The sequence below is a fragment of the Lepidochelys kempii genome, chromosome 2 (assembly GCF_965140285.1).
Source record: "Lepidochelys kempii isolate rLepKem1 chromosome 2, rLepKem1.hap1, whole genome shotgun sequence".
Classification (NCBI taxonomy): domain Eukaryota; kingdom Metazoa; phylum Chordata; order Testudines; family Cheloniidae; genus Lepidochelys; species Lepidochelys kempii.
Genome location: NC_136381.1, coordinates 54,493,066 through 54,565,154, shown reverse-complemented (window position 1 = coordinate 54,565,154; position 72,089 = coordinate 54,493,066).

Here is a 72,089-nt window from a genome sequence, read left to right as displayed (position 1 = left end):
GCCAATGTATGTGTAGGTGTCCCATTTGCCTGCCTGCAACCAGCTCCCACACTAGTGATGCTTCTGATCTGGGATGGCAAGCTCACCTGGGTTCTCTACAGACACAGAGGTTCTGTGGTCCTCAGACGACTCAGCTTTACATGTTAATGTCAGAGAACTAAAAGCACTCTGACTGGCATGCCAAATATTTCTATTGTGGATCAGGGGAAGCAGCCCATTAGTCCCCACAGACAAAGTGATCAGTATTTTTACCTCAACAAACATGGGGAGTTCACTTTTCTCCATTCAATCAAGAAACAACTCTACTCTGAGAGTTCTGTATTCCAAATCTGTGTGACGGGGCTGAGTGGCCCCGCACTGGTATTGCAGGGGTTAACCCTTCCTTCCTGGGAGAGGAAGCCCCGCCCTGGAAGCTCTGCTGGTCATGTTCCAACTGGACAATAGGTATAAAAGCCTGCAGAGGTGCTCAATCTGGGCTGACCACTAGAGGAGGAGGCGGAACACCACCAGCTCCTGAGGAGGGACAGCCAAAGCTCCCAGATCCAGGGGCCAACCAAGCCGGGACACACTCGACATCCCAGACAGAGATCTCGGCAGGAGGGGACGGACCGGAGGGCCCCCCACTCACAGGGTGGAGAAGATGACATTGAGGGTGGGAAGTGTCCCAGGGGCATTTTAGAGATGGGCAGTATCAAGGTTCCTCCCCCACTCTGAACTCTAGGGTACAGATGTGGGGACCTGCATGAAAACCTCCTAAGCTTACTTTTACCAGCTGAGGTTAAAACTTCCCCAAGGTACAAATTAATTTTATCCTTTGTCCTTGGAATATCCACTGCCACCACCAAACTCTAACTGGGTTTACTGGGAAACACAGTTTGGACACGTCTTTCCCCCCCAAATCCTCCCAACCCTTGTACCCCACTTCCTGGGAAAGGTTTGGTAAAAATCCTCACTAATTTGCATAGGTGACCACAGACCCAAACCCTTGGATCTGAGAACAATGAAAAAGCATTCAGTTTTCTTACAAGAAGACTTTTAATAGAAATAGAAGTAGATAGAAGTAAAGGAATCACCCCTGTAAAATCAGGATGGTAGTTACCTTACAGGATAATTAGATTCAAAACATAGAGAATCCCTCTAGGCAAAACCTTAAGTTACAAAAAAGACACACAGACAGAAATAGTCATTCTATTCAGCACAATTCTTTTCTCAGCCATTTAAAGAAATCATAATCTAACACATACCTAGCTAGATTACTTACTAAAAGTTCTAAGACTCCATTCCTGTTCTATCCCCGGCAAAGCAGCATATCAACAGACACAGACCCTTTGTTTCTCTCCCTCCTCCCAGCTTTTGAAAGTATCTTGTCTCCTCATTGGTCATTTTGGTCAGGTGCCAGCGAGGTTACCTTTAGCTTCTTAACCCTTTACAGGTGAGAGGAATTTTCCTCTGGCCAGGAGGGATTTTAAAGGGGTTTACCCTTCCCTTTATACTTATGACAGGCAGCATTAAAGCTGCACTGACGCTCGGCGTGTTGCGGGCGGATGCCCGCCGAGCTAAGCGCGTGGGGAAACCTCACCAATAGGAGAGCCCTGGGTCGGGACCCGGTGGAGACGGCGGGCCTGGATCCCCCTACCCTCCCCCGACCATTGGGATACACTTCCCCGCCTGAGAGGGAGTTATATGGACTCTGGCCATTGGGCCACACTGCCCTGACGTGTGGGGTGAATTATCTAGACTCAGGCCGCTAGGCTGCACCACCCTGCTTGCGAGGGGGATTGTATAGACTCCAGCCGCTAGGCTGCACTGCTCCAACACGGGGAGCGATTTATGTGGACTGTGGCCATCAGGCCACACTGCCTGATATTCAGGGCGACACATGGACTCAAGCCGTTAGGTCCCGCTACCCCGACTAAGGGGTGAGCACAGGGAAACCGACCATTGGGCCACTTTGGAATGCTCTTACAGGACGGGCGTGGGAAAGTAAGAGTGGCGAGGCCCCCAAAACACCATCCACCCCGCTACAAAGGGGCGCTGTGGTGCCGAACCCATCACAACTGGTGGAGAATGCGGGCAGCAATCAGGGCCTGACGTAAGGACCCAGATGCTCAAGATGGAACCAGAAAAGCTACTGAAGTGGTTGCTGGACAACCAGCAGCAACAAACACAGTTGCTCCAACAACTAGCAGCCCAACAGCAACTGCAGGCGGTGCAGCAGCAGGAACAATAGCAGCAGCTGATCAGGGAGCTGACCGCCCAACAACAAGCCAGCCAGGAGTGATTATTCCAACAGATGACCACGCTGTTAGGACATGCACCAAGTCCTTCCTCTGGCACGGCTGGGGGCAGGGCCGGGGAGGGTCTCGGAGTGCTACCAGTGCGCTTGACCAAGATGGGGCCCAGAGATGACTCTGAGGCCTTTCTCGTGACGTTTGAGAGGGTTGCCACTGCTGTCAAGTTGCCCCACGCACATTGGGCCACTATACTAGCCCCCTACCTGATGGGCCCTGCGCAGGCCGCTTATCGTAACCTTGACCCGCAGGAGGCGCTGAACTATTCCAAGGTCAAGGCAGCCATCTTAGACCAGACCAGCATTAGCCCTGAGACCTACTGCCAGTGACTCCATGGAAAATGATATGCGCCGGGGGCTAGACCACAAGTCATGCCCCAACAGATCCGCGACCTCTGCTGGAGATGGCTCGAGCCAGAATGCCAGACAAGTCTTCAGGTTGCACAGATGGTGGCTCTGGAGCAATTCCTGCAGACCCTCCCTACCAGGGGGAAAGAGTGGGTGCAGCGGCACCGCCCAAAGACCCTCGCAGGGGCAACCTCACTAATGGAGGACTACCTGGCCATGGAGGGAGAGCACAAGGCCGGTTCAAAAGGGGGAACTCAGGCAAACGGAACCCAGCTCTGGGAAGGGGGGCCCGCAAGGCGGAGGGGGGGAACCCCCTTTCATACGCCCAACCCTCAGGGACTCCACCAACCCACGCTGCAAGGGATCCCCCGGGGATGAACCCCAGGCAGAGCCAAGATGACTCACCGAGAAGACAGGGTACCTCCCAGACACCCCACCTGGAGAAGGAAAATGGGAGCAGTGTTATCCCAGTGTTATCTGCATTATGAGTGCGGACAGATGGGGCATTTCTGGAGGGAATGCCCGTACATGGATTGTAATTATGGACAGGTTTGGGCTGCCGGTCAGTGGGCCCGGAGGTGGGAACAGAGTAAGGTTCTTGTACCAGTGAGAGTGGGTGGGACGCCGACTATAGCCTTGGTAGATTCCGGATGTAGCCAGACAGTCATCCGGGTGGGGCTGGTAGAACCCACTAGCCGCACGGGGGGACCCCATATGCCTGCAGTGTATCCATGGGGATGTGAAGCCCTATCCCACCATCTGGGTGCAGCTCAAGACAGCGCAACAGGAAGGGCGGTGCCTGGTTGGGGTGGCTCGAAAGCAAGCTTACCCTGTGATTCTGGGCCACGACTGGCCATGTTTTGCTAAACTCCTGAAAGAATGGGCCGACTGGTGTGGCCAAAGTGGGGGTGGGCCAAAAGGCCAGCGTTATTAGGCCAAGCCACTCCAGACGCCCCCCAAAGGGGCCCTTGGAGAATCCCAAGCTAGACGAAGGAGGCTGGGCCCTGGCTGAGAGCCGGGTGAGGGAGAGCCAGGGATGGCTGGATATCGATGCTGATTTCCTAGAAGCCCAAAGGGGGGACACCACCTTCAGCCAGGCCTGATAGCAAGCGATGGGTGCCCTAGGGGAGGAAGACCAGCCCGGACGCCAGCAGCAAGGCCCCCACTTTGAGATCCATAATGACCTATGCTATCGGGTGGTCCAGAAACCCCAGACAAAGGAAGAACTGTGCCAATTGTTGGTCCTGAGACAGTTCCGGAGAAACTTGCTCCACTTGGCTCACTCAGTACATTGGGACAGGCATCTGGGGAGGGAGAAGATGCTACAACGTGTGGCCCAGAGGTTCTTCTGGCCGGGCATTCATCAGGAAGTGCAGGAGTACTGTGCCTCTTGTCCCGAGTGCCAGAAGGCCAGCCCGAAGGGGGGTCCCAAAAGCCCCCCTTGTGCCGATGCCGGTGATGGGAACACTTTTCGAGCGGATTGGTCTGGACTTGGTGGGACCCTTGGAAAAGAGCAGCTCAGGCCACAAGTACATCCTGGTCGTAGATGACTATGCAACCCGGTAGCCAGAGGTGGTACCATTACGGTCCACCATGGCCCCAATCATTGCCAACGAGCTCCTACAGATCTTTGCTCAGGTCGGCCTGCAGTGGGAGATACTGACAGACCAAGTGACTAACGTGAGCTCTAGATTGATGGCAGAATTATGCCGTGTCATAAATATAAAGGGAAGGGTAAACCCCTTTGAAATCCCTCCTGGCCAGGGGAAAGCTCCTCTCACCTGTAAAGGGTTAAGAAGCTAAAGGTAACCTCGCTGGCACCTGACCAAAATGACCAATGAGGAGACAAGATACTTTCAAAAGCTGGGAGGAGGGAGAGAAACAAAGGGTCTGTGTCTGTCTGTAGTCGTCTTGGCCAGGGACAGAACAGGAATGGAGTCTTAGAACTTTTAGTAAGTAATCTAGCTAGGTATGTGTTAGATTATGATTTCTTTAAATGGCTGAGAAAAGAATTGTGCTGAATAGAATAACTATTTCTGTCTGTGTATCTTTTTTGTAACTTAAGGTTTTGCCTAGAGGGGTTCTCTATGTTTTTGAATCTAATTACCCTGTAAGATATCTACCATCCTGATTTTACAGGGGGGATTTCTTTATTTCTATTTACTTCTATTTTTTATTAAAAGTCTTCTTGTAAAACACTGAATGCTTTTTCATTGTTCTCAGATCCAAGGGTTTGGGTCTGTGGTCACCTATGCAAATTGGTGAGGCTTTTTATCCAACATTTCCCAGGAAAGGGGGGGTGCAAGTGTTGGGAGGATTGTTCAGTGTTCTTAAGATCCAAGGGTCTGGGTCTGTAGTCACCTAGGCAAATTGGTGAGGCTTTTTACCAAACCTTGTCCAGGAAGTGGGGTGCAAGGTTTTGGGAAGTATTTTGGGGGGAAGGACGCGTCCAAACAGCTCTTCCCCAGTAACCAGTATTAGTTTGGTGGTGGTAGCGGCCAGTCCAAGGACAACGGGGGTAATATTTTGTACCTTGGGGAAGTTTTGACCTAAGCTGGTAAAGATAAGCTTAGGAGGTTTTTCATGCAGGTCCCCACATCTGTACCCTAGAGTTCAGAGTGGGGGAGGAACCGTGACATGCCATCTGCTGAATATCCATGCACTAAAGACCTCCATCTACCATCCTCAGACAGATGGGTTGGTGGAGAGATTTAATGGCACTCTGAAAGCCATGCTGAGAAAGTTTGTGGACGACGATCCCCAGCGCTGGGATAAGCTACTCTCAGCGCTCCTCTTTGCCGTGAGAGAGGTACCACAGGCATCCACAGGATTCTCCCCTTTCGAACTCCTCTATGGGAGGAGACCCCAGGGAATTCTAGATCTCCTGAAAGAAACATGGGAAGAGAGGGTCAGAAGATCCGTTCAATATATCCTCCAACTACGGGAATGGCTACACACGTTGGGAGCCTTGGCACGAAAGAACCTGGTGAAAGCCCAGCGTAACCAGGAGGCTCAGTATAAAAAGAAAGGAGGCAAGATGAGAAGTTTTGAGCCAGGGGACCGTGTCCTCTTGTTGCTACCTTCCTCGGAATCCAAGCTGTTGGCAAAGTGGCAAGGCCCCTTCGAGGTGACCCGACGAATAGGGCCTGTCGACTATGAAGTACGGCTGTCAGGATGAAGGAGGGATACGCAGGTCTACCATGTGAACCTCCTCAAGGCCTGGAGAGACGGCGAAGGCCTGATGATTGTCCTGTACCCTCCAGAACCCGAATTGGGGCCATTGGCCGGGGAACCTGTGGAACCAGGGGCAGCAGCCGTAGGCCTGGAACTCGACCTGGTACAGCAGGAGCAGGTACGACAGTTGTTATCAGCCTTCCCTACAGTCCTGTCAACCCAGCCAGGGAAGACCAGGTTGACTAGCCACCATATCGCCACCATTCCTGGCCACAAAGTGAGGGAGAGTCATCGCCCTCTTCCCAAGAAGATGTGGGAGATCATGCGGAAAGATCTCGAGATGATGTTGGCCCTAGGAATGGTGAAAGAGTCAAGAAGCGAATGGCGGAGCCCAAAAGTACTAGTCCCCAAGCCAGATGGCACAGTCAGGTTCTACATTGACTTTCGCAAGGTGAACGTGATCTCCCGTTTTGATGCCTATCCCATGCCCTGAGTCGACGAGCTGCTGGAACGATTGGGTAAGGCAGAATTCATCTCCACCCTAGACCTGACCAAGGGATACTGGCAGATCCCGCTGACACCCACCTCCAGAGAAAAGACAGTTTTCCCACACCACTCGGCCTCTTCCAATTCACAATGATGCTTTTTGGGTTACATGGGGCTCTGGCCACCTTCTAGCGGCTCATGAATCAAGTGCTGAGCCCCCAGAGTTCGTACGCCACAGCATATATCGATGACATCGTCATTTACTGTTCCAGCTGGGAGAAATATCTCCAGCATCTCGCGGACGTGCTGCATGCCCTGGGCAAGGCGAGTCTCACCGCAAACCCGGCCAAATGCCACTTGGGCCAACGAGAAGTGACCTACCTAGGCTATACGGTGGGCTGGGGGAGACTCCGCCCTTTGGTAGATAAGGTAGGAGCCTTGAAAAGCTACCCCACACCCACGACAAAAAAACAATTTCAGCAGTTCTTAGGAGCCTATACTAAGACAGCCCGACTTCTCAAAGCCCTTTGTTCTTCAGACCAACGCCTCCGAGGTAGGGCTGGGAGCCGTGTTGTCCCAGGAGGAGGCACAAAGCCCATCTTGTATCTAAGCCGTAAGCTGTTTCCGCGAGAAACCTGGTATTCCACCATAGAGCGGGAGGCCCTTGTGGCCAAATGGGCAGTTGAGGCACTGAGGTACTACCTGTTAGGGAACACCTTCTCCTTGGTGACAGATCATGCACCCCTTAGATGGATTAACAGCATGAAGGAAGCGAATACACGGATCATGCAATGGTATCTGTCTCTCCAACTCTATTTCTTCCATGTGTCACACCGGCCAGGGAAGGCTCATGAGAATGCGGATTTCTTTTCCTGTGTCGGGAAAGGGGAGGAGGAAGAAAAGTCCCAGGAACCGCCGGCCCCAGCTGTGGTTTTGAGGGGGGGGATGTGTGACGGGGATGAGTAGCCCCAGACTGGTATCACGGGGGTTAATGCTTCCTTCCTGGGAGAGGAAGCCCTGCCCCAGAAGCCCTGCTGGGCATGCTCCAACTGGAGAATAGGTATAAAAGCCTGCAAAGGTGCTCATTCCGGGCTGACCACCGGAGGAGAAGGAGGCACACCGCCAGCTCCTGAGGAGGGACAGCCAAAGCTCCCGGATCCAGGGGCCAACCAAGCTGGGACGCAACCGACATCCCAGACGGAGGTCTCGGCAGGAGGGGATGGACCGGAGGACCCCCCCCTCCCGGGGTGGAGAAGATGACATTGGGGGTGGGAAGTGACCCAGGGGCATTTTAGAGACAGGCAGCGTTAAAGCTGCACTGACGCTCGGTGTGTTGCGGGCAGATCCCCGCTGAGTTAAGCGCATGGGGAAACCTCACCAATAGGAGAGCCCTGGGTCGGGACCCGATGGAGAGGTCAGGCCCGGGTCCCCCTCCCCCACACCATTGGGATACACTTCCCCGCCTAAGAAGGAGTTATATGGATTCTGGCCATTGGTCCACACTGCCCCGACGTGTGGGGTGAGTTATCTAGACTCAGGCCGCTAGGCCGCACTACCCCACTTGTGAGGGGGATTGTATAGACTCCGGCCGCTAGGCCGCATCACCCCACTTGTGAGGGGGATGGTATAGACTCTGGATGCTAGGCCGCACTGCTCCAATGTGGGGAGCGGTTTACGTGGACCCTGGCTGTTGGGCCACACCACCCAATACTCAGGGCGACACATGGACTCAAGCCGATAGGTCCCGTTTCACGACTAAGGGACGAGCACAAAGAAACCGGCCATTGGGCCACATTGGAACGCCGTTTCAGGACGGGCATGGGAAAGTAAGAGCGGTGAGGCCCCGACACCCCATCCACCCCTGCCATAAAGGGGCGCTGCGGTGCCGGACCTGTCACAATCTGATAGATCTAGAAGCATCCTACCTGCCAGCAATACAGAATGACCTCGCAGACAACCTGAGTAGATCATTTATGAGTCACCAAGAGTGGTCTCTGCCCAGATGTGGCCAGATACATCTAGTGGTGGAGGTTTCCCCAAGTACACCTATTTGTGATAAAGTCCAACAGAAAGTGTCAGAAATTCTGCTCTTTACAGGGTCACAGCCCAGGTTCTATTAGAGACACCTTTTTACCGATGTGATCAGACAGGGTCCTCTACTCTTTCACCATTATCACTGTCACCCTGAGCTAGAAAGGGTTAAGCAACTAGAAGGCTAGATGACCCAAATTCAACATTTAAAGACATATTAGAAAAGTATATTAATGGTAATTAGGGCCACTCTTTATAAATATCTAACAAAGCTATTGTAGGTAAACTAGAGCTTTGAAATGCAAGCCTATATTGTTAGAGAATTAGAGGTAAATACTAATTGTATTTGTATGTGATTACCTATATCCTGTTAGAAGTTAACCATGTAACCATATTAGCTTGTGGATGCTAATTCCCTTTCATGTCTTAATTACATTATATTTTGCTTGCAGATAGTTCAGTTAAACCCACTCATTCATAGAGTATTACTAAAGATAAGACAGGACCACGCGAGAGTCATACTTGTAGCCCTAGCATGGGTCCATCGTTGCTGGCTTTCCACTCTCCTGGAGCTGTCAGAGAACTCCCAACTTCATTTCCACTTGACTTGGAGTTAATCTCCCAGGATCATGGTTGCCTATGAGTTTATAATCCCTTCACTTAACTACATGGATGCTCCATGGCTAGATACTAGAGAGCAGGCCTGCTTGAAGGATGTTCAAGAGATCCTACCACATAGTGGAAAGCCTTCTACAAGAGCTACTTACCTCTCTAACTGGAAGCGTTTTTCTGTTTGGCCTTGCCAGTATGGAGAATCTCTGACCAGTTCTTCAGTTCCACATATTCTGGACTAGTCACTATACCTGAAACAACAAGGTTTGACGCCTAATTTCATCAAGGTACATCTAACAGCTATTTCAGCATTCCACCCTAAAGTGGACAATTGTTCTATTTTCCTCTAGCAACATGTCCTTAAGGTCATCTAAAGCTTTTTAAAAGGCTAAATCAAATGATACCCTCAGGCGCAAGACCAAATTCCCCCATGAGATCTAAACTTAGTATTGCCAAGACTTATGGCTTACCGGTTCCTTGTTTGAGCCATTGGCTACATGCTATCTACTGCATCTATTAATAAAGGTGGCATTTTTGGTGGCTATTACCTCAGCCAGAGGAATAGGGGAGTTGTGGGCATTAATCTTGGGGCCTCCATATACAATCTTTTTTAAGGGCAAGGTTTACCAGTGTCCTCATCCAAAGTTCGTCCCAAAATTGATTTTGCATTTGCACATGAATCAGAAAATATATTTGCCTGTATTTTACCCAAAGCCACATACAAACAGGGAGGAAGCATATTTTCATACCTTGAATGTCAGGAGAGTCTTAGAGTTTTACCTGGACAGAACCAGGCATTTTTGTAAATCCTCCCAGCTGTTTATAGCAGTGGAAGACAGAATAAGAGGTCAATCAGTTTCCACACATAGAATTTCTTCCTGGATTGTATCCCATGTTATGCATATGCTATGATATGGCTAATGTTGCCCTGCCTGATAGTGTCACATCTCATTTGATGATGTTGCAATTGGCCTCAGAAACCTTGCTGATATAAGTTCCAACTGCTGGCATTTGTAGAGCAGCAACCTGGTCCTAGGTCCATACATTTGCCTCCCGGTATGCTGCAGCTCAAGATTCCTGAAACAATGCTAGAGTGGGATGAGTTTTTTTCCAATCTTTATTGAAATTGACTCTGATTCCACCTCCTGTTCTTATGGCTTGTGAGTCTCCAAGACTGGAATGCACATGTCCAATCACTTGAAGGAGGAAAAAAAGGTTACTAACCTGTTCTGTAACTGTAGTTCTTTGAGACGTGTTGCACAGGTCCATTCCACGACCCACACTCCTACCTCTTTACATTAGAGTTTCTGCAAGAAGGAACTGAAGGGGGCTGGAGCAGCTCTTCCCTTTATACCTGCACACAGTGGCGCATGGTAGCAGGGGTAGATTGAGCCATCCAATGGGTATCACTCAGGGGAAAAGTTCCTGACAGCTGTGTGCTGGGCACACTGATACCAAGAGTGGAATGGACACATGCAACACATCTCAAAGAGCAATAGTTGCAGAACAGGTTAGTAACTGTTTTTTATTTCAATTTCTTTTAACATCAGTTAAATTAGGAGTCTCAGAACATTGTTTCTATGAATGAGTACTGAAACATGCACCTATTGCTGTATGTGTTACTCATTAAACATAATTGTTTTTAACAGCAGAGTGTTCAAGAGGCTGAGGTCAGTAGAGTTAAAAAGAAAGTAAAAAGTCTTCAGAGTGAGCTATGTGAGCAGTTGGATAAATGCAATGAACAGGAAGATGGACTAAATCAAGCTGAGAAAGTGAACCAGCAACTAGAGCATGAACAGGAGATTCATACAGAACAGGTATTATATAATTCAGTGGGGCATTACAGATATTCTTTTAGTACTTTTTATACTGTTTTTTATCATTGAAAAACATAGTGGTGTACATTCTTATATCAGGAATATCTGAGTAAAATTTCAATAGCCAAACAGTATTTTCAGCAGTTAAAAAGGTCAAAGCACTAGTTCACACTGGTCTTTGCAGAAGACATTTTGTTCCTCATAAAATATTAGGTCTAAGTACAAATTATTATTATTAGTAATTTATTACTGTTACCCTAGAAAGAACTAGAATTTCTTTACAGGCAAAAAAATCACCATTGGGTCTTATCTATGATTTTCCATGGTTTTTTATGATGTTTTTTCAAGCTGATATACTCCTCTGATCTAGGAGCTCCTTGCCCCTAGACTGTGAAAGCATTTGCCACTCTGTTTCAGAGGGCAGTTAGGCTCGCTCACTGAGTTATGAGAGCCTGAGGCCTTAGAAGATCTGGAGAACCAAGATAAACAGTGAGGTGCCCTGAGGATTAGCGCTTGAGTTCATTGTAGTTTAGTTCTCCAAAGCTGAGGAAAGGAGTCACAGTTCAATGAGTACAAAAGGGCTTGCTGCATCATCATCAGCAGTAGAGGCTGAGGGCCTCGCTAGTCTATTCTGGTCTGTTGTCATGTTGAGGATTGGTGCTTTTCTGCTACAATTTTCCTCAGCAGTTTAGAGGGGAACAGCTTGATCTGCTAAAGGACTTGGTGCCTGTGTAGTGCTTGACAACTGCACGCTACAAAACCTACAATGCTGGTGGAACACAGCTGTGACCCAGTCCTTTTACTGGCTACTTACCTGTGAACAATTCACTAGCCCAGGGGTGGCCAACCTGTGGCTCTGAAGCCAAATGCGGCTCTTCAGAAGTTAATATGCGGCTCCTTGTATAGGCACTGACTCCGGGGCTGGAGCTACAGGCGCCAACTTTCCAATGTCCCAGAAGGTGCTCACTGCTCAACCCCTGGTTCTGCCACAAGCCCTGCCCCCACTCCAGCTCTTCCTGCCCCCACCCCTGAACCTGCCATGCCCTCGCTTCTCCCCTCTCCCACCAGAGCTTCCTGCATACCATGAAACAGCTGACCAGGAGGTGTGGGGAGAGAGTGGGAGGCGCTGATCAGCGGGGCTGCCAGTGGGCGGGAAGCACTGGGAGCGGGGTGGGGGAGCTGATGGGGAGCTGCTGAAGTATTACTATTGCTCTTTGGCATGTACATTTGTAAATTCTGGCTCTTTCTCAGGCTCAAGTTGGCCACCCCTGCACTAGCAGAGACCCACTCACTCTGAGGGAGGAACCCAGCTCTGCAATTTATGGACTTAGACAAAGAGAAAATATAAAATAGAACATCAGAATAACAGTAACCTAGTCTCATTACTACTCTTTAGACACTTGTCTATACTAAAGGCCCTGCAGAATAATTGGAAGCGTTTAGAAAGTTAAGAGTCATGGGATAAGATGTTGTGGCAGCCCAAACCTAGCAAGGCCTAAGATGTGATTGCTCTGATCCTATGTGAATCTATTCCAAGTTCCACCCAATAAACTCTGTACTAAATTGATAGCTGGTCAGAAAACTCCTTTCCTCATGCAAGAGAAGTGGGTCAGGTACATCTGACTGATTGGAACATAACAGCTAGAGGCTCTAATCATACAGACTTTCATGTGAACACAATCATGAATTAATTTACAGGACAACCTACTCTACTGAGTGGTCTTGAAAACAAACAAACAAAAAACATGAAAGTGATGGTCGTACCAGCCCACTTGAGATATTTTACTGGTGAAATCCTGACCCAAACTATCCAGGGAGGAAAATTCAGGCATGAATTCATTGACCCAGAAAGCTCCAAATAAGACAACCAGGAGTGCTTGGAAAAGGGAACCTTTGGAAAAGTTGGTGCAAATGTTCCAAAGAGGGATAAGCAAAGACCAGAAACTGTAACACTCCTTTGGAATTAATGTCAGCAGCCAAGGAACCTGGGGGAGAGGGAGTCTGTGAAGCTTAATGCTTCAGAAATTGAGTTTGGATCATCACCTGTGATTTGGGAATAAGAGAGTAAAACATTTCACTGAAATCTGTGATCCACCAAAGGACCTATACAGAGGAAACACTGTAAGAAAGACTGTGGAACCTGTCATATTTTCAGTGAAAGAAGGATTAACTCTTCTCAGTGGTTCCTAGTTCGGAAGAGGTGAAAACAATGACAACTGTGTGCAGGCACAGATGAAATCTGCAGTTCAGACAGCCAACTGTGCTGTCTGGATCAGTACCATTTGGTCTAGCGTGGGGCCTAATCACATTCCAACAAGCATAGCCCTGGCCACACAAGGATGGTTCTTGTAAGCTTAGAAAGGGAGCAGTGACTTCTTGTCAAGGAACAGAAATGTGATCCCTACCTCTGTTGGCAGCGGAAGGCTAATAGCGTCAATTGACTGGCTTCAACTTGTGTTTTTTTTTCAATCTCTGTCTGCATTCTATTCCCCTAATAGTGTCCTCAGTATTATCTGTAACAGATTGCCATTTGCAATGAGATGTGTTATGTTTACATTTTCCTTTGAGTACTGTACACATTTTTGTATGATTTTATCTGTTGTAAATTAAATAGTGGGGTGGGGGGGAGGGTTGGCTGCAGGGGAAGAGGGAAATTGCACCAATAATTGGACTCGGTTGATTTTTGCAATGTGATGTTTCCAAAACAAACTTCACATAGAACATTTACTCTGATAGCTTCCAAAGACTGCATGCTTAGGCTACTGCTGGATGTAAGATTTCTTACATAAGAAAATGGTAATTTAATAGAATTGCCCATCACATGACCAAACTTTTCTGTACAAAATTTATAGAAACAGGTACATTTTAATTTCAACAGGAAGATTTTTAACATCAAAACCAATTTCTTTTCCTGCATTATGCATCCTATTAAGCAGGCATTTATATTACTTGGACTAGACAAGGAGTAAAATGATTAAGAACAGATTTGCTTTTTTCCTTTACAAAAGATGGCTTCCTGTGTAGATTTTAAATAATTACTTTGTTTGAAGGAAGTTAAACTCTGAAATCTCCTAGGGAGGAATTAATCTCAACTATCACTGGTCTCAGTAGCCTCTGACTTGATTTTACCAGTCATGAGGAGTAAACGTTTACATTCATAGGCTGCAGCCCAGAACTCTTCTATGCAAAGCATTTCCAGAACCTCAGTAAGAAAAACTAGTTGAAAGATACTGTATTTGTCTTCTCTGAACACATTTGCCACCACATAAAGGGCCAGTTGCCTACAATTATCAGTAATAGCGAAAAAGACTGAAAATTCCTCATAGCAAGAACCATTCCACTTTGCTTTCAAGAGAAATAAAAGTTTTGCTGGTTAGAATATCATAGATGCTATAGTGGAGGGAAATTCCTTTGGACCCACTAATGTCATTGAATGTTACTTTAAAAATCTGTTGTGCTTTAAGCATTTAGATTTAAAATTCAGTTCTAGTTCTACTTGTAAAAATTACATTGTGGGATTTCACATAGTTTGTTTCTCAAAGGCTCTGCATCAGATTAGCTTATTTATTAGTAAACAGACTATTTTCCCCAAATTGGTAGTCCTGCCAATTTAAGCTGAAATCTAAATCGTCTTTCCTTATCATACATCATCACCAGTGGAGAGGTGTTTGGAATTTTTCAAACTAATTTATTTGCTCATTTTTCTATTTTTTTTTATTTTGAAAGCATTTCAAAGGTGGTGTGTTTTTTGTATTTTTGTTTTATTCTTTTCTTTTGTCTGATTTTTTTTTAAAAGAAAAGTTACCCTGTCTTGAAAGGATCTCAGTGAAATCTCTGAATGAAAAATTTAGCTAGTTGGTCTTTTTTTTCAGTGTACATTTTACATTGTTGGTATTGTCACTTTCCACCATTTGATAACTCAGCTTAATTAGAAGGTAGGTGTTTTTCTAAATTTGAACATTACACTTTCAAAATGTTCCAGTTTTAAAATAGGAAAATTCTATTTTTTAAAATAATTCATAAAATTTGGAAAATAAAATTAGGACTGTTACAAAATATAAGAACTGAAAATGTAGAAATCGGTGGATTTCCCCCCATTTTTTGCCCAGTTCTAAACATGCATGGGAATAATACTGGAGCCTGTTTCTATCCTAAATTACACTTGTGCATTCCCATGGACTCTGAGGACATACTCCATGGACAATGGAGCATGCACAAGTGTACTAAGAACATAATTTGGTCTACATGTTCTTTCTCACTATTAACAGTGCATTTCAAAGAAATAACTCAGCTTGACTGTCAGAGCTCAGACTGCAGTAGCTCACTAGTTTCTTGCAGGTGCAATTAAAGCTGCTGAGATTGATATCTAACACCTTATATGGTCCCAGAGAGACTTTTGCGCTCCCTCCATGCCATCCTGACAACTGACATTTTATGTGTGTGGGGGGGATCTTGATAACATGTTCTAGATTTTAATGTCTTGGAATTTTAGTGGGAGAGCCCCTAGCCCTGAAATTCATTACCTCAGTTGTCCCAGCAGAACACAGTGTAAACCCCATCTATTTTCTCATAGTTTGCCTGAGGAATGTGGAGTTAACTATAAGGTATGCATAATAGTTCAATTTGTGGGATGGGATTCTATTTATGTTGACATTGGTCATTGAATTATTTATGTATTTATAAGGGTTTAGTATATGCTCTAAGGGACTAGACAATTGTCATAATTTATAAAATCAATAAAAATGTATATTATGGCCATATCCTTTTTAAAAAAAAATTCAGAACCAGGTGAGAGCAATGGAGCAGCTACAGTTGGACCTGGACTTTGCAAAACTGTTTCACAATACTGATTTAGAAAGGTGGAATCACAAAACAAGTTCTATAGCAGGAGATAAACTGTGTGAATGAAGAACAAGAAACTATCCTCAGACTACAAGACCACAAAAAGAATACCCACGGCCTGAGAAATGAGTTGTAAAAAGATGAACTATTTAAACAAGAAGCACTATGTAAGATATCACAAAAGTACAGTATTCTTCTAGATAACCATGTTTTCAGTAGAAACAACAAAAGATATCTGTAATAACTTTTTAACATTCCAATAAGAAATTGTATGTGTCACAGTACCTGAAAAAAGTCGTGTTAGTTTAAATGCACAATCAAAGGATATATGACATGCATGACTAAATCTAAGGAACAATATTAAGCTTTTATAAGCATCATATGTGCACATTATTGAACATAAAGATTTGTAGAATAGAAGTAGAACATGGGATTTATAGTAAATGTGAATATGTGCAAATAGAATGCTGCATTACTTCAGGGTGTTAATTAGAAGTGATCTTGTGGAATAACAATTAATGTAATCAATTATTTTTGATGTACACTATGGGCTTAATCCAAAACCCATTGGAATCAGTGGGAATTTTTCCATTGACTTCAATAGCTTTTGGATTAAGCCTTAAAAATTAAAAGCACTTCACACAAATTCAATGTCCTGTCTTTAATACTGAAAGTGGGTTTTTAATTGTATTCATACCACATATGTTCTTCAGACAAAAAGTATTAGGTCAAGTATTTCAATTAATTTCCTCCCCTAAAGTTTGGTGCTTATGAATATGAAAAATTGGAAGCAAAACTGTAATATTTGAAGACATCAGACCAGATCCTCAGATTTTCATAGCTTAACTGAAATCCATGGAGTTATGACAGTTTACATCAGCTGAGGATCTCTCTCTCTCTGCAGGTGCTCTTAATTCAGCACTTACACTCAATATATCCATGTCACTATAAATGTTCTGCTAACTTACTGTCAGCTCTACAGTTAAAGTCCCTTTATGTGATTTTGATTGACCCAAAACAATGATTTACAGATTAATTAATTCTGGGGTAAACTCAAACTTGTATTAACCTCTTTCTTTCCTTTCCTTCTTGGGATATGATTCTAATCTAAAGTTGCTTTAGAATTTTTGAATCTTTACAATACACAAGTTACATAGCTGACTTTCCACAGATATGAATTATAAGCACTCTGGTCTTTCCCTTACAGTCTTTCATAAATATACTTTTCTTAGTTCTGTTTTAAGTTGTTTGTATTTTATGATTCAAGACTCTAAAAAGACTATAAATATGGATTATGATATAACTTTTCTCTTGTGTGCTTGCACCAAATAGGTTTCTGAAGGCCCCTAAACTGATTATACACATGGCCACGTAGTTGCCACCAGTTGTGCTAATTATATTTCCACTAATGAAAGATGCTATGCTGATGGGATTCTCCATTTACTTGTAAGCAATAATTAAGGCTATGTTTTAGTCACAGGTATTTTTAGTAAAAGTCATGGACAGGTCCTATGACCTGTCCATGACTTTTACTATATACCCCTAACTAAAACTTGAGCAGGGGGCCATAGGTGCTTGGGTGGGGGTGGTCTGGGGTACTGCGGGTGCTGGGGGAGGTGTCATGGGACCCCACAGGTGTTGATGGGTGGAGGGGGGCAGTGATGTGTGGCCTGGGACCCCCCGCTGGTGCTGGGGGTGGTGGTGGTAGCAGCTCACATACTGGGCACCCTGCTGGTGCTGGCAGTGGGGGCTGGGGAGGCTGGCAGGCTCCCTACCTGGCACCGCATGTCTCTGCAACTCCTAGGCAGCAGAGCAGCCAGGAGGCTCTGTGTGCTGCTCCCGCCACAAGCGCCGGCTGCGCAGCATCTATTGGCCATGAACTACAGCCAATGGGAGCTGTGGAGGTGGGGCCTGCAGGCACAGGCAATGCACAGAGCCCCCACAACTCTGCCTAGGAGCTGCAGGACCATGCCAGTGGGAGCCAGGGAGACTCCCACCCCAAGGTAAGCGCCCCCCCTGCAGTTTCCAACTCCCTGCCCCTAGCCCTGAGCCCCCTCCCACACACCCAAATTGCTGCTGCTGCCCCAGAGGCTGCCCAGCTCAGGAAACCCCTGAGCCTGCACTGGCTGCTGCAGAAGTCACAGAGGTCACAGAAAGTCACAGAATTTGTGACTTACCTGACCTCCATGACAGACTCGCAGCCTTAGCAATAATGTTTAGAAAGATGCTAGTTTAAAACTCCACTAATGCTGTATAGTCTTTTCTTCTATATTTCATCTTCAAGTCCACTTTACCATTTTTTTAAGTTTAAAAAGTCACTATTTTTTTATTATAGCATCTCATAGAGAAATTTCAGTAATGGACAAGTAATTAGCATTCACAAATATACTGCTTCCATTCCATCTCTTTCTAGGTGTGACATTTTTAGATAATAACATATGCAGTGCTGTTGTAGCTGTCTTGGTCCTAGGATATTAGAGAGACAAAGTGGGTGAGATCATATCTTTTATTGGACTCGCTTCTGTTGATGAGAAAGACAAGCTATCAAGCTTACACAGAGCACTGTGAGTATGTTTCCCAGACGTGAAGAAGAGCTCTGTGTAAGCTCAAAAGCTTGTCTCCCTCACCAACAGAAGATGGTCCAATAAAAGATATTACCTCACCCACCTTGTCTCTCTCATTTTAGGTAATACATATTTGATATATGGTTTAAAAAAGTTTATTTGCCTTTAATGATGTTTCTGCATTATTTTTAATCTTCCAGTGCAAAGTGTAGGGAACACTGCAACTTCTTAACTTTTCTGAAGGCAACCCCTCCCCCAATGTAAGGATAATCAAGGTAGGGGGCGAAGACAGATAGCACTCCATGCCTATGTAACCAAAGAGTGGTGTATCTTCTTGAAAGTTCTGTTTTACTATAATAGTACTGAGGCCACATGGTTATATCATTAACAGTATAAATCTGTTGTAGAAGCAACCGATTAAGACATCTCTAGTGTCTAGCAGATGACTAGATTTACCAGTTTATTTAATGTAATATCCACTCGCTGTATAGTATCACCATAATCTTAAAATCTGTATCTAATTCATATATCTAGTTCATTTGTGTATTTATATACTTATTTATTTATTATTAAAATATGTCTCAAATAAACAGTCTCTTCTAACATAATAGCAAAATCTACATAGTAGTAAATTGTTTAATTGGGAGAAGTGTTTTTTTTTTTAAACAACAAGCTTATTAGCACCACAGGAAACATTTATTGGTTAGTGCATGCTCCCTTACCTTCCAGTTCCGCTAATTAAGCTCTACTAATGTCGTTATTTTCCTGTAGATTGAGCAATATGAGGAAACTGTCAGAAAGCAGAACTTGGAAGTGGAATGTTTACAACAGCATATTGGATCTCTTGAAGAAAAGATGAAGGAAAATGATAGTCAAGCAAAAGCTTCTGCCACTGCTATTGATATATTCACACAGAAATATCAAGCTAGCCTAGATGCAGTTCAGGGACTGGAAAAACAAATACAAAGTTGAAGAAGGAATCAAGAAGTGAGGTACTATACTGTAATAGGAAATTAACCATGAAACTACACATATCTTCAAATACATTGGAAAATAAGTTCTCAGCAATGACAGCTCTAGGTAAAAGTCTCTGTTAAAGAAATTTATCATCAATTTATGCCAGAGTTAAAAGGCACACATAAGAAAACAGAAGACTAAACACTGGGTTCGTCTTATATTTAATTGCTGAAATACTGGGTGGATTTTTCCTTGTCATTTGCATTGTTACCCAAGACCTTTTCCCCTTAAGCTCTGAAGTGAAGGCTTGATATCATCATATCTTGTCATTATAAAGATGAAAAATACCAGTGTTGATATAGTTTTGTATACTGTTATGCCTGTATTTTAATATGGTTTACTTGCTATATAATGGTATATGAGATCAGTACACAACAGGCTGGGCAAAAGGCTTAGGAATCTGTAAAAAAGTGATAATCATTTGTGAATATCACATTAAGAAAAATTTCCCAATAACTGGTTTATATAGCTAATGCTGAACTAGTATCTGGATCAGATTCCCATTGACCAGGGGCTAAATAGACAAAGGGATATAGGTGTCTAAATTCCACTTACAGAATCATAGAATCATGAAAATGTAGGGTTAGAAAGGACCTAGAGAAGTTGTCAAGGACCCCTGTGCTGAGGCAGGATCAAGTAAATCTAGATCATCCCTGACTGGTGTTTGTTTAACCTGTTCTTAAAAACCTCCAAAGACTGGGATTCCACAACTTCCCTTAGAAGCCTATTCCAGAGCTTAGCTACAGTTATAATTAGAAAGTTTTTCCTAATATCGGACTTAGATCTCCCTTGCTGCAGATTAAGCCCATTACTTTTGACCTACCTTCAGTGGACTCAGAGAACAACTGATTACCATCCTCTTTGTAAGAACCTTAACATATGGGAAGACTGTTATCGGGTCAGTAGATGACATCCCCAACCACCAGCATCCTATGACTCTTCTTCTTGGGTGCAGTGGTCATGAGCCTCTCAGCTTGGGGGCGGTAGGTGGCTCCTCTTCCTCAGCCATTGGGGTCTGTTGCTCACTTTTTGATGCCAATACAGCATAGTGGTTCTTCCCTTTGATTAATAGGCAACCTGGGTGGGAATTGGAGGTCTGTCTATTACTTGAGGAAGCCAACAGCAGTCAATGTTCTTTCCATAGGACAGTTGGTTCTCCTATCTCTGGTGCTGCTATAGTCATCTGTAGGCAGCAAGCATCCTCTGTCCCAGATGTTTCCATGTGTATCCTGCCAATTAAGTCCTTGAGCTCCTGGATGCTATGCAGACAAGCCATCTCCTTCTTCAGCTCTCTTCCCTGCATCTTGAGGGATTCCACCAACAGATACCTCACACACCAGGTGGTTTCAGTGGCTTGGCTTTCATTGGTGGAGATATGCAGGCTGCATTCCTGGCAAGTGAAGGCCTGGGTGGAAGTCTCTAGCATCAGGATGCCAGTCTGTCAGGGGGACCCATAGGTCTAGGCAGAGGAACAGCTAGCATAGTGTTGGCAACACATTGTTTTCCTCCCTTTGCAGGTTCTTCATTGTAGATTACCTGCAAGTTAAGGAAAGGGGAAAAAACCCAAAACCAAACCTCCCTGCCTTTTTCCACTGGCTAATTCCCTTCATTGCTAATTCCTAGTTGCTTTCATCTCACCAGCCACATGTCCCATCTAAGTCCAACATTTGGGCACCACTGAAATCCTCAACCCCCTTGTGAAGCTGTTGCCTAAGTTACTGCTGGTGGATATGTGTGAAACTGCCTTAAGTGCTGATGCCACTGAGCTTCTCAGGGCCTTAGCTCATGCATAGGCCCTGGAGGGATTCTCAAACTAGGCGATCCCTGCCTAAGTCACCTGCAGAGGCCATTCTGGTAGGCATGCTCAATACTGGGTTCCCCAAAAAAGACAGCCAGAGAAAACTGGTTGGGAATTGTTGCAGCAGGCTGGCTAGTGTGTGTCCAGTTATACCCAATAGCCCAATCATTAGATCACTCACCTGTGATGTGGGAGACCCAGGTTTGAATGTCCATGCAGCTTGCTATGGATTTGGGACTTGAACCCAGGTTTCTTACGTCCCAGGTGAGTGCACTAACCAACAGGCTATTGGATATTCTCTCGGGGAATTCTCTCAATCTGTCCTGCTGAAACTATTCCACTCCATATACATCATTAAATATTCCTTGGCATAGGGACTTGAATCTGACTCTCCCACAGCCCAGGTGAGTTCCTTAACCATTGGGATGCAGACAAACAACTAGAGGGTTATGCTTTCACTTTTTCTCTCCTTCTTTCTCTGGCCCCCAAATATATAATTATTTATATGAGCTACGGGTAATAAAGGACAGGAAACTCTCAATATATTTTTGACAAATAGCTGACCTATCCACAGTTTACAGCTGTGAATCCCAAGTGTCAGGAGATGCATCTGTCTGGTCTGGAGTTAGACAGCCAACTACTTCAACATTTCCTACTGGCTTGTTTAGGTGGCTCCATATTCATCTTGCTGGCTTATGTTAATCCCTTTTTTTTTATGTATCTGATTCTCCCCATACAATTCAGAGGAAATGGCTGTGAATTGCACTGGGGGGCAACACACCTACAAGTTAGGTGTTGTAATGCTGAGTGTTGGGATGCCTAAGTCCCATTGTGGATCTAGACTCTTGACACTATAAGTAAGGTTTTCAAAAGCACTGAGTGTTGGTTTAACTCTGTAATCATTGAAATTAATGGGAGTAGATTTAGGAAAATTCTGAGCGATTATGAAAATGCCATACTGTTTGGGTAATATTTTCACAGGGTCAGAGATGTAGGCAGGAGCACAGTTGTGCAGTGCCTTGAAAGTGAAGTCAAAGTTTTAAATTGATGGCGGAAGAAGCAGAGTTCCCATAAAGGGACTCAAGTGATGTGAAGCAGTTGGAGAGGCAGGAACAAAAGATTATTTTAGATAGATTAGAGAGGGCAGACAAGGAGGCTACAGTAATCTAGATGAGAGAACTGTGGTGGGAACCAGGATTTTAGGAGCAGGCACAGAGAGGATTTTAGAAATGTTAACGGTAAAGCTATGACATTGGTAATAGTCTGGATGTGAGGAGAGAAGTAAAGGTATTCATAAGGCTGGCAGTTTTCCCATAAATTTTCATGAAGGAAACTCTTTCCTTGATTCTCTTGAGGTGATTCTTTGTGGGGTAGATTCTGAAGATTTCCCAGCTTCAGTAAAAGAAGCTAGAACTGGTATCAGGGAAGGGAGATCTATGATGACCCTTAAACTTTTTGTTTCCTTTTTGTGATGCTCCTAGGATTGTTTTGTTTATTGACGGGACCCAGGAAATTTTGTGGCATAAGGAATGAGTCTATTGAACCTATTCAACAGCAGAAATGTTGACTGTTGGTAATCCCTCCTTTCCCTCAATTGTGTGAAACAAGATCTGACATAAAGTGGCTGGGTTTTTAACCCAAACATTCTTGTAACTCATTCTGAGAGAATGGGCAGCTGGAAAGATGGTTATCTCTATATTTAAAGAGGCAAAACCACATTTGAGGCTCTTCAGAGGGACTTGGGAACCCTTTTGACAGTGTGTGGAGCTGGAGGCTATTGAAAGACTCCTCTCCAGAGCAGGTTGAGGGATGCCTTTGTGAATCTCCTCCAGTTGGCTCCAGCCAGTATCTGACCATTTTCTTTCTGGAGGAATCCTAAAGCTTTTTCTGGGATGGGGGGATGGGTGTTGGAGGCCCTGTTTTGCTGGTATGACTGAGAACCCTGTCCCCTGACAGAGTAACTGTTTCTATGGTTTTCTGGTAATCTCGCTGCTTCTGCTGTGTGAAAAACTGAATATCTGGCTGAACTATAAATAAGTTCAGAGATGATTAATTTTTTTAACTTTACAGAAGAAGGTATGGGATCTTGTGATCAATAGTATCAATATCCACAGTAAAGAAGTGAAATTATAGAAATTAGAGGTAGAAGAGACCTTTTCAGTTTGCATCCCCAAAGGACGCTTTGTGCAGCCTCAGTGAGCATTACTGTTCTAGATGGTTCCAAGGGCATGCACAGGATTGTAGAGGTAGATCTTGAAAAAGGAAGTGGTATTTTTTTACCCCTTTGATCACATTTACTAGCCCAATCTCTGTGACCCTTTATTCTGGCTTTTTACACTTTTGTAGCCCCCAAATTTGATATTCCAGCATGTACCCTCAAATTTGATAGTACTGCAGTCAACCATTTTGTATGTTCAACCACTACCAGCTGAAACCCAAACATCACATAAGTAGGGATAATCTTATGCCCTGAGAGGCAAGGCCATGCAGTCGCATGTTTGCAGCTCTGCTATCTGAATCGGAGGTGGGGACTGGGAGTTAAAATTCCTTTTATTTTTATGGAACCTTTGAACAGCCAACCTTGGTTTTTGGTATATTTGATATGTAAGTTTCATTGTTGTTATAATTAGAAATGCTTTGCTGATAAGGAGAAAAATGAACTGTTGTTGGCTGTTGCTAGGGAAATTGTTGAGCCCTGTTAGGGGTTATTATGAGTAGTGTGCTTTGTTTGGAGAAAAGTTATAAAAAGTTTAGCTAGAGTGCTTTGGAGCAGTCTGAGCTTTGGGCAAGGATCTGACACATAAGTTCCCCAGTAGCTAGATGGAAGGAGGGGTGCCCTGGAAGCCTGGCTGTTGATTCCTCAAAACCATTTCAGACTTTTGCGGTAAATATAAATGTTTGGAATGCTCTGAACCCACTCCTACAGCATATGTGTGTGTGTGTGTGTTTGAGATCTATTAAAAAAGTAGTTTTAGGTGAAAGCACTCTTGTTTGTATCAATCATTTATTAGATGGAGGAGCTATGCCCCCATTGATTTATTCCTGACATGCCCTGGAGAGAAAAAAATAAGTTACCACTGCTTTGGGTTCCAAAAACCCTGGGTAACACTTTCACCACCCTCAGACTGTCTTTCTCTAAGCTATTTTTATGACCTACTGTATTTTTGACTTGGATCACAGTTCCTTTTATCTTCTCACCCTATTTATATGTTCTGTAGGGAATAATCCTTCACCGGTAGAGAGAGAAAATGTCACCTAATAGGTCTCTTTTATCTTTAATTTCTATAAACTTTAATCTTTAAACAGGTTTTGGTGCAATGTATCACAATAGCCCCTTGAAATAGCTTTTTGAAAACTTTTAATAAAGGCAAAATTTCAAAACATAATATCTTTTCCCTAATTTATTTACATTTCAGTCCGTTACATTCTTCAGAGTGGGGAGTGAGAATGCCAGAATGCCACAGAAACATGTAGTCATGCTACGCTAGTATTTCTTACAGAAATAAGAATTATTGCGGTGTAATAAATTCAGCTCTGTGTATAGTTCTTATTCTTAAACTAGAACCTTCTTTTTAAGAACTTCCCTTATTTTTTTTAACTTTATCAATAAAAAATGAACAGTTTTGTTTATTGAAACATTTTTAGGGCTACAATGTCTTGGTGTGATAGTATGAAAGTGTTAATCTTCTCCAAATATGAAGATTTATTTCAATTTTAAATGAAGTCTCAATAGGGCTATGGCCTCAGAATCTGTACAGAGATGGCCTCCAAAACAGATCAAAAGAGGTAATGAAGTAAATTGCATATATATTAAACCTCAGTGAAATAGAATCCACAGCTGTAGCTGGTCTTGATTCTATTAGTTAAATTGTGAGGTGAAGATTGTTTTTTTGTTTGTTTTCCGAGTTCAGGAATTGAGCTTGAAAAAGCCAGTTAGTTGCTTTTCTTCATTTTTTATATAATTTTGCCCTTATATAAAACTCAGACTTTGCTGGACTTTTACCTTGGCTGATAGGCATAGATTCTATTACACAAGAGAAGATAACAATGACCAAGATAATTCCTACAAATAAAATCAGGAAAATGATTATCCGTCCCTTATCTAATAGCATTCACAGAGTTTAATTTCCCATATATTTTTATTCTGGTGTTGTCATACATTGAAACCTGATTAATTATAATTAAATCCTTTGTAGCTTTAGATTTGTTTGTGTTTACAGTATAAAGATACATTAACTGTTTTTTATGTTTTGTTTTGCTAGTTTTTTTGTAATACCAAAAACTGCATTCTTCTGTGATTCCTAGTTGACTGGTTCTGTTCTCAAGCTATAGGCAAAATGTTGCTTTATTGTGTCCCACCAAAAAGGGGGAGCATGTGATGGTGACTTGAAATACTATGTAAACACCGGTTTCAGAGTAGCAGCCATGTTAGTCTGTATCCACAAAAAGAAAAGGAGGACTTGTGGCACCTTAGAGACTAACAAATTTATTTGAGCATAAGCTTTTGTGAGCTACAGCTCACTTCATCAGATACATGCAGTGGAAAACACTGATTGTGATTCTGTAGTTAAGGTTAAAGTGAGTTTTGAACTTAAGTGGGACTCCACCACTTTATGTATGAAAAAATATAGTATATCGTCCCAAATATGATAGCACTTACTCTTTAAGTGCAGAATGAATTTTCTGAATAAATAAGTTAGTTAAAATCAATTTAAAAATGGGTCTTTTAGGGGTTTTTTTGTCCAAAGTGAGCTCAATAAAAGAATAATGCAGACTCTTCAAACATAACATATGGTTATAACTCCCTGAAATCTAGTGCAGTGATTATACATGAGGAACACTGAAAATAGTTATGAACAAAATTGATTAGGAGGAAAAGCTTAACCAAACCAGTGTGAATGATATTTGGGAGTTGTTTAAGAAAACTTTATTACATGCTCAAATCCTACAATTCTGCAATCATGAAAGGAGCATTTATCAGTTAAAACAAAATCCTGGTTAAGAAAGGAAGAGAAAATGGGGAAGTTGATAGCAGTGACTATAAATTATCAATCACGAAACACAGACAGTTGATAAGGGAAGCTGAACATATAAGTGAAAAAATTATATCCTTGATATATGAATGATAAGAAGGAATTTTTAAAATATATCAGGAACAAAGTAAATCCTAACAAAGGTATGAAAGTGTTAACAGATAGGGATAGTAATATTGTCAATAATGATGCAGAAAAGTCAGATGTGTTCAGTAAATATTTCACTTCTGTGTATTTGGAAAGAAGCTGAATGAAGTTGTGACAGAATGGGACATACCTATATCAAATTATGAACTCCATCTTGTATTATGTAGTGAACACATGTCTAAACTTGCCCAAGAGAGCCTGGTGAATGGCATTCCATACAGCAGCCCTGCCAATGAAAGTTGCCTGACACCTTATTGATGGACTATCACTGAGAAGCCATGAGGACTGCAATTAGGAGCCACTGACTTTGATTGTGTTTGGACTGTTGGCTCATCTCCGTAGAACAATATATTTTCTATATAGAGGCTCACAGGTGCTGCAAATACAATAAGGGAAGCACATGGCAAGGAGGCAGAGACTCTAGTTAAGAACAGGGTGCTGCTCTGTGCAGGAAGCCGATCATCACACCATGTAAAGAGGGACTTGCAGGAGAGAGAGGGAAAATAGACTCTGCCCATCCTGACATGTAAATGAATTCCAGAGTTATAGAAGGGTTGAACTCGGACTAGTAGAAGGAGTATCTTAGGACTTTAGTTGTTTCCAAAGATCTGAACCTCTCAACAGATCTTTTTTTTACAAGAAAAGACTGTGTTTAAAAGATCACTTTAAGCTTGTATTTCTTGCTATCCTGCCACATTGTCCTAGAAGGATTAAATAAGAAGTGTGGAGTGCCCAGAGCCTAGGTGAAACTCTGAAGAAGCATGTGTAAATAACTGGAACTTTGAGGGAGCCATGTGTAAGCAACTGGGGATGGGAGATCTCAGGTACTGAGTTCCAGGATTTAGGGCAGTTGGATGAAGATTTTCCACATCCGAGCAGGCAAAAAATCTTAGTCTGGGAGGGTGTCCTATGACCCCAGAGCTAAAAACAGTGACAAGACTCCATCCAGACCTAGTTGTCTTGAAAGTACATGGAGCCCAGTAGTTGGGTTTGCTAGCAACAGTCTGGTGACCTCACAGCAGGGTACTAGCTGAAGTTGTGACCAAGGTATTCACAATTTACAGTAGTAATAAGGAGGATGTTAAACAGGGCAACAGCCTAAGATACGTGTTTAAATCTGTACGTTCAGAAAATTTGTACCCAAGAGATTTAAAAGAATCAGCTGAGGAGCTCTCTGAGTCACTGATGCTGATATTTAACAAAATTTGATATAGTGGGGAAGTTCCAGAGGGCTAAAAGAAAGTTAATGTTGTGTCAGTATGACCTGGGCAACTAGAGGTCAGTTAGTTTGACATCCATCCTCTAGGCAAAATCATGGAAAGAACGATACGGGGTGCAACTAATAACAAAATTAAATGGTGACAGCATAATTAATGCCGGTCAATATGGCTTTATGGAAAATGGGTCTTATCGAACAAACGTGATATTATTTTTAGATAAGGTTACAAGTTTTGTTGATAAAGTTAACTTTTGACATACAATTTTTAGACTTCAGTAAGGTATTTGATTTAGTATCACACACATTTTGGTTTATAAAAAAGCACGATACAAAATTTGTGCAGTACATATTAACTGGATTAAAAACTGGCTAGCTGATATATCTCAAAGTAATCGTTAAAAGGGAAGCATTATATAATGGGGCATTTCTAGTGAGGTCTCACATTAATATATCTCACATGGATCTATTTTGGTCAAATGCTATTCAATCTATCAATGATCTGGATGAAAATATAAACTCAGTGTTATTAAAGTTTGCAGATGACACACAAATTTGTGGAGTGGTAATAATGATAAGGACAGGTTAGTTCTAGAGTGTAATCTAGATCATATAGTAAAGTGGGCTGACTTGAACAACATGCATTTAAAGGCTCTAAATACATTCTTTATCTTAGTATAGGTCACACTTATAGGACAGGGGACTGATTTTCAAAATAAATTACTTAGAAAAGGACTTTTGTGTCTTGTTGGATAAGCAGTTGAATGTGAGCACCCAATGTGATGCTTGGATGAATAAGCATGGGGAATATTGAACAGAAGTACAGGGATGTTATTACCTTTGTATATAGCAGAGATGAAACTTTTACTGGAATATGGTATTTAATTTTTGGTGTCTATACCTGACAAATTGGGAAGGGTTCAGTAAAGAGCTATCTGAATGATTTGAAGTCTGGAAAACCTGTCATACCATGAGACACATAAGAAACTGAATGTATATAGCTTAATTAAGAGAAGATTAAGAAGTGACTTGATCTGATCTAAGGTACCTAGATAGGGAAAAGACTTCTGTTAGTAGAGGGCTCTTTAATCTAGCAGAAAAAGGTATAATGAGGTACAATGATTGGAAGTTCATGATTGGTGCCAATAGAGGAGGTTTTGGAACAAACTGATAAATTAAATAAATCACCAGGCCTACATGGTATTCACCCAAGAGTTCTGAAGGATTGCAGAACTACAAAGTGTGGTATGCAACCTATCACTTAAATCAGCTTCTCCAGAGGTGATCCTGGAAATTACAGGCTGATAAGCCTAACTTTTTTCCAGGCAAATTGGTTGAAACTATAGCAAAAAACAGAATTACGAGACACATTGATGAACATGATTTATTGGGGAAGAGTCAACATGGCTTTTGTAAAAGGAAATCATGCCACACCAATTTATTAAAATTATTTGAGGAGGGTCAACCAACAAGTGGACAAAGCAAACTGTGAAGAGTTACAAAGGAACCTCACAAAACTGGGTGACTCGGCAACAAAATAGCAGATGAAATTCAATGGTGATAAATGCAAAGTAACGTGCATTGGAAAACATAATCCCAGTTATGATCCCATAGAAGATGATGGGATCTAAATTTGCTGTTATCACTCAAGAGAGAGATCTTGGAGTCATTGTAGATAGTTCTCTGAAAACATCCACTCAATGTGCAGCAGCAGTCAAAACAGCTAAAAGAATGTTGGGAATCATTAGGAAAGGGATAGATAATAAGCTTCCATACGAGGAGAGATGAATAAGTCTGGGACATTTCAGCTTGGAAAACAGACAACTAAGGGGGGGTATGATGGCGGTCTGTAAAATCATGACTGGTTTGGAGAAAGTAAATAAGTAAGTGTTATTTATTCCTTCTCATAACACAAGAACTAGGGGCCACCAAATGAAATTAATAGGCAGCAGGTATAAAACAAACAAAAGGAAGTATTTTTTCATGCAATGCATAGTCAATCAGTGGAACTCTTTGCCAGAGGATGATGTGAAGGCCAAGACTATAACAGGGTTAAAAAAAGAGCTAGATAAATTCATGGAGGATAGGTCCATCAATGGCTATTAGCCAGTATGGGCAGGGATGCAACCTCGTGCTCTGGGGGTTCCTAGCCTCTGACTGCCAGAAGCTGAAAGTGGACAACAGGGGATGGGTCATTTGATGATTGCCTGTTCTTTTCATTCCCTCTGAAGCACCTGGCATTGGTCACTGTTGGAAGATGGGATACTGGGCTAGATGGGTCATTGGTCTGACCCAGTATGGCCATTCTTATGTTAAGTTGAAGCTAGACCAACTCAGCTCAGCAGAAAAGTCCACATTTTTAGCAGGGAGAATAATTAACCATTGAAACACATACTGAGGAATATGGTGCATTCCCCATACACGTGAAGTCCATAAATCAAGATTAGCTGTATTTCTAAGGCTATGTCTACACTGCACACCTTACAATGGCGTGGCTGTAAGGTGTGCTGTGTAGCTGCACTTTATTCCTGGGAGAGAGCTCTCCCGCTGACAAAATAAAACCACCTCCAACAAGGGGTGGTAGCTTCGTCACTGGGAGCACTGCTGCTGTCATCATGAACAGGTCTGACTACCAAAAGGAGGCTGCCAGACAACTCTCCAATACCAAATTGTACAGGCCACTTTCCTCAGATCCCACCGAGGAACACATTAAGAAACTGCACCATCTACTCAGGACACTCCCGACACTAACACAGGAACAAATCAACATACCCTTAGAGCCCCGACCGGGGTTATTCTATCTACTACCCAAGATCCACAAACCCAGAAACCCTGGACGCCCCATCATCTCAGGCATTGCACTCTCACTGAAGGACTGTCTGGATATGTGGACTCTCTACTCAGACCCTACGCCACCAGCACTCCCAGCTATCTCCATGACACCACTGATTTCCTGATAAAACAACAATGCATTGGTGATCTTCCAGAAAACACCATCCTAGCCACCATGGATGTAGAGGCTCTCTACACAAACATCCCACACACAGATGGAATACAAGCTGTCAGGAACAGTATCCCTGATGATGTCATAGCACAACTGGTTGCTGAGCTCTGTGACTTTATTCTCACGCACAATTTATTTCAAATTTGGTGACAATATACACCTCCAGACCAGTGGCACCGCTATGGGCACCCGCATGGTCTCACAATATGCCAACATTTTTATGGCTGACCTGGAACAATGCTTCCTCAGCTCTCGTCCACTCATTCCCCTTCTCTACCTATGCTACACTGATGACATCTTCATCATCTGGACCCATGGGAAGGAAACCCTGGAAGAATTCCATCATGATTTCAACAGCTTCCACCCCACCATCAACCTCAGCCTGGAACAATCCACAAGGGAGGTCCACTTCCTAGACACCATGGTGCAAATAAAGGATGGTTACGAAAAACCACCGACCTATACCGAAAACCCACCAACCGCTGTGCCTTCCTTCATGTCTCCAGCTTCCATCCCGGACACACCACATGATCCATTGTCTACAGCCAAGCGCTGAGGTACAACCACATTTGCTCCAACCCCTCAGACAGAGACCAATACCTACAAGATCTTCACCAAGCATTCTCAAAACTACGATACCCGCACGAGGAAATAATGAAACAGATCAACAGAGCCAGACATGTACCCAGAAGCCTCCTGCTGCAAGACAAGCCCAAGAAAGAAACCAACAGAACTCCACTGGCCTTCACATACAGTCCTCAGCTAAAACCTCTCCAACGCATCTCAGTGATCTACAACCCATCCTGGACAATGATCCCTCACTTTCACAGGCCTTGGGAGGCAGGCCAGTCCTCGCCCACAGACAACCCGCCAGCCTGAAGCATATTCTCACCGGCAACTACACACCGCTCCATAGTAACTCTAACTCAAGAACCAATCCATGCAACAAACCTCAGTGCCAACTCTGCCCACATATCTACACCAGCGACACCATCACAGGACCTAACCAGATCAGCCACACCATCACCGGTTCATTCACCTGCACGTCCACCAATGTAATCTACGTCATCATGTGCCAGCAATGCCCCTCTGCTATGCACATCGGCCAAACTGGATAGTCCCTACGAAAAAGGATAAATGGACACAAATCAGATATTAGGAATGGCAATACACAAAAACCTGTAGGAGAACACTTCAGTATCCCTGGACACACAATAGCAGATTTAAAGGTAGCCATCCTGCAGCAAAAAAACTTCAGGACCAGACTTCAAAGAGAAACTGCTGAGCTTCAGTTCATTTGCAAATTTGACACCACCAGCTCAGGATTAAACAAAGACTGTGAATAGCTAGCCAACTACAAAAGCAGTTTCTCCTCCCTTGGTGTTCATACCTCAGCTTCTAGAAGAGGGCCTCATCCTCCCTGATTGAACTAATCTCATTATCCCTAGCCTGATTCTTGCTTGCATATTTATACCTGCTTCTGGAAATTTCCACTACATGTATCCGACGAAGTGGGTATTCACCCACGAAAGCTTATGCTCCAATACGTCTGTTAGTCTATAAGGTGCCACAGGACTCTTTGCAGCTTTCAATCACTGATGCCTAAGGTAGCATGGAGCCACAGAACTGTTAGAGAGTGCATCCAAGTAATCTTGATATATGTTTAGTCTCCCTCATACCACTGATTCATTACAACCAAGAGAGTTATTGTATGCAAAATTAGAAGAAAGTTGGTGATTGGTTCAGTTACCTTTGATGTCACAATGGCTCCACTTTAGAATTAATGAGCTGTTGACGTGGCCTCGTGTGTAGTCTATGTAATCCTAACTGTTAGATACAACATTAATTATTTATCTTAATTACAACCTCATTTCTTCTACTATAGCCTTTGCCCAGTATTTCAATTAATTCTAACTATACGGAAAGTTTGAAGAGTTTGTATTATTCCATTATGAAGATCAATTCAGGACAAAGCAACTGACATCAATGCTAAATTTCTTAAAAGACCCAGTTTTAACTTATTTTTAACTCATAAATTAATGTAATTATGTACAAATTTATCAGAAAATTTGTTCTGTACTCAAGTGTTGTAAGTTTCAGGAAGATACTGTATTATTTTAAAATACATAATAAATGGAACTCAACCTTAAGTGTGAACTACAATGAGCACCTCTGTAATACATCTATAAGATTTAGATAAAGTATTTATCTTACTCACCTACATATTTAGAGAATGTATTGTTTTAGTCCTGAAATACATCATTTATGAAACAGAAAAAATTATTGATTACTGTGAGAAACTAAGGAACACAACTTTAATATGTATTCTAAAAAGCAAACACAATACACGAAAAAAAGTCCATACCGAAATATTAAATCACTGAATATTTAAAGAAACAAAAATGATATCTTACATAAGGAGCCTCTAACTCAGATGTATCATTTATGTATTAGAACTGAATAGTTTGGTTAGGAACTAAGAAAATATCATAATTGAAAGAATTACAGATATTCTTATGTACAGTTACCTGGGTGCTTTTAATCTCTTTAACACAATAATATTTTATTTGGTTATGTCATTACTTGTGATGTTGGCCAGACAGGTTGATTAGAAAAAGGAAAGCCATTCACTCCCTTGCAGTTGAAATGTTGAATTACCAGCATTGGTATAAAGAAAAATACAACCACACTGAGACATTCAAAGACAGGATTGACCAGCAAACAAAGGCACTACATTCCACTCAAGAGGATCTTAAAAAAAAAAAAAAAAAAAGAAGCAGCAAGAAATACAGTCAAGAGCATGAACAAATAATTCAAAAGTCCAAGGATAAAGTTGACTGTCATCAAAATGAGGTGGGTTTTTTAATGCTGCACTGTGATTTTTATTTATTTTTATTAATGGTTGATCTTCATTTTATCAAATATGTGCATGAAAATATGTTCTGTCCTGTTTAAAGGTTTCTGAAAAAGAGAATGCCATATTTCTACTATAATCTGTTTTGACAGAATACCACTCTAGTCATGGACCAGCTCAATGAAGAGTTTGATGCAGTAGCTGCACATACTGAGTCTTTACAAAAGGTAAATAAATACCTTGTAGCAAGCTTAGAAACTTAGTGGTTAGTTTTTAACTTGATATGCTATGAGCAATTTAACTTTGAATTTAAAGCATAGCAATATTTTATCTAACTTTCTATAGGCGATGAATAGTATAGGGCTGCTTTTTATGATTACAAATGGGAATTTACTCATATATAAATCCAACAAATATTTTCAAATATTCATATTCAATTAAAACTGTGCACAAAACACAAGTGGCAACATGTTAAACTTTTGAAATGTGGAAACTGGGCTATAATTTATGTTTCTTAAGTAATAGCTAATTGAATCAGGACATCTGGTATAATGCACATTAATTTCTAATTTTAAACAGAAGCTTGAGTTAATGAAATATCAATACAATGAAAAATCTTCCAAAGTTGAAGAATGTGAGCGGATCATATGGCAACAAAAAGCTGAAGCTGCTAATGCACTTGACCAACAGAAAAAAATCTGTTCTTGAAACTGAAAAGCTAGGGAAGACCTTGCAGTCATTGCATCTGGATGTAATAGCTTCCCAGCAGAAACACAAAGTGGAACTTGCTCAGCTAGAACAGCAGATAACACAGCTTGAAAGGGACCTTACAGATGCCAAGGAACTTTGTTGTAAAAAAGATCAGGTATGCTCTTGCTATGAGAATGAGCAAAACAGCTCTCTCTTGAAAAATCACATTGCAAAAGAGGATACGAGGGAGCTGGGTATACATTACTTCACATATATATTTGTTATGAATTCTAGAGGAAAAAATAGTTTATCACAAATTTTGTAAGTACATACTTCTCTGATTGTCCCTAAATTGAAGATATGTTTGCATTTGGGAAACAATTCTTTCAAAATGCATGTTGATAAAAAATAAAAAGAATACAGTAGTATGATTTTATCTGATATGTCTGTAGAGATTTTAGGAAATATATTTGCCATTTTTAACTGCACATCCCATTCATAGTTATTTTCAGTGTCACAGACCTACCAAATGGTACTTTTCCTATGGAAGCAAAGGTACATAGGCCAACACTTTTTACATTAGTCTGTGAATGCTTCCTATGTGAAAACATACATGCAGTGAAAAATGTTTATTTTTTAATTAGTGACATAATATCCATACTGTTGAAACATAAAATAAGCTGAACTCATTATTGTTTCCTTGATACTTCCTGATACTGTTTTTTGTACTTTTATAGTTGTTAAATTGACTCTTATAAGAATCATTTTTTTTTAAAAAAGGCTTATGATTTTCTGAGAGAGTCTATAGAAGATGTTTTTAATTTACTGGTTTTATAGGCAAACATTTTGAAGATTCACTAGCAGTGAAACAATGTTGATTCCATTTAACAATCAGCAGGAAAAAATACAAAAAATACAAAAACAAGGAAATGAGTTAAAAAAAAGAGAGAACAGTATCTTCCCTATATTTAAACTTTATTATTTATTATTGACTGGAGCAATAGAATGAAATAAGAATCTTTACCTATGACAGGATATTATCTACTGTGTATGAAGTTTTACACACCTGAAAAAATATGTTAATACAAATAATTGTTGTCATGTTAACATTGCAGGTTTCAAGCTGTCTGAACCAATTTTACATTCTCAATGAAGAATGTTTAACATTTTGAACCAAAAACAGTACAGCACGAATAATTAAAGGCTTAAGTTAAATACATAGACAGTCATTTAAATTTAGATCTGCAATAACATTTACTATTATTCTCTAAGGCTTTGACTGTGCTTGACAGAAACAAAGTACTCTGGGATTAATTTCAAGAAATGGTGCCAACTGTGTGCAATTTGCTGTAATTAAGACATGAAAGAGTACTAAATATTCAGATTAAAAGAAGCAAGATGGAACATGATAGAGAATCAAGGTGTGGCATAAAGCCAATAAAGCACAGTCATTCATGAATACCCAATAATGATTGATATGAAACTTAAACCGATAAAATTGCAGTATGTGTTTTAAAAATTGTGTGCACGCAGTTTAAAATGAGAGTACCTTTTTCTCTTAATTTAAAGACAAAATTTTCTACATGGCATCTTAAAATAACATTAAAACAAACAGAATTAAAATGTTATAATTATTGTATTTTATAGGGATAGTAAGTTTAAATAGTTGGGGGAAAAATAGAATGGTATTGTTATGTATTTGGTGCTGGGATTTCCCTATGTGCATATTAATCTACAGTCGTTGGCTATAGTGCCAGTCCAAAGAGCACTGTAGATGTTGGCTCCAAGAGGTTAAATATCTTTTTTATTTTTATGAAATTTCTTTTTAATTTTTTGTAAAGAAAAAACATTCATTTAGATCAAAGTATATTGTTTTTCTCTTACTGTTAGAATTATGTGGAATATTTTTCTTTGTCTTTGGATTTATAAGTATTGATTTAATGAAATATTTATTGTAATGCTAAATCTTTTCTTCAACACTTTTTTATAACTTAAATTCCTTGTAACTTTTTGATCTTAGAGGAGATGTGGGTATTTGACCCAGTTGCTAATGAGATGCTGTATAATTTCGTGTATCCTATAGCTCAAAATAGCAGGATGCAGTATAAAAAGTACATCATAAAAGGCACTATTGGAATTTTTTTGTCTTCACAGGCAATACGCAAAAGAGATGACCTTCTGAGAAAGTCGGAAGCTGATCTCCTGCAGGCAAGGGAAGGTATCAAAGCTAAAGTTGCTGAGGTGGAGCACCTTGACAGTGTGGTCAAGAAACTGAAAGCAAGTATCCAGGACACACAGAAAGAAAAGAATCAGAAGAAGAGAGAAGCCATCATACTGAGAACTGAGATTCAGCAGCTAAATCAGGAACTGCAGGATGTGCATAAGCAGTACAGAGAGACAGGTAATAATGTACAAAAATAGTAATATTACTGAAATGTGAATTTGGCGCAGTCTAATAGAATAGAATTCTCAATCACCTGGATATATGATTGCTGTAATCAAATGAATACAAAAAGGTTCCCATCTCTGCTTTAGGATGAATTTGCAGCTGGAGACAGCAACTTTATCAAAACTAAATAAACATACCTGAATACTTTATTGTTACACATACTGAATGTATTTGTAAAAATTTAGTTAAAAATCTAATTCTGTCTAATTCCGGCAAATTCACTGACAACAGAAATTATAATTTGAACCTATAAATTTTTATATTAATGTTATTGTTTTAGTGTCGTGTTTTGTTGATCTGGTGTGATTAATGCCCATTATATAGAATTGTATACCTCTATCTGTAACACATTCATGAATTGAAGACATAAAGCTTTTTTCAAGTGGATATTATCCTCAAAACCAAAATAAGTTACAAAAAGTATTGCAGGTTGAACTGTACAGTACAAGCAGCCATTCAGCAACGAATGATAATCTACTTTAAATTATTTTTGCCTAGTACTTTGAGCCCTTGCAGACTTACATATATGTTAGAACTGTTTTTCTAAATAAGCAAATTCAATAAGCAGATGGCATTATTAATATTATAGAGGTATGGTATAGTAAAGTTTTGAAATATTACTTTTACCAAATAAAATATTAATGAAGTCATTGGGAACATAATAGACAGTCTGTGTCAACCCCTTAATTTTCTCTTCCACTATTCACAACATTGCCAGATACATGTTTCTGGATAAAACCCCCTAGAGGTCTGCTGCAAATTCTTTTTCAATACAACCAGATCATTGCAGATAATTGTATTACACAGGGTATTGATCCAAAATCGTTGTGCACCGGAAACATCTGAAAAAACATGATTATAGCTTTCTGTTTATTGTTCGTACATCATATAAGCAGGCTTTTGTGTGAATCACCTGTAAGGAAGGCAAGGTGGAAACATCAGAGAAATTACCTCTTTACAAGAATCTATTGATCACTTTAAATCAAAGAAGTATGTTTGACATAAGATTACCTGCCAGTTTGAACATTAGGTACACTATGTTATAGCCTGGGGCAGTTGTAAGTCTGACAAAGAGATTGTAAATAAAGCATGCAGCTGCTAGTGCCTCTGGCTTGGGATCAACCAAGGCTCAAGTCCAAGGCATAGGTAAACCTAAAATAAGTTAACTCTTTTTTTACCAGAACACTGTGAATTAGAGTAGATTCTTCAAGAACCATGAAAAATAAATCAAATTTATCACTTAGACTGGGCATGCCACTTAGAAAATACACATACCTTGATATGTTTACAAATCAAAACTATTATACACATATGAGAGAAGTGCTACAAGTTACCTTTGTCTCCAGGCAGTAGATCATATATCCATAGAGAACTTCTGAAAACTTTGAAAAAAATGTTTAAAAAATGTTTCTAAGTGGTACAGATACAAATATTTTAAACATAATTAACTTTAACTTTGTAAATCATGTATTTGAATAAAACTCACTTGATGTTCAAAGTTTTGTTTTACAGATAAAAATCAAAACTTAACACTGAAAAATCTCAAATAGAGGTAGTAAGTATTGCATTTAATATGTTTTCAGTTTCCAAACAGAGGGCCCAAAAACACAGATGATTAACTTTACTTGTGCAAGTAGTCTATCTGATCTCAGGTGGACTGAATGCATGAATAAACTTATTCACCTAGGTGTTCACAGGATTTGGACCGAAATCATCTGTACCAAGACAGTGTTGATTTCCCATTTATTTCTTGTTGAATGATGGCAGCTAGGTCTTCTCTCCACTAAAATTGTTTTAGCCTAAAGGGTTTATTTTAAAATTTGAAAGCAAAGTTGTTATAAGTTGTTTATTAGATTTTCTCCATATTTTAACATGTGTTGAAATTATTAAACATTTAACTCATTTGTTCACAGAGATTCAGATGTAGTTGGGATTTAATAAAGATGAGCTATGAGTGATACATGTTCCTTGTTAAATATTTAGCTGTTCAGGTTAGCTGTGTGGTTTCTGAAGGCACTAATTTAACCAGTTAATATATAGCACTTTTAAGCTACATAAATTGTAGAAATGGTACTGGGTTTTGTTTGATTGGGGAGAGGGGATTTTTGGGGGGCTTAATGAGGAGAAAACAGTAGACCACTTATTTTTTTTAATTTAAAGAAGTTGACCGACTCTTCAGAATACACAAATAACTATGTAACGGTAAATTAGATACTTGCATTTAGATCCTGTGTATCTGGGCAATACTCTTTGACAAAGGTGTGTGATAAATGTAGAATATTTTGACAGAGTACTGGCACTTTCTTTCTTTAAAGGCTACTTTATATGTAAGGCTGCACAAACCAGTTACCAACGTTACTGAAGCTTAATATACATACCACTCTTTCAACAATACACTAAATTAATCATTAAAAGGAAAACATTTTCTATGGTAGTATAAACTTATGTATTATGACTCTTACTAAGCTGTTGCTACTAAAAAGCACTTTAATATTTGTTAATTTTTAATATCAGGGTTTGGAATCCTCTAAATACCCCTTAGTTACAGGCCCTCTTGTTATACAGTACCCTTCATTGGAAAATGCTTGTTCCAATAATCAATTTAATTTCACAATAACTTTAAATTAGACTACATAGCTAAATGTGCACATACATCTCTGAAGCATATACCTATGGAAAGATATAAAAATCTGTTACATATATATGTATACATATGTGCTAAGGAGCAAATATTTAAATTGAAACCTATGTACATATATTTTTTAGGAATATGGTACACAAAGAACAAAGGAAAAATGTCTTTGTCTTGAATCACTTATTTTTCTGAGAGAGCTGGTAGCAAGCTACTATGGTTTCTTTTGGTCTAATGAAAGAGTGCCATCTATTGGATGACCTTGGGAAATAAATGTGTTTATACTATGTGTGTACCCTATAATTCATGAAAAAAATGTAATGAAACAGAAGATTTTCAGTTAAAATTGTATGTGTTTGAATTGTGGAACTGTAAGCTATTCAAAAGAGAGGTAATAAATACTAGATTAAATTAGATTATGAAATGTTAAAGCAATAGCTTTATGCCTGAAAATGGTGTTAATTACTGAATGTCTACATAGCTGGTAGGATTTGATTGCAGTTTAATGTTCAAAAATATTGAACTAAATTATCTTTATTTGACTTTGCTGAAGTGCATGTGAAGATACTTAGGTCAGCTATTAATTTATTGTGGTTTATAGTGGTTTATTTTCTTTGAAATCTGGAAACTGAATGAAGCTCTGCTGAAAACAAGTATTTGTCGAGCTCTCACAGGGACTTGCCGTGTATTATATTTAAAACAAAAATGTCATGTAGGTTTGATTTTAAAATGCAGTGCTTTTTTAAATCTTTCAGCTCCAGAACTTGCCAGTCAAGATGAAAAACTTCTTCTAATGGAATCCAGCTTGAAAGCAACTCAAGAGCAGCTAAGTGAGCAAATAACAGAAACAGTTCACCAAGAACAGAGCAGTAGAAAATCACAGACAGAGCTGCAGACCCTGAGAGAACGTATTATAGCTTCTGAAGAAGGAATTAGGGATTACAAGTGAGTGACTGCTTTTTTAGCATTTCAGGAAGTTTTAACACAATACATTAAAGTCAACAGTAATTCCTTTTGATAAATACTGTATTGTTTATCTCAGGTAAGGTGTGGTATAAGGCTGTGCTGCTAATCTATTGAATAAACTGTTAAATCTAAACTGTGGATTCATGTATGCTGTAAAATATCCTTTATTCTTGACCAAAATGCAAGATTTTAAAAAAAGCCACCATACTAGTATCCGTTATCTCTTTTACTTCTTTACAAATGTAAAAGGTGTGAGTGTTGAAGAAAAATAATCCATTGTATTTATACAGTGTCCATCTGCCAATGACATTCTCATCTTCCTCTTTTTTAGAGTCCAAAGGTTACATATGGCTCTTATTGTATTTCTTTTTCGTTAAAGAAGCTGCCTTTAAGCAAGACGCTATCAAATTAAGTAAATTTAGAGTTTGAACTTCTAGTCACAACAATGAGACACATATGAAGTTCCTAAAATAAGCTAAAGAAAACATTTTTTTTTTGCATACTGTACTATATAAAAGTTTACTATTGGTGATTGTAGTTCTCTATTCTCACGGGTCAAATTTAGACTTAATATGTTAGACTTAATATTTACAGAAAAAATTCTAATTGAAAAGTACTAACCTTTTGGGTTTGGGTTTTTTGCTAAAATCAGTAAAACTTTAAAAAAGGTATTTTCTTATTCATATGAGTCAAAATTGATTAATTATTCATCTTTTCAGGATCTAGAGTTTGTGAAAATGACTCATTTTAGCTGAATGCTTTTTGTCTTTTGTTTGTATTATAAATAGTTTCACTCACTGAAGTTTTGTTACATTGAGTAATCACTAACTCGACATGAGAGGCATTGCAAGCTGTTTTATAATATCATGGAGTACAGTTGAACACTTTGTACAGGTTAGCCGAATATAAATAAATAAATCAATCTGTTCATATAGCAATGGACTGAACTTGTACACCAAAATTCTTATCTAAGATAATGTGGCAAGCAATAGAGCATATCTCAAAAAAATCCACTTCTCTGATAGCAGTGTTGTTGAGATTAGTGGCAATAAGCACTGTGCTTCTAAAATCAAAATATGGTCCCTTTCCTTTATATAATTAAACACAATAATGCTGTAATTTTTGATGTTCAGTGTAAGTGATTTTTTACATTTTAAATATTCTACCTTTTTATAGTTCAAATACTACAAGTTGATTTATCTGTTGGAAATGGAGCACACTTCATGGAAAAACACAATCTACAAGAAATGTCCTCATTTCTTTACATAAAATAGCTTAGTAGTTCTCAACCTGTAGATTGTATCCCTAAGGGTATCACCAATACTTCTCTGGGATGGGTAACATCACAAATCTGCTTTCCTTATATCTCTTAAATCTTTTGCGAAAGTGGGTTTATTCACCCATTTTCAACTGATTACTCTCAGTTGCCCAAACCTCATAAACTATTGTGTGACTTTCTGTAGCACTTCCTTTCAAGTACCTGGGGTTACCTATTTAACAAAGGCATCTGATGCATATCTGAAAGGAACAGTTGTGAGGGACTGAATGTGAGGTTTTGATATGGAAAAGGTCGCAGCACCCTGAAATAGGTGGTGTAACAAAACGACAGATAGAAGAATTTTGCAAAACTTGTTACCTAAAATGAAGCTTGTTAATGGTGGAAAAGAAGGCCAAATTAAGATTATTAGAATACTCACATGAAACACACTTAATGTAAAAGTATAATTACATACACAAAGCAAAACTGCCTTTTAACTTGAAAAACTGGTAAATTAACCTACAGCTTGCAGTCTGGATTATTATAGTCAGAAATATTGTTCAGTTGTACCTGGAACTTGTAGTTGCATCAGTAAAATGTGTGAAATGAACCTTCAGTCAGAGAGAGATTAAGGTAGATTTATTTGCTCCCACTTTTAACCCTCAAGCTAAATTCTAATTTCTTAGTTGTGACATTGCTTTATAAAAGTACTATGACTCTTTACTGCAGAATTATGCTGAGGGAGAAGTATTTGTTGTATTTGCTAGCTTATTTTTAAGTAACTATATTCAATAGTTAATAGTTATGCCAAGATTAGTGTAATAAAGTTAAAAAAAACAACTACAGAAATTCAGACATGTTTAAATATTATTGTCCCTCTTTAAAATACAATTTTGTTACTTATTTAAGATGAGTCATGTGGACAGGTCAATAGCTGATTAGATAATGCTATGATCTGTTTCTTGGAAGAGAGAAAGGACAATGGATCTCTCTCCCCTGGGTTTGCTGGTGCTTGAGGTGTCATAGAGGTGATGCACAGTCTATGTGTAAGGTACATCATGTAGTGTATCATCCTCTTGCAACTGACTTTGTGAAAGTCATACAGTCCTGGTATTGGCTTACCTTCCTACTTGCTGAGGTAAATATAGTTGGCTTGAAGGCAAGAGGGTAGTTTGGTTTGCTGAACATGAAGAAAATGCAAGACAGTATAAAGGGGTGGGTGAAAGCCTCACACCACAGTGGTCTTAAGGCTAACTTTATGCTGTAGCTGTTGTTGGGGGGAAGAGTCTATTCCTGAATGCTTTTTATTTTCCTGCTGCAAAAACATAAGTTAAAAAGTTATTTTTCAAGAAAGTGATAAAAGATAAAATGATTGGATAGGAGTAAAAAAAGTCCAATGTTTTCATTGGTATTTATCAGAATAGAAGTGAGAAATCATCAAAATATTTTCTGATTTTAGTGGCCACGGTGTTTAAGACCTGTAAAACGTCTAATCAGTAGGAAATATTTGAGAGTTGCAAGAAGTCACAGGATTGTTTTATTTACGTTCAGTTCATTGAGAATAAATAAAAAGGGGAAGAAAAACAACAACCCCACAATGTAAGCCTGTTATACTAGAAAGATTTGTTCAGAATGTCCAGTGGGAACCTGGAAATCGTAATAATTTGTAGTATCGATTGTGTGAAGCTATGCAGCCAGCGCCCCCAGTGAATAGACAGAAATAGACATTTTATTGATTAACTTTTACATTCATATTTTCAAGACTCTGGTGCAACATAATTTTCACTTCCCAGCTTTTGTGCTGCTGCATCATGAAACTTGGATTCTTCTCTCTTAACATTTACCCACTTGAGCGAAACAGTGTGGACTTGTCTCTTTCAGGTCTGTGCAGGTAGAGATGCATAACTTTCTGCACAATGATTTGTTCTAAAATTTCTTTCTACTTGTACTGTAAAGTAAAAAGTCTTTTTTTTCACATCATGAAAGTCTTGATAAATAATATGTCAATAACTATTTTGTAATTGCTTCTAGTAGTTTTCCTTTGTGTTTTTGCATTGTCTTAATTTTTTTCCCTTAAATTACTTACTGAAAGCTAAGATTTGTTAAAAATGATTTTTCCCACAATGTTGTTTTGTTCTCTATTACATTTTTGAAAGGAAAAGGAAGAACTACAAACTGAAAATCTAAAATGTATTCTCAAGAGGAAATTATTTGTTTCCAGGGGTGAGATTCTGGTGAAGTCATTGTCAAAAGCAATAGTGGTTTCACCAGGGCCACAATTTCACCCTAAATATTTAGCAGCTGTTTTAAAAATATTTAACTGTACATAATTCTTAACTAGATAAACCACAGCAATACTTATTGTGTAGTCCTTAAGAAAATCAATTTCAGAAAAATATTAATGTATATTTGCCCTATACAAAATATGTAGTATTTGAAAGTATATTAATGCACAATACATATATACACAAGCCTCTTCAACTCATATAGATATATGCAATAACTTTTTGTTGACTTTCAGCAAAAATCCAGATGGTCATTACTTCCTTTATTGTATTTAATGATTGTTCATTATCACCTACGTTATATCCTAGCTCACATTGATTTGGGAACTTGTCTTAATATAAAACAAGCCAGAGTCTCAGTTGATATAATCACTAAAGCGATCATCTGAGGATTGAGCCCATTGTTTTATCTTAAATTACATTCATATTAATTAGTTTTATATGTATGCATTTTGCTCACTATTAAAGACATTTGTTTGGTAGCATCTGGGTGCACGGAGTCAATAAAGATCCCAAGTAGTTCCCAATGTTCACTCTATTAACTTTTAGTTTGTCCTTAAGTCTAACCTAGAGCAGTAAACATGTTTTTCTTTCAAATCCAGAGAAATGCTTGAAAAACTTCCATTACAGTTAACAGCATCAAAGACAGCACAACAGCAAAAGCTTCATGGAGCTCTCAACATCCAGCAGTTAGAACCAGTATCAGCCATCGAACAAATAAAAAGTCTGAAACAACAGGTGAGTTTTTGCTTATGTGTGAAAAAGCTATTATATAGCAAACAGAGTACAGTGTCTCATCGTAATTGCATTTTTGAGCCCGATTCTTGCAAACACTTAGGCATAAAAGTAATTCTGTAGAAGCCAATGCAACTACTCAGGGAACAAAGCTACTTGTGTGCATTTGCAGGATTGAGGCCTAAAATTGCATTAATTGTATAAGGTTCACGGCTGGTGAACTATACCTATATGTGTGTGTTTTGCTGAGCTATAGGGATTAAGTTTTGGAGTTGTGATTTGAAAATTATTTGTAATAAGTGAAGTTACCTGATGCGATTAGCTAGTTTAAGGCCTGTTGAAGACAGGCATCTCAGTTATTTCAGCTATCTCACTAAGAAGAAACTGAAAGTCTGATTAGTGTTAACTGATGTATATTGTACAATAATTACAAAATTTTATATATGTATGTGTGTGTATATATATAAAATATGGATTTTAAAGGAGAGGGTGGTTATGTTAAACTATAATTAAAGAGTAATATGGCCATGACCCAATAACTTTCTAATCTTACTAGTAAAATTGTAGAACAGTAAAACAGGATTTTAGCTTGCAGTAGGGCTGTCAATTAATCACAATTAATCTTAGTTTTAATTGCCCTGTTAAACAATAGAATACCAATAGAAATTTATTAAATATTTAGGATGTTTTTCTACATTTTCAAATATATTGATTTCAATTACAAACCGAATACAAAGTGTACAGTACTCACTTGTCAATTAATCACAATTAATCTTAGTTTTAATTGTCCTGTTAAACAATAGAATACCAATAGAAATTTATTAAATATTTAGGATGTTTTTCTACATTTTCAAATATATTGATTTCAATTACAAACCGAATACAAAGTGTACAGTACTCACCTTATATTATTTTTATTACAGATATTTGCACTGTAAAAATGATACACAAAAGAAATAGTATTTTTCAATTCACCTCATACCAGTACCATAGTGCAATCTCTTTATCGTGAAAGCGTAACTTATAAATGTAGATTTTATTTGTTGCACAACTGCACTCAAAAACAAAACAATGTAAAACTTCAGAGCCCACAAGTCCACTCAGTCCTACTTCTTGTTCAGCCAATTATTAAAAGAAACAAGTTTGTTTACACTTACAGGAGACAATGCTGCCTGCTTCTTATTTACAATGTCACCTGAAAGTGAGAACAGATGTTCGCATGGCACTTTTGTAGCTAGCATTGCAAGGTATTTAGGTGCCAGATATGCTAAACATTCATATGCCCCTTCATGCTTTGGCCACCATTCCAGAGGACATGCTTCCACATTGATGATGCTCGTTAAAAAAATAATGCATTAATTAACTTTGTGACTGAACTCCTTGTGGGAGATTTGTATGTCTCCTGCTCTGTGTTCTACCTGCATTCTGCCATAGATTTCATGTTATAGCAGTCTTGGATGATGACCCAGCATGTTGTTCCTTTTAAGAAAACTTGCACTGCAGATTTGAGAAAACGCAAATACGGTACCAATGTGAGATTTCTAAGCATAGCTACAGCACTCAACCCAAGATTTAAGAATCTGAAGTGCCTTCCACAATCTGATTGCGGCCGGGTGTGGAGCATGCGTTCAGAAGTCTTAAAAGAGCAACATGCCGACGCGGAAGCTACAGAACTGGAACCACCACCACCAAAAAAATAATCAACCTTCTTCTGGTGGCATCTGACTCAGATGATGAAAATGACTGCCGTGCATCTTTAACGGGGAGGAGGGGTTGGCTGGCCTGGCCAAGTGAAGGGAACAGTGCTTTATGGCTGGGGTGGGGGAAGAGATGAAAACTGCTGCAAAAGAGGCAGCGTGGTCGCTGACTTACCCCTTGGGAATGCAGGGTTTGAAAAGGGGCAGGGTGGTGCCTGGAGCCTTCCTTTTTACATGGACCAATAAAAAATAAATATAAAGTGAGCACTGTACACTTTGTAATTGAAATCAATATATTGGAAAATGTGGAAAACATCCAAAATATTTATATAAACGGTATTCTATTATGGTTTAACAGTGCAATTAATCATGATTAATTTTTTTAATTGCTCGACAGCCCTAGTTTATAGTATTACATAATACATATGGTATAAACATGATACAAAACCATTGAAACAGTAAATATAATACATGAACTGACACTAGTATAAGATGTAATCCTGCAAACACCTACTCCCAGGTGCAATATATACTATGGGTTGAAGTGGCATTGATTTCAATGGGACTACACCCAGCAGTGCACAGTTGCAGTGACAAGCCCAGACTATTTAAGAAAGTTGAATATAAAATTAAGAAAGACAGATTGCCTTATACGAGTGAAATACAAATAGTCTGAATCGGGATTGATTTCAACATAATGTGGTGGAGGAATCCCCATTTATTGATCAACTTTAAAGCCCATGCACAGCACTTAAAAAAAAAAGATAAAGCAAGCAAGGTCAGATAATGAAAGCATTTAAATAGTAAAAACACCAACTGCCATTGTAGACTGCTAAAATAAATCCATAATACAAATTGCTTCAGCAAAAAGTGGATGAGGAGCTGATCTTCCTATTGAACTTTTATACTGTTCAGTGACCACACTGGGAAAAGGACTGGGAGAAATGCCTTAAAGACCAATATTGAGTGAGATGTAGTAGGGATTCATTCTGAACATGAAAGAATTACAAGTATGAGACTAGAGATCTCAAAGAGTTGTCATCAAGTAAAGATTATTTAGCTCAGTTAAAAATACCACATATGTCATATGCACAGTATATATTAGCTGAAATTCTCTTTGGTTTATTTTCTTTGATCTAATATGCTTTAAATGGCTCAAACATTCGGTTCTTGTAAAAATTCAAAACATGGCAAAAGAAGAACTTACAAAAATATCAGGAAAATTCAAATGCAATAATCGATATCCACAAAATAGAAACATCTTTTTTTTTTAATAATTGCCTAAATTTACAGCTGTTAGATTATGGTGTTTTCTACCTTGCACTTAAATATATTTTATATTAAATCATGGGAAGATGATTTTGTGCAGAACAAAATAGCAATAAATATTTTCCGAATGGAATCCTTCTTTTGTAACAAGTTCAGTATTCTACTTAGATGTAAGATGTTGCCTATCAAAAGATAAATTGTGCATTCAGCAAAATATGTCAGGCTGAATTGGGCCCTGAAAGCATAAAGGTTCTTCACTATAGTCTAGTGTAATTCTGCATTCTGCTTTGCTGTAATGAATAGTTATTTACAACTATTATTGGCTCCATATTTGCTGTATGAACTGCTGATTACAGCAATTTTAATGGTAAAATTGTGAAACAATATTCATAGTTGTCAGAGAAAGGTCAGCTTATTTGCACTCATTACGAACCTGGAGGACCATGCAGTGTGTTTTTCCTTTGGGATGCTTACAATTATTGATTTGTATACAGCTGTAGGAAAAATTAATTAGAATTATATTTCACTTACTACTGGCGGCTGTATAATAATAATAATAATAAAAATTCTACGTTAAAAAATTACTGAGAACCAGCAAATGAAACCATTGTTGTTTCTTTAGAGCAAGCTCTTTGAAATGGCTGGAGGAAAATTTTTACAGAATTTCTGTTGTTAGTACTTCCATTTCTTTTGATATTGTGCAAATATTTATAATGAGACTTACTTTATTTTCATAAAGTATTTGTGGTTCTTCTCTATGGGTTTGATTCGGTAAAGTGCTTAGTACTCTGGCTCCAATCCAGTGAAGCACTTAATCATGTGCTTAACTTTAAGCACAAGTAGGTCCATAAGTATAATTTCCCCTTATAAAAAGACTGTATGTATATTCGTAACTTCAAGCTTAATTTCAAGCATGAGCTTCCAATTGGAATTCCAATGCCAAGTAAATGGGTCTGCTTATGTGCTTAAAGTTATGCATGGGCTTAAGTGTTCTTCTGGATCTGGTTCACAGAGGTCAGGATCTTGCAGGCTGAAACCTATTTGAAGTACAAAAATGTTAGTCGTGTGTTTGCTAACTCTCCAAGTCTGAAGGAACAGTGCCAAGAGCAGGACCAGCAAAGGCAGATTGTCAGGCTGAACAGCACTTCATAGAAATGGAAAAGGAGGTGGAGAACGTCAGACACAAACAGAGAAACGATGCTCAAATGGTATGCATTCTTGTATTTGAGATCCTGTTTGTATTATATTGAGAAATACTGTACATGATTAGTGCATACTTATGTGAACTTTGAACACTTCAAATGGATTAGAGTGTCTTGTTTTGATCATATCCATATTGTTCATTGTGATAAGATTAGGTCTTGAGTCATTAAAAAATGTTTGGCTTATTTCCATTAAGTTCAGGCATGTTTTGTGTGAAAATACATAGAATGCAGTTTTCCATACTGTGGATATATGACACATGTTTGTGATTAATCAAATTGTAGTCACCTCTAATTAACAGCAGGGAGCAATTCCAAGATGGGGTAGAGCTAGATGACAAAGAAATAAAGTGTGTGCGTGTATATAAAAGATACAACATATTAAGAGAAAAATTGGTTTATTTTAGCTTTTGTAAGAGAACTGACTTTAAAAAAAATACTTTGTGGTTGATTTCTTCATTGTCTCTTATAAAGAACCATGAATAGAACTCCTTAAACAAACTTGAGCAAATTATCAAAATTTTGTTAGTGCTACAGTGTTTCACTATTATACAGTATATGCAATCTTTTTGGGGACGGGACAGGGTAAGGAAATTTTACTCATTTGTTATATTTTCTTTCTAACCTTAAAAGAACATTAAGGTTGCAAATAACAGTACTTATAAATCAGGAAATGCCAGAGTTATGGGTATACAAGAAGTACATTAAAGTATTTTGTGAGCTGGAAAGGAGGGGGCTCAAGGAATAGATCTGACTGTTTTTCTTCCTCTGTCTTTAATGTTCAAGCTCTTTAAAGATGGAGTTGTGCAGATACCATTTCTGTAATTAGTGGGATTCTGTCACAGGATTACTGGCCCCCTTAAAAGGGAACAGGGTACAGTGCACTTGTTCCTGCTGCCCAATTCAACTTAAAGGAAGGCACCTGAACCTTATAAAGTGAGGGCTAGGAGCAGGGGAGGGGCTGCTACCTATGGACCTCTCTCAGCCCAGGCAGGTAAGGAAAGAGAGAGGGGAGCAGAGGGGGCAAAAAACCTAACTGGCTTCAAGACTGAGCTTGATAAGTTTATGGAGGGGGTGATATGATGAGATTGCCTACAGTGGAATGTGGCCCATTGGCTCCTGCCAGTAGCAAAAATTCCCAGCTGCTAGGGATGGGACATTAGATGGGGAGAGCACTGAGTTACTACAGAGAATTTTTTCCCAGGTGTCTGGCTGGTGCGTCTTGCCAAAATACCCAGGGTCCAACTGATCACCATATTTGGGGATGGGTAGGAATTTTCCCCTGAGAGTCCAGCAAACACAGGCCCAAGAAGGAGGCCTGTGTACACCCCTGACCTCAAGGGGAGAAACTGAATCAGCAGAGCCTGATAACTGTGACTGGCGGAGAGGCTTGGAGGCAGACAAACCTCGGGAGGAACGGTTGTGTCCAGTGGGAGACTGGGACAGAAAAGACTTTACTTTAGGTTTATTTTATGTTAATAAACCTGTGCCCAAGAAGGTGTTTTGTTGGTGGACATAAGCCTTATTATTCCTGGGAACCTGTGAAGGGGAAATTGAGACAGGGACCACAGAGCCAAGCTCGGGCATCAGAGGTCACTATGAGGCAGGTCTGCTCTACTACAACCTCTCACTCCTTCTGAGACCATTGGTGAGAAATGTCCTGGTCATGGTTCAGATAATTTCTGTTACAGTGGTGTCATGGTTACGGAGCTAGCTACTCCTCTATCCCATTTGTGGTCTCTGTGAATGAACCCCCTTATGTGTTAGGCCTTGTGCCTTTATCTATTGCAGGGTGGAATTTTGCAGTTCTCCCACTCATAAACCAGGACTTGGGCTACAGTACCCTTATTTCCACTGTTCTTACCTTGCAAATCTGACTGAATTCAGGTATCTGTGTTTCTTCCCTTCAGGACCTGTGACTAATGGCATACTGTGATCACACAGCCATCTTAAAAGTATTGTTTACTTATCAGTAGGAACAAAGTGTTACAGAAAAAAGGATTTTAAAACAAGACAAATGTCTATCTCACCTAGATTCCTTCCATTCTTTGATGACCTAGACAGTTCTAGCTTCTCCAAACATCTCATTTGGGTGCCTGTGTTTTCCTGTGGTTACCCCTGGATAACTTCTTTCTCTTGAGAAGGTGCCCTTTAAATCCTGCTGCACTTTATTCTTTGATGTTGATAAGCCTTTTCTGTTCCTGGTCAAAAATAGCTTAGTATGTTGGCTGGAGACAGAGGCAAAATTGTCAAAGCTAATAGTTCAAGTATTTGTCCACACGGATTCCACTGTAGGTGTGTGCGTCTTGTGCATGTGAGCTTGGACTCTTTTGATGAGTGGTGTTTCTTGGGGCTATGCATGCTCCCCAGCCAGGGTACAAAGGGCAGAGCAGCCCGAACTGCAACTCAGATCCTTCTTAACGCCTGTGGCAGCGAGATGGAGTAACACGGTGTCCAACTTTCCCGTTGCTTTCTTAGTGTGGCAGGTTTGTCTAATGGCTGAGTCTAGGTCTCCATGTTTCAGAACCTGTCCTGCTTGAGAGACAGCTATACCATTGAATGATGGGCAAACGAAGTGCCTCTTTTGTCTAGGGGAACTCATGTGGCAGACAAATTAAGTATTTGTAAATCTTTCTCCAAATGTACACAGAGTGTGCGATTTTCATCAGAAACTGTGTTTGATGGAGAAATCCATGAGCAGTGCACCTGACTCAGAGGTCCCTTTTTGTAAACAGTCTGCTGCTCCTCCTAAGCCAATTTCTGTTTGTGCACTGGCTACTTCAGGAACTATGATTTTTTCATGCACTAGCAGGATTCATGTGTCTGTGAAGCATGCTGAGACCTCACAACAGTCCTCAGGTCAACCAGTGACTCTGCTGCCCAAGGCAGAAAGGACCAAAGTTCTACAGATGTTGCTCAACACCAAGCATCATCCACAGTCCTGGCACAGTAGAGCTAAAATATCCACCTTTCTTACCTGTCCACGCTAGGTCCAGTCAAGCCTTACCAGGATTGTGAGCCTTGGTGTCTCTCACCTGACTCTCACCTCCCAGCTCTGGTACTGTACTTCAGCAACTGATGCATCCACCTCGATTCTGATGTCACTGGTACAGTTAGTTTTGGAATCTTTGATATTGTCCAGTGACAGAAAACATCAGTTTTGTTTCTAGTGCACAAAGTAGTGTCCTCATCTGTACCATCACCTTTGGTACAGAGTTACTGTACTCCAATTCTTCAGAGAGATGTTGGGAGCAGCTCCTCTCACTGTGGAAGACTTGCTTCTGAGAGTTCACAAGCTTCTGGGATTTCACCTTCATGGTACCATATGCCTTTCCTTTATCTTGGCCACACTGGCCTTCCTGGAACCTTCAGAACTATTTTTCTTATCTTTATTCTTCAGGAACCAGATCCCAAAAAGGTTTCTCCTTCTTCAGGACCTTCCAAGATGGTAGAGTCACCACAACAGAATTACGAATTAAGTCATGCCCACTGGATTGATGAGGAAGTTCTCATGGAGGAATAGGAAGATCAGCCTGTTCCATTTGCTATTTAGTCTTCATTCCAGATGAAGCAGTTACACCATTGGTGCCTTCCATGATAGATTATTTTAAAGCCATCCAGGATCTTCTTCAAAGAATGGTGATATTTGACAGATTACATTTGAAATAATCCAGGATAGGGCTTACAAGTTACATTCTTCATCCACTTGCTGATGGCCATTTAGCAATACCCACTAATGAGGGTATTCTTGTGCTGACCAAGGACCTCTAGCAGACTCCAGACATCCTTCCATCCATATCTAAGAAGGCAAACTGGAGGTATCAAGCTCTCTCTAAGGGGTTCATGTACTTTTTCACCTACTCAGGTAGTGGCAGTGGCTCATGAAAAGTATAAGAAGCCTGAACCTGTCAAATCCATTCCCAGGGATAAGGACCCCAAGAAATACTGGGGAAGAAACTCTGCTAGTCTACAGTTCCACATAGACAATTACCAGGGTAAGTATGATATTTTAAAGATGAATAAAGTCATTCAGTTTGCTGCCACAGGACTCCAGAGAATGAGTTGAAGGCTATGGTGACAGAAAGTCAGCTGGTGGCTAAGACAGCACTTTAGGCTTCTTTGGATGCTTTAGACACAGCTGCAAGATCTATGGCCACTGAGGTCACAGTGTCTACAGTCATAAAACACTCCAAAAGAAGTTCAGTCCTCAACTGTGGACTGATCTTTTGAAAGACACAGCCTCTTTAATTAGAAAACTGATGATGTGCTTCACTCTTCAAGCGTTCTTACAACTACAATACCCACCTGCTGAAGTGAAGAAACAGATTGACAGAGCCAGAAGAGTACCCAGAAGTTACCTACTACAGGACAGGCCCAACAAAGAAAATAACAGAATGCCACTAGCCATCACCTTCAGCCCCCAACTAAAACCTCTCCAGCACATCATCAAGGATCTACAACCTATCCTGAAGCACGACCCATCACACTCACAGATCTTGGGAGACAGACCAGTCCTTGCTTACAGACAGACCCCCAGCATGAAGCAAATACTCACCAGCAACCACACACTACACAACAAAAACACTAACCCGGGAACCTATTCTTGCAACAAAGCCCATTGCCAACGGTGTCCACATATCTATTCAGGAGACACCATTATAGGGCCTAATCACACCAGCCAAATTATCAGAGGCTCGTTCACCTGCACATCTACCAATGTGATATATGCCATCATGTGCCAGCAATACCCCTCTGCCATGTACATTGTCCAAACTGGACAGTCTATACGTAAAAGAATAAATGGACACAAATCAGACGTCAAGAATTATAACATTCAAAAACCAGTTGGAGAACACTTGAATCTCTCTGGTCACTCGATTACAGACCTAAAAGTGGCAATTCTTCAACAAAAAAACTTCAGACACAGACTCCAACGAGAGACTGCTGAATTGGAATTAATTTGCAAACTGGATACCATTACATTAGGCTTGAATAGAGACTGGGAGTGGATGTGTCATTACACAAAGTAAAACTATTTCCCCACGTTTATTTCCCCCCCACTACTGTTCCTCAGACGTTCTTGTCAGCTGCTGGAAATGGCCATCCTTGATTATCTCTACAAAAGATTTTTTTCTCTCCTGCTGGTACTAGCTCACCTTACCTGATCACTCTCGTTACAGTGTGTATGGTAACACCCATTGTTTCATGTTCTCTGTGTATATAAAATCTCCACCCTGTATTTTCTACGGCATGCATCCGATGAAGTGAGCTGTAGCTCACGAAAGCTTATGCTCAAATAAATTTGTTAGTCTCTAAGGTGCCACAAGTACTCCTTTTCTTTTCACTCTTTAAAAAACTCCAAGACAACACTTCCATCTTTGGGCCCAGTTCAGAGAAGGAAGCCAAGAGGACAGCCTTTTTTGAGACACAGACATCACTCATCTTGTTCCTATCGCCTGAAGGCTCTGGACTCTTCTAAGAAAAGACCTCACTTCCAGAAAAAGAGAGGCTCTTCAGCTACTGCAACCTGTCATTCTTCAACTGGCTGTGGTTGAGAGTCCTAGATCTGTATGCTTTCTCCACTCTCTCAAGCAAGATTTTCCACAATGTGCCATTTTATCTCAGACCTTTGCAGTCAACCAAAGACATCAGTAAGCGTTTGCCTGAGTTTACTGGGCCATATGACTGCTTGTACGTATGTAGCCCTGCAAGAGAGGCTCCTTTTGAATTGGACTAATTTAGTCATGCTGCCTGAAGTCAGGCCAAAATACAGTATTCGTAAGTTATTACAGAGCAGCTCCAAATCTGTCACATATGGACTTTATATTCTTTTGGTTATTACCCACCAATCATTTCATACAGCATCAATGAGAAAGTCAGGATGCAGCCAGTACTGGTCCCTGAGTAAGATTGTTCCCAACCACTAAAATAGTCTAAGGATGGAAGAAGGTATGACCTGTTTAGAGGCGAGCTGAATCATTTCATCTTATCTGATAGCCGCACCATCTCTTGTAGTCTCAAAAGACAACATGTAATGCATCCAAAAATCTTTAGATCATAAGGCCACTTTCACCAAGCAGAGGTTCCTCTGAACTGAAGAGCTAAGGAAACAGTGAGTCCTTCACTTTTGTGGGAGGAGTAGTTTTGGCAGTGCCTGGGCAAGGTATTTAAGACAGTCCTTGCTAGTAGAGCAGCTGTGGGGCATCCTGAGCTGCGCACATAGTTTACCAGAAGTTGCTGAAGTAAACTATCTGTTCAGCCCGGCCATGTGCTTTCTCTGAAGCACTGCAGTACCCAGCTCAGAAGCTAGGAAATGGGGCAAAGCCTATGCCTGCAGGCTGAGCTACAGTAACTCCTCACTTAACATCCTAGTTATGTTCTTGAAAATTGCAACTTTAAGCGAAACGATATTAAGTGAATCCAATTTCCCCATAAGAATTAATGTAAATAGAGGGGGTTAGGTTCCAGGGAAACTTTTTTCACCAGACAAAAGACATTATATACATATATAGTATACATTTTAAATAATTTTAAACAAGCTGTTTAATACTGTACTCACCAATGATGATTGTGAAGCTCGGTTGAAGCAGGGGCATAGCAGAGTTGGGGTGAGGGGTCCTGACCCATTCCAACTGCTCGGGGCTACTATCAGGGAGTGGGGTTGGGGCGTGGGGGCTTACCCCATTCTGCCCGCCCAGGGATCCAGCTGGAGAGATGGGTCGGGGCGTGGGGGTTTGCCCCGTTCCATCTGCCTGGCGCTCCTGCCGGGCAAGCCCCCATGCTCTCCCCACTCCCCGTCTGGAATGCCCAGCAGGCAGATTGGAGCAAGCCCCAGTGCCCTGACCCTGCTTCCCAGCAGGAGCACCGGGCAGGCAGAGCCAGGGGAACCAAACATCATTACAAGGGAACATTGCAAGACTTTAAAGGAGTATGTTCTGCAATATGTCAGCTACCTAATAGCAAAACAATGTTAACCGGGAGGAGGTTAAATGAGGAGTTATTGTATATTGAATCAGCTAGAAGGCTTGAGGATGGAGGACCAAATTCTAACCCCCCTACAAATGAACTCCCTACAACCGTCTTTAACTCTGAACCAGGATTCATAATCTTTCTCCTCCCTCACCACCTTCCTTCCTCCTCTTCAGGACCTGAAAGCCCTACACATCAGTCAGAAGGAACTTAGTGCTTATTTGCTTAGGGCCCTAGCTTAATCCAGCTACATTTTCTAGCCATACAGAATTGCTTTGATTGTCTGTGGAAATTAGCTGTGCCGTATCAGGACTCCTGTAGGTGAGAGCAGCAACTCTATTACTGCCAATGTCTTATGTAGAGACTGCAGGCACAGCTGTATGTGGATGATGGCATGTATGGCCACGTCTGGAATATTGCATCAAGTTTTAAGCCCCACACTCCAGAAAGGATGTGGACAAATTGGAAAGAGTCCAGTGGAGGGCAACAGAAATGATTAGGGGGCTGGAGCACATGATTTACGAGGAGAGGCTGAGGGAACTTGGCTTGTTTAGTCTACAGAAGAGAAGAGTGAAGGGGGATTTGATAGCAGCCTTCAACCACCTGAAAGGGGGTTCCAAAGAGGATGGAGCTCGGCTGTTCTCAGTGGTGGCAGATGACAGAACAATGAGCAATGGTCTCAAGTTGCAGTGGGGGAGGTCTAGGTTGGATATTAGGAAAAAAAACTATTTCATTAGGAGGGTGGTGAAGCACTGGAATGGGTTACCTAGGGAGGTGATGGAATCTCCATCCTTAGAGGTTTTTAAGGCCAGGCTTGACAAAGCTCTGGCTGTGATGTTTTAGTTGGGGTTGCTCTTGCTTTGAGCAGGGGGTTGGACTGGATGACCTCCTGAGATCTCTTCCAACCCTAATCTTCTATGATTCTAAGAAGGCAATGGAATTTTTGGATGAGGGGAAAAAAATCATTTCTGGTTATCTTTTAAACCAGTCAATTTATGACACTATGGTAGCAGGGTGTCAGGATGTCTCCGACAGCACATAGGTGGGGAGGTAAAGCAGACTCTAGAGAAGGAAGATTTCATTTTCTTATTTCTTCTTATTCAGACATGCCAAAAAAAATCAATAAACAATACACACCAACCAAACCAATAATAAAGTGTACCATCCAGAAAATGTGAACCACAAATATATAATATTCAAACAACTTGGGGAGAAGTCTTTTCTCTTCTTCCTTTCACTGCTTTACCTTCTCCTCTCCCACTTCTGCCTATAAGGTAGCTTGTTAAAGTCTCATAGTTGTTACCAAAATGGTGAACTTTTTTTTGCATCTCTACATGTTCTTTTAATTTTACACAGAATTGGTCTGAGAGCCACATCTTTCCTCCTCCTAGGAATGAGAAAAGTCTGTTTTTAGGTGCCCCAGACTCCCCATCCCTTTTTCAATGTCCTCAGACTTTTTTTTCTAAAACGAGAGAAAGCCAGCCTTTCCCCTTTTCCTTTTTACCATCAGCAAAGACTTAATCCTTCCCATTCTCAAAATTAGCCAACTCTGAGCCATAATCCCTAAATCACATTTTCTGCTAAAAGTGTGAACTTATGTTAAGACTCATTCTCTGTTTTCTCCCTCTAAAACTGGAAACTTTCCAACTGTCTAATACTGGGGCAGGGGCTTCTGACTGCCCTTTGTCTTGCAGCTACAGTTTTTGGCCCTAGAAAACACCTGGTGAGGAAACCACTATGCTTTCATTAACAAGTAAGGGCAAGAATAACTGATCGTCCACTTGCTGGACACACATACAAAGGATATCTTTATGCAGCAGGATGACTTCTAAAAATGTAATTTTAGAGTTGTATTTTACATTGCTGTATTTAAAAAAAAATGAGGGAAATAAAAATAATAATAGTACTGTCTACATTTGTTGTGAAGAAGAAACTATACACAAGAATCTGTCCTGATATTTCATAGAAGAAAGAAGAATAATTTTCTGCAGTGTTAATAATTTTTAACAGTTGGCTATGTGCTAAATAAGTGCCTAATTTTATTTTTTTCAAATTATTTGTAACTACCTAAACAATTAAATTTAAAAAGGGGGGAAGAGAACTGAAATGATGGAACCATGAGGCACCTACATATCAGTTGTTGAAATTACCATTTACTTCTGTATCACCATCTCCATTCCTTTTTGTTGTGTGGATAGGAAAGGTCTGAATTATTTGATATCTCTATACATGTTCATATGCATTTGGATTGGGATCTACAGTCAGAAATAGGATATTCAGTTTTGGATGATACTTGCAGAATGAGCATCCAAATGACAGAACTATAAAAAGGAGGGGGAAAAATCACAACTCTTAAAACAATGCATACCTAATCATCATCATAATACCTGGTTCTTCTACAGCACTTTTCATTTATAGATCTTAAAGTTCTTTTCAAAGTAAGTAAGCATCATTGTCCCTATTTGTACAGATGGAAGAACTGAGGCACAGGGAGGTCAAGTGTCATCCAACAAAGCTGGGAAATGCTCATGTGTTTGAAGAAGCTTTGTGTTAAATTCCAACCTCTGATTATGGAAGCAGGTATATAATAAGACAAAATATTTCTCTCTATTGTATATACTTAGTGTCTTCAGCAGTGCCCATGAATCATGCTATGACCACCTTAGATTATATCAGTTGGGAGGAAAAATATAATCAGAAAAAAAAGTGAATACTTGAGAATTGTTTAAGATTACTTTACTAGGTGCCCAAAAAGCTACAATCCTAAAATCAAGGGGAAAGGCCATATTGGTTAAAAAATCAAGCTGATTTAGAGGGGAAGTAAAGGCAGCTGTTAAAATTATATATGAATTAAATGGAAGAAAGGGGAAGTTGATAATAATGAATATAACGCAGAAGCTAGGAATTGTAGAAAATTGAAAAGGGAAGCAAAGTGACACAAAGAATCCGTGGACAGTAAAATTAAGGATAATAAGAGGGAGCTTTTAAAGTATATTAGAAACAAAAATAATCCTGACAATGGTATTGGTCCACTACTAGATGGAAATGGTAGAATTATCGATAAAATGATGTGTATTGGGGAAAAAACAGATGATGTATTCATGTTTTATGATAATACTCTTTCCTTTCCGATAGTAACTAAGGAGGATGTTAAACAGTAGCTACCACAGTGAGATATTTTTAAATCAGCAGGTCTGGATAACTTGCATCTAAGAATTTTAAAAGAGCTAGCTGAAGTGGTCACTGAACCATCAGTGTTGATTTTCAGTAAGTCTTGGAACACTGGGGAAGTTCCAGAAGACTGGAAGAAAGCTAATGTTGTGCCAATATTGAAAAGGGTAAATAGGATGACTCATGTAATGACAGGTTCATCAGTTTGACATAAATGCTGGTGTAAGGGGACTGTTGCCTCCTTACTAACATTCAGTGGGGTGTTTTGGTTGGCTAGCTTCCAGTACTAAAAAGGGGGAAGGGTAGATGGGGAATCAGGACCCTGAGACTGACAGTCCCCAGGAACAATGGGGAGAGTCCAATGCTCCAGGTCAGCCTGAATGACAGGGTGGGCAGGCTAATCAGGGAGTCAGGAGGCCAGGGAGGTCCCGTCCTCCGTGTGAGCTGGAATTGCCTGGGTCAGACGGAGTGGAGCCGAGCTAAGGAAAAAGCAGGGGCCCAAGCTAAGCTGGGGAGAAGAGTTGTGTCAGATCCAGAGGGACCAGAAAAGCAGCCCAGAGAGAGCAGACCCTGTCCTGGGAGCAGAGCTGCAGCAACCAGAGGCAGAGGGGCCAAAGAAGCAGCCCAGGGAGCTGGAGGCAGAGCAGCAGCAGCAGTGCAGAGACAGAGTGGTGCAGCTGGGGCTGGAGCAGTCTGGAGCTGGGTGCGGTGAGCAGCTGGGGAGACCAAGGGGGACCCTGGGCAGCGGGCCCAGCACAGGGAGATGCCTCAGCCAAGGGGCTCTGCAGGCCAGGCGTGGATCATAACGCCTACAGGGCGGGGGCGACACTGGGAAGAAGGGTCCTACCACTTAGAGCCTGAGAGCGTGTGGCCATCACCGGAGCAAGTGTCCAAACCACAGCATCCCTGCAGCAAAACCAGGGCCTGAGGGGAAGGCTTGGGACGTACAAGGAACAGACTGTGAACTGCCCTGACATTCCAGAGACACTGTTTGTGATGTTCCCTGCCACAGAGCGGGTTGATGTGTTTCCTTTAACCTTTCCCATTTTTTCTTATTCTTTTTAAAATTAATTGTTGATTAAATAACTTGCATTTGCTTTAACCTGTATGTAATGGTCAGTGGGTCAGAGAAGTGCCCAGTGCAGAGCGAGTACCCTGGAGTGGGGACACCCTAGCCCCTGTCCTAGGTGACCACAGCAGGGTTGGGGTTCGAGCCCCCCAGGAATCCTGGGCGCAGCCTTGTTGGGGTTATGAGGACTCTGCCAGACAGGAGAGTGGAAGGGGAGTCCTCAAGGGCAGGGAAACCACTGGGTAAAGGAAGTGGGAGCGAGGACTCAGATCCTTTCACTAGCCCACTTCACTGGGGTAGTGCAGAAGCCAGGAAAGTTCTCCACAAGAGTGGGACTATTCCTCTGCTTACACTGAGAAAGATAATGGCATAGCAGATATGGGACTTGATTAATAAAGAATTAAAGGAGGGTAATATGATAAAAGGGTTTGTGGAAAATAGATTCCATCAAATTAACTTGATTTTTTTTTATGAGATTTGGTTTGGTTGATTAAGGTAATAGTGTTGATGTTATATACTTAGATATCTGTAAGGCATTTCACTTGGTATCACAACACTTTGATTAAAAAACTAGAATGATATAAAATTAACATGGCACACATTAAATGGATTAAAAGATGGGTAACTGATAAGTCTCAAAATGTAATTGTAAACAGGGAATCATCACTGAACAGGTGTGTTTCTTGTGGGGTCCTGTAGAGATTAGTTCTTGGCCCTACACTATGTAATATTTTTGTTAATGACCTGGCAGAAAACATAAAATCACTGATAAAGTTTGCAGATGACTGAAAAAATTGGTGGAGTGGAAAAAGAACAAAAAGGACAGGTCGCTGCTACGGAGTGATCGGAATTGCTTTTGTAAATTGGGCACAAGCAAACAATGTGCATTATAGTATAGCCAACTGTAAATGTGTACATCTAGAAACAAAGAATGCAGGCCACACTTACATGACGGGGCACTCTTTTCTGGGGAGCCATGACTCTGAAAAAGATTTGGGGGTTGGAGTAGGTAATCCGCTGAACATGAGCTCCAAGTGGGATGCTGTGACCAAAAGGGCTAATGCAATCTTTGGATGCATAACAGGGGTCTTTTGCGTGGGAGTTGAGAGGTTGTTTTATTTTCCCTCTATATTTGGCACTGATACCACTGCTGCTAGAGTTCTGTGTCCAGTTCTGGTGTACGCAATTCAAGGAGGATGTTGATAAATTAGAGAAGGTTCAGAGTAGAGCCATGAGAATGATTAAAGGATTAGAAAGCATGTCTTATAGTGATAGACTCAAGAAGATCAATATATTTAGCTTAACAAAAGAGAAGGTTAAGGGTGACTTGATTACAATTTGTAAGTACCTATATGGGGAACAAATATTTGATAATAGGCTCTTCTATCTAGGAGAGAAAGGTATAAGATGATCCAATTGTCTGGAAGTTGAAGCTGCACAAATTCAGACTGGAATTAAGATCTTCATTTTTATCAGCAGGGTAATTAACCACTGGAACAGATTTACCAAGGTTTGTGGTGGATTCTCCATCACTGTCAATTTTAAAATCAAGACTGGGTGTTTTTCTAAAAAATCTGCTCTAGAAATTATTTTGGGGGACTTCTATGGCCTATGTTATGCAGAAGGTCAGACTAGATGATCACAATGGTTCCTTCTGGCCTTGGAATCTATGAATCTATATTGAAGTTGAAAATATTTTTTTTAATTTTACTTTTAACTTAATACAAATGCTCTTTATGTAAAAAATAGAACAGTGTGATTACTCAAAATCTTCATCTCTGTAATTAACAAAGGGACATGGCAAATTTAAAATCAAGGAAAACAATAAGGTATTTGTTTAAGTTGGATACATTTAGGAGAAGGAATAAAGGTTTGGCAGGAATGAAAGCTTCTCCAACTACATTATCACACATAATATTAACTGTTTTACTTTTTAAGTTTAAAGACCGTGAAAATCACATAGCCAGACTGGAAGAAGAGATTGGCCAGACACAAGACAAATATCCCTGTGCACAGGAGGAGCTTTTGGAAGAGCAGTCTCAGCTCAAAATTCTCCAGCTGAACTTGGCTGCAGTATAAAAACAGATAAAAAACCACACTGCTCAGTTAATAGCCACAGGTATAATAAGTGAACTATGATTTTAGTGTTTGGAGTTGCATAGTAGCTGTTCTTAGAAGATTTTCCACTGGGTAAAGAGATATGGTTTAAATAATATTAACTGCAAAATCCACATGAAATTCAGAATTCACCTTCAACACAAACATCAGAAATATTGCAGAAAATAAACACATTCAATATAAACACGTTCTTTTCTTTAATATGATAATCTGAGTTAACTGTATTGGGTTTTTAAAAAAAATCTATCTTCTCATGATGATTATACAAAGACTTCTTTTCTAAAAAAGAATCATATTATGATGATTTATTTTACCATTCAGGAGTGTGCTTCACAAGCCTATAAAAGAGAGGTTCTTGCCCTGAATGACTTAACATGTAAATAAAAATAAGTGATGTGTACAAAGGGAGAAATTAATAGCAAAGGAGGACAAAAACTGAAATAACAGTACAGGAGTTTGCTTTGGTGGTTTTGCATGTGTCTTGGTGGAGGGTTTGTTTTTGTTTTTAGTATTTTGTTCTCTGGATTATAGTTAAAGAGTTTTTGTGCTTTTGTTTGGTGGGGTAGAAATGAGTCAAAGAGGGAGGAAAGGCATGAGAAAGTGGGGGGAAGGGATGAGTATGCAGGTGAGTGAGGGGACAGAAGTGAATAGAAAGAGAAGAAAAGCAGATGTGAGAAAGGAGGGGAATGTTTAAAAGGATAAGAGATGGAATGAGACGCATAGTGGCTTGGGAGGGTGAGGTCTGTCAGAAAATGGATTTTGGGAATCTGAGACATGTGACAAGAGAACGCTCACTTCTCTCATATAGAAAACATAAATGTAAAGTCCAGAGTTTGTGGTTCAAAGTATAGAGTTCTGGTGATATCTGGACATTGCTAGGGTGTGCAAAAACCTCACCCTCCGCTTGCTGCCCATGAAACCATAGATGGTGGGTGCTACAGAAGCTGGAGCTTTAAGGCTACTGCAGATCTTTGCCTGCCACGTTTGAGGTTCTGGTTTCTGGGTAGCCCCAGATGGCTTTTGGTTGATGTAGTGAGGGTGGAGCAGGGACCAATCATTGCAGGCTTTGACCCACTGTCAGTTTTGCTGGGGAGTGGAGATCCAGGGGCTGAGGCTTTAAGATACTCCCTGAAAGTTCTGCGGCTGTTTCTGCATGGCAGGAGTCTGCTGGGACCTTGTGTTGATCTCTCACTCTGCTCCCTGCTATGCTTCTGCCAGAAGGGGACCAACAATGACAGGTACCTACTGTATTCTTTGACTAGCACACTTTGTAGATTTCTGTGCATGAATGTGTCTTATTTACAGTACTCCTTAGGGTATGGCTACACTTCAATCACAGGATGTGACTGCAGATTGATTAGACATACCAAAGATTCTGGGCATATTTATACAGCCTGTGTTGAAGCATGTACTGGTGCAGCTTCACTGCTTAAGGATCCAGGCTCGCTAGATTAAAACCAGCTCAGGTATTTCTACTCAAGCCTCAGTCATACCCCATGAATGCAATATAGACATACCTTTTTGTTCATTAAACTCAAAATCACTCAAACTCCAGTGAACCTCACATCTGGGCCAAGTAATCCTAGAAACTCCAGGTGTATGCATTCAAAAAGTATTTGGACACTCAAATGAAACCTCAGCTATAAGTCAAGGAGGAGAAATGCTTTTCACTGTAGTCTGCAAGTGGCAAAGGAACTTGTATCTCCATTTTTATTTAAGATTAATTATATACTGCTCCTCTAAAAATATAAATGAATACATGCCACCAAAACCTTTGAGTAAATACTTTTTAACTTTAATTTCCTAATAAATATGTAAGTTTTAATATTTATGATGTATTTTTGTATAACTTTTATTAAGATAAAAGTTATCAGTAAATGCTTCCTATGATAATATTTGGACCATTTAGAAAAGTTTTTAATTTGGGGGTTATTTTGTGGGAGGGTTGTGGAATTAATCTAAACATAAATATTCAGTGAAAGCCATACTCCTGGACTATATGCAGTTGCACATGATAGTACTAAAACTGTGAATGTACCATAGCATACTGTGACGGGGCAAGACCAGATGGCTATAGAAAAGTAGTGGGAGATAGATATATTAGCTCCAGGCTAAACAAATCCCTAGTACCAGGATAAGTTAAATGGCAGCTGCTCCAGGTCAATTAAGACACCTGGGGCCAATTAAGAACTTTCCAGAAGGCAGGGAGAATGCTAGGTTGATTGGTACACCAATCAGGGACTGGCTGAAACTAGCTAAAAGCTTCCCAGTTGGTCAGGTGGGTGCGGATATCAGGAGCTGTGGGAGGAAGTTGTGCTGTTGGAGAGACTGAGCAGTACACACCATATCAGGCACAAGGAAGGAGGTCCTGAGTTAAGGGTGAAGTGGAGCCTGAGGAAGTGGGGACTGCTGTGGGGAAGTAGCCCAGGGAATTGTACATGTCATGTTTCTAAAAGCTCAGCTACCATAGCTGATACTATTAGGGTCCCTGGGCTGCAGCCTGGAATAGAGGGTAGGCCCGGGCTCCCCCCTTTGCCCCTGCCCCGATTAATCACTGAGACTGGGAGACAACAGAGACCGTGCAAGGGAGGATAGCTTCTCCTCACCTCCCTTGCTGGCTTATGATGAAAATGGCTCTGTAGACTGTGACCCTTGTCGCTAGAGAAAGAAGGGTTATGTGGAAGGTCACAGTGAGCCTCTGAGGCTAATGAAATCCGCCAGGAAATGCGGGACCCACGGAGAAAAGGACAGAGCTTTGTCACAATACCTACATTTATAAATATTGGATCCCCTTTTGTCTGAGACAAATCATGTTTCTTTTGCTGTTGGAAGCAGCCAGTCCCATTAAGCTTTTAGCCTGCCCAACTTTGATCTTTCGGAAGCAAAGCATGGAAGTATAGATGGAAGACTTTGTCATTTCTAAAGAGGTCTTTTATGTCATCTTTCCTTGTTGCAAGGAGTTCAATAGAAAGGACTTTGCAGTTTGAATATGAGAACCTTTTGGCCCATCTGAATCCATTCAAATGGAGCTTTTAACTGCCAGACATAAATATTGCTTAGTTACAGAAGATTATAATAATTTATAGATTTTTAAGCCCAAAAGGAAACATTGTGATACTCTAGTCTGAACTTCTGCATAACACAAGCCATAAGATTTCTCTGAATTAATGCTTGCTTCAAGTCCAATAGCTGTGATTAATCTAGTGCATGTCTTTTAGAAAAACATCCAATTTTGATTTCAAAATTTCTAGTGACGGAGAATCCACCACAGCCCTTGGTAAGACATCCCAATGGTTAGTTACTCTCACAATTAAAAAGTTGCACCTTATTTCTGGCTTGAATTTGTCTAGCTTCAACTTCCAACCATCTTGTTTATACCTTTGTCTGATACATTGAAGAACCCTCTATTATCAATTTGTGGACCCCATATCAGTACTTCAAATACACTTCTTAAGTTTCTCTTTGATTAGCCAACTAGATTGAGCTCCTTGAGACTCTCACCATAAGGCATGCTTTCCAGTCCTTTAACCATCCCTGAGGTTCTTTGAATCCTCTCCAGTTTTTCAGCATCCTTCTAGAAGTATAAAATACAGTGTGAAAGTGTACTGAATACAGAGGTAATATCTCTCTACTCTGACTCCATGTTCCTGTTTATACATCTAAGGATAGCATTAGACCTTATAGCCACAGTGTAGCACTTGGGGCTCATGTTCAGCTGATTATCAACTATTTCACCTAAATCCTATTCAGAGTCACTGACCTGAGGATAGAGTCTCCCATCCTGTAAATACTTCACAGAGGAGGCAGACCCCAGATCCCCAGGGACAGATGCCTTATTGCACAGTTGGTTGCAGGACCTACTTTATGCTTTTCCACCATTACCACTACTGGGGAATTTGATCCAGAAAATAAGATGAGAACAAATGACAGTAATACTGATAACTCCTCATTGGCCAAGGAGACCTGGGTTCTCAGACTTTATAGAGCTGACACTGGGGCCCCCACTTCAACTTCTGTGAAGACCAGACATCCTCTCACAGGGTCCTCTTCTTCATCTGGACCCAAAATGGCTTCAACTGATAGCCTGACTATTGAGTGAGAAGTGCTGGCAGGTCTCTATCTGTCCTCAAGAGTCATCCAGACATAGCTTTACTCTAGGAAGATATTGATACTAAAAGCATACTCCTCTCTATCTGATCCAGATTCAACAAATGGTGCCAAGAGCAAAATGCAAATTCCAGAGATCCTGGAATTCCATCCATTCTGGATTTTCTCCAAGAAAGCCTAGACAGAGGTCTTCATCCCAGTATCATTGTGCATCAGGTGCTATTTGCAGGATCCTCAGACTCCTTGGGAGACAATCCACAACTAGCATGATTCCTTTGAGCAGTTTGACTAGGCTACTCTTTCAAAAATGGGACCTTCTGCTAGTTTTGATGGCCCTGATAAGCCATCCCTTAAGTGTTGGCTTTTTATTTATCCATTAAGATTGTTTCTTGGTAGCTGTCAGGTCTCCAGGTGAGTGTCGGAGATGGCAGCCTTATGTATATGAGAGCCTTACTGTGTGTGCCATGAAGACAAGTGGTGCTCAGGACACCAGAATCCTTTCTTCCTAAAGTGACTTGCTTCTTCCACAGTTCCCAAGATGTTGTGCTTCCTTCACTCTGTCCAAAACTACAACATACAACTGAAAAGGGTGGCAGATGTCAGAATAGCATTGAAAATCTATCTCAAGTGTACAGGCTCCACAAGAAGATTGGGCTCCCTATTTGTGTCCTTCCCCAAAGTGCCAGGGACTCAGAGCTTCCAAGTCCTCCATCACTAGATGGATTAGACAGTGTATCATGGAAGCCTACAAATCATCAGGGGTTCCTGTCCCGGAAGGGATCAAGGCACACTCCATGAGATTCTTTGCTGCCTCAGGGATGGAAAAAGGTAGTGCGTCTACTTGAGAATTTTGCAAAGCGGACACTTGGTCTACAGCTAACACTTTCATTAAACCCTACAAGGTGGACCTTCTATCTTCTGCAGAGGCCTCCTTAGTCAGCAAGGTACTGCAGGTGGTAGGCCAGAAATAATATAGTTCTTGGAGCGAGGTCATAAAAAGGGGGGTATTTATTTACAAACTCTTGTTTTGATAAACTTCCCTTTATTTGTTCATTGCTCACTACTTCCCAGATGTCCAGATTTGTGGGAGATGTTGGGCTCCAGAATAAGAAAATTTAATGATAATTTCCTTTCTTCTAGCAACATCCCCCGCAATTCTACCCACTCGAGATGGCTCATGAACACCAGAAATTAAGTGAAATCATTACCATAGGATTGGTTTTCCTGGGTCTAATGAACATAGTTATTTTATTGTCTCTGGAATATTTTGGTAATAGTGGTATGCAAGTTTTACAGCTGGGAATAACTCATTTGGCAGCAAGGTGGAGCAGAGAGGGTGTGGCCAGAGTACGCAGAGCCAAAATGCTGATCTGTCTCCATGAAGCTGCAGAGAGGAGAGCAGCCCAGACATCCAGAACTATGGGAGATACTGGTAGCAGAAAGGAAATTATCAATAAGGAATTCTGTTTCCACTATTTAAAGTCTGCATCTTCAAATATTTGAAATGTCTACATTTCCCTTAAGAACTTTAGCATCTTAGCATTCCTCTAGAACTTTTTTCTTCCAGAATAGGTGATGGGAATCTGTGGAAAGATACATGCAATTTCCTTTTATGTAAACAAAAATTTGTAAAAGTACTGTTGAATAGTTACATATTCATACCTCCACTATTTCTCCTGTCATGTTGAGTACCCTTTTCCCTTAACCTTTAGTTTAGAATTTTAGGTCTATGTTAACTGAAACATGGAGAATCTATTGCATTTTGTAAATTCATGCATCATGATTTTTGACTAGCGGTTCAAATGGAATTTCCAGAAAAATCTAGAAGTTAAGAGAACACCTCCTTACTTATACAACAGTAATCACAAAACCCAAGCATGATGATTTATAAAGAATACTACCATGCAAAACCTGTACTTGGATATTTAATTTGCCTACTTGTGAGAGATGATGCAAGGATGTTAGAAGCCCCTTTGAGAAAATTGTGTTTAGGCTCCCACAAAACTCAGGTGTGCACCATTCTGACCTTCTTCCCTTGTTCTAGGCCTGGAGATCTGGCCAGCATATGGGTATAACTTACACATATCTTTGCAAACACCTAGATCAAACGTGAGATCTAGTGACCATACAGCTGAGGAAGTGGTTTCAGAAACTATCCGTACGAATCATCTAATTGTTATATATAATTTCCATATACATAGAAACTTCTTGGCTATAAATAGATAGTGGTCAGTCTTTTCTTTGAAAAAAGTCTCCTACTTATAAAAACATAATGTGAATTGTACTGTTGCTTCATTTTCTGACTTTAAAGAAATTCTCCAGTACAATTTAGAACAACTGTCACAAAAATCTTCATAATTTTTGTGCTGGCTGTTGTTTTTCTGGGGAACGAGAAAGTATTTTATACCTTTTGACACATAAGAGAACACTGGAGTTGCATTTAGTCTGTAATATTTGGTGATGAAGAGAGATATTGAAGCTAGCTTAGTTTACTTTAAATCTAATATGCTAATGGAAAAGACTGGAAAAATCTTGAAATATGGATAGCAAAATATTTGTATGCACAACATTAAAGTACCTGAGCTATAAATGAAAACCCAACCTTTTATTCATCAACATTCACATTTACCGCCAAAGACACGTTAGAATTTCTCAAATACATGTTTTTTATTAAAAGCAGGAAAGAGGATAACATAGCTTATTAATATGTAAACACAATTTTGTATACAGAAGAAATTGTAAGTTTAAGACATTAGATCAGAAATTACAAAGTAAGATCTCATGTGCTTTTTATTTTTTGGACTTATATTTTTGCTTTTGTTCATTAGGCAATAGGTAAATGTCCTTCCTACAAGAAGAGCGGATAATGACCACTGAGATTTGCTGCAAGCATTGATTTAATATTTCTTCTTTTGTTCAAAGGTTGAGTTTTATGATGAAACATTAGCAAAGCTGCAGAAAGAGCTGGAGCAATCAAAAGAACAGCTCTTACAATGGACTAAAAATCTGTATTCTACAGAACAGAATATTCAGGCTTTAAACATGGAAATAAGTTTATGGGAAAGAAATCACAGTCCATTGACAAGGTAATATTTCTCTTATCAAACTGTATTTTCATCATGTAATATCTTATGTCCTTAAAGTAGTAAATGCTGTACACTGTCAATATAAAATGTTTAAATAACTGCTAATTCTAGGCATCAGGAATAAAATATACATTTTGCTATAAAGAACAGTTTAGTAAAAAATCTTCTTCTTTTTCTGTCGGGAAGGAATATCTATGAAGCAATTCATATTATTGGGTTACAGATCCTCACATTTGTGACCTCAGAAGCTGATTAAATATTTGATCAAATTAAAAACCTCTAATGATGTGTTTCTTTTGTTGGTGCCCCCCCTTTGATGGATTTGCAGATAGCTGCCTGGCAGACCTAGTGTCCCAAATGTCATCTCTCCCTTTTCCTGTCCATTCTCTCTCTCTCTTGATCTCTTCATTTTTCTTCCTTATTTTTAGTGTCTTGGGGGTTTGGGTGGGTTGGTTATTTTTTACTTTCTACTTTGTTGTTTTGGGTTTAGATTTTATGTTTTTCTCCTTCTCCAGTGAATCCAACTCCTCATCAAGGCTACATGCTGTTCAGTGTATCAGAGTGGAGTGGCTCTGTAGGAGCAGGTCATGTATGTACCCAGGGTTGAGAGTTACAGGAGGGAAGTTGAGAAGCTTGGGTGATTAGTCTGCTTCTCGAGTCTTCAATCTGGTACATGTTAATTGCTCTCATGGCCAGCTGCATTAAGCAACAACATGAAAGTGGGGATGGATATTGGTTTGGCTTTCACTGAACTACTTGTTGCTTTACCTACAGCTCCAGGAATATATCTCTAGTTTGGGGTGAGCAGATTTGAGGTCTTGCTGTTTACCCCTTTCTCCCCTACCCATCACTGCATGCAATAGCTGACCATCCAAAGGAAAAGACAATCCCACTGGCTGGGAAACACTGTCCTAATGAGGCAGTTTTAGCATACTTCTTAAGATATGGATGTAGCTCACTGTCACCTCTTGTTTAATTTAATTAATTATTTAGGGTGAGTTCTTATTCCTCCCCTTTCCCCACTTCCCTGTGCCTTTCATCAGCCTCCTCCTCCCTGCCATGTCTGTGCTTTGCTTCCCCACCTGCAGTTGTCTTCTGTTGAGTTGTCTTCTTGCCAGGGTGATTAAAATACTTTTCTGTACTAGCTCACTCACATCACATGGGATATTAGATGGGGTGGGATCCGAGTTACGCAGGAAAGAATTTTCTGCAGTATCTAGCTGATGAATCTTGCCCATATGCTCAGGGTTTAGCTGATCACCATATTTGTGGTCGCGAAGGAATTTTCCTCCAGGGCAGATTGGAAGAGGCCCTGGAGGTTTTTTGCCTTCCTCTGTAGCATGGGGCACGGGTCACTTGCTGGAGGATTCTCTGCTCCTTGAGGTCTTTAAACTACGATTTGAGGACTTCAGTAGCACAGATATAGGTGTGAGGTTTTTGCAGGAGTGGTAGGTGAAATTCTATGGCCTGCGTTGTACAGGAGGTCAGACTAGATGATCATAATGGTCCCTTCTGACCTAAAATATCTATGAATCTATGAATCACTGGCGGTGGTGTGAATGTGCATTGTACAAGCTTCTAGGTCATGTAAGACTGTAGTCTCTGGGCTGTTGATCTGCCTCCAGAGTCAAAGAATAGAGTGGCTGTCTGTGTGGGTCTATGTCTGTGAAAGCTGAACACTGCAAGAAAAAAAACCTCTGTGTTGGATTACCTGTAGCATCTTTGTAGGTTAGCCATCAGTGAAGAGTGGAGAGAGAAGGCAGGAATAAAAGGAGGCAAGGGGAGAGAAGGCCTACTGTTTCTTCCACTGTAAACAAAGATCTCTGAATCGTCTCTCACTAAGGTGGCCTACCTGGCTCTCTTTTCAAAACAAATCAAGCACAATGTCTTGCTTTGCACAGAAAAGATTAGACTTGTGCCCTCTTTTACTGCTGAGCCACAGTCTTCTGTGTAAGTACAAGTCAACCAGTCAGCAACTCTTTTGTCTGAGGACAGATCAGGGCAATGGTATCAGCATGTGGACCACATGACACCAAAAATTTAGTGTAAGCCCCATTGCCACTATGTTTCTGCATAGCCTTTAAACACTTAATTCCATTTCTACTAGATGGATGAAAAGAGTTTGCAAATGTTGTCGTCTGTTTAGCTTCAGAAAAATACTTTATGCATTCTGATAATTATTTTAATAATACATTCTTGTCTGTGGAAATTGTGTCTCAAGTAAGGTATAATATACATTTTATAATGTGTAGGTTTACGCTTTCTCTTTTGGAAGGTAAAAGGAAGATACAGTTCGGTTTGAAGTTTTCTTTTCTGAACATTCAAAAAAAAAAATAGAAGGAAGCCATCAGCAGAATGATCTAAGCCAGTATAATCTGTTCCTTATTTACAGAACCCCAGATCTTATTTTTTATTTTTCCTCTGGTGCTGAGTAGTCATCATCCTCGGATGAAAGTTTTGAAATAAAACCGCTATTTTAAAAAACAACCCCTCTTCAAATAATTTTGAGTACTTAAAAAGATCTTCTACCCATACAAATTTTATCTTCCTCTCATTATTATCATTGTTCATTGTGAATTTACCACTCTTCATTCTGTACTCTGCCCTGATACCTGTTCTAGGTCCTGATATGTTGGTACATATTTGTAAGTTGAATAATAGAAATAGTGTTAAAATAGATTTAATTGGGACACTAGTTAAATTGCTGTCGGGAAAAGAATCAAACCTCAGTTTTGCAGATGCCCCAGATGACTGAATGGCTTTGTAGGCTCAACTGTAAATACTTCCCTCACAAAGTTCACAGCAAAGCTCCACTGGACTTTCTCAACTACACCACAGGAGAACCACAGGAGATTCAAGAAACGAAACTCACAATTGGTCATAATGGAAAATATATGTATTTATATTGGAATTCAGTTTTAATAATCACTGTTTATGGTTATTTCTCTGTATTGATCAAAAAGTACTTTAAAAACTTTTTCCCATTTATGCTGAGGTATTTGCCTCTCACTTAAACTAATCAGTAGGCATTTGATCATAAGGAACAGATTTGAACTGATTTTTTCAATATTTTCAAAGGAAGGAAAAAATATTTCACATTTTGAGGGCTGCCTGGCTGCAGGTAAACAATGCACAGCTTGTTCAGAAACTCAA